The following is a 70270-nucleotide window of genomic DNA, read 5'->3' as shown; positions in this document are numbered from 1 at the left end:
CCACCTCTGTTAAAGAAGAAACTGGTAAGTCTGTCCGTCCGTCTGTTGGGTTGCCTATTGTTCTTACATTCACTCGGCCATTCTTCCCTGTGTCCATTCACCTGTCTGTTCATTCATTCATCCTTTTGTCTGTCCATCCATCCATGATTCCTTCATCTGCCATTTGTACATCTATCCATTCATCTGTCCCTTCACCCAGCCATTCTTCTGATTATCTGTCCATCTGTCCATTGTCTTCAATCATCCATCCATCCATCCTTCTTTCCTTTATCCTCTCATCTGTTTGTCCATCTGTCCATCCTGTCTTCCCATTCATCTGTCCATCATGATTTTATTCACCCATCTTTCCATCCAAACATCTGTCCATCTACTCTCTGCCTGTTCCACATGCAGTGAGACCCTGTGTTGAGCCAGGCCTTGCTCAGGCTCAGGGTACCCCATGACAAGAGGACACCCAGTTCCTGCTTCTGCAACACATCCTCCTAACCCCACCCCAAGGTCACCATTTGGTGGCAACTGGAGATGTACCAGACAGTGACAACACAGTGAGATATCTCTGGACAAGCTTGGGGGTGCAAAAATGTCACATTTCCTTGTTAATTTTTACATCATGTTAGACTCCAAGGCCTCCCACTCTCTGCATGGGCAGGAAATCCAATTTGTCATTTGTAGAGAAGGACCTTGAGTTAAACAAAAATCCAGGAGGCGTATGTTACTCCTGGAGGAAAAATGTGGAAAGGGCCTTGTGTTAAATTTCAGCCAGCTGTGGTCAGTGCTGATGTCTTTATAGTTTAGCCTGTGGGTCTTTTACATCAGCGTCTCCCTCCCTGCCCCTTCCCAGGCTTCCTGGTCCAGGGAAGCTTTGCTGAGGCAGAGAAGCCCGCCTCTCAGAGGCTCCCCAAACCTTCCTTCAGGCTGTCCCCAGCAGTGGGAGCCTCTCATCGAGGGCATGTCCCAGCTTTGATCCCCACCCCAGGAGCCCAGGCTGCAGGAACACGATGCCCTGGGTTGCTTCCTCAGGCAAGGTGATAGGGTGGGGTGAGAGGCATAACCCAACCTGGGTCATGGTGGGGGCGGGCAGGAAAGTTTCCTATGACAGGGGGCTTCTAAATGGAGACCTCAATGTTGAATAGGGTTGGATGGGGGAAGGGAGAGGGAGAGAAGTGTTTTGGGCAAAGGCTTGAGGTTGGGGTTGAAGGGGAGGGAGAGAGAGTGCAGGCAAGGGGACTTGGTGAGCAGGATGTGTGGGAGGGGTGAAAGAGAAACCTGGGGGATGAGAAGGGGCTGATTATGTGGCTTGGGGAGTAGCGAGATACTGAAGGTCTTTGACTAGGGGAGTAGTTCCCAATTCAAACGGTGTTTCAAAAAGGTCAGTCCAGCAGTGGGCGGAGACAGGTGGAAAGGACGTCCAGGGAGGAGTAGCCACCTTGGTTGTCCTTGGGCGGACACAAGATGAGCCGCCCACCAAGGATTGTGCTGACAGCAGAAATGAGAGATGAGTGAGGCTCTGAGAGGCATTGCGGGTGGAACACACACTGGATGTGGAAGGTGTGGGAAGATCAGGGCTGACGCCTTGGGTTCCCGGGTAGCCGAGGTGGCCTGTGTGTAACTGAGGTGAGGAACCCAAGAGGGAGAAGGGAACTGGTGGCCTGTGCAGATCGGTTTTATTTAGTTATTTTTAAATGTTAAAAATTTGTGAACTACAGGGAATACACAGGATATACACATAGTTTAACAAATATGATGAAGCAAATCCCCATGTAACCACCACCCTGGTAAAGAAAGAGAACATTGCCACCACCCCAGAAACCCCTGGCCCCTTTCTCCATCACATGCCTCCCTGCAGTGGAGAGTGAAGCATTACCCTGATGTTCAGAGGAATCTCTTCCTCACATTTATTTATAGTTTAATTGCCTATATCTGCATCTCTAATCAATACAGTTGTGGTTTTGCATATGAGTGAAACCCTTATTCCTTTACTCGACATTATGTTTGTAAGATTCATCTGTGTTGTTGCATTAAGACATAGTCTATTCATGTCTATTGCTGTATGCTATTCCAGTGTGTGAACATACTGTGATGTATTAATTCATTCTCCTCTGGATGGGCGTTTGGGATGTTTGCAGGTCAGGGCTATAAAAACAATGCTGTGGGCCAAGCCCGTGGCGCACTCGGTAGAGTGCGGCGCTGGGAGCGTGGTGACGCTCCCGCCGCGGGTTCGGATCCTATATAGGAGTGACCAGTGCACTCACTGGCTGAATGCCGGTCACGAAAAACGACAAAAAAAAAAAAAAAAAAAAACAAAAAAAAAAACAATGCTGCTATGGGCATTCTTATTTGTGAGCAGTGGTACATATCTGCATGTATTTCTCCAGGGTATTTATCTGGGAATGGAATTTCCAGGCCACAGGTCATTTGCGTCTTCAACTTTAGTAGATAATGTCAGTTTTCTGAAGTGGTTGAACAAGTTTACAGTTCCACCTAGCCATGGATGAGGGCTCCCATTGCTCCACGGAGCCACACTCAGTATTGCTAATTTTTGGCAATCTGGTGAGTGTGTCGTGGTATCTCATTGTTTTTTTAAGTTGCATTTCCGTGGCATACGTATGTTTATTGGCCAGTCGTATTTCCTCTTTGTTGAAGTGCCTGTTTTCTATTGGGTTGTTTGCTTCCGTAGCAGACACCTCTGGTGCCAGTGTCATTCTGATTTCCACTGTGTGGTGGGCAAGCTCCCACTGCCAGAGAGCCAGTCTTTCTACATTCTACCTCACAGCCTTCTCCAACCATATGGAAAAGCCTGGAATGGCAGGGGTGACAACTGGTGGAGAACTGCTCCAGCCTCCTGACCTTCGTGGAAACAACTCTGGAGCTCTCAGAGGTCTTAGCGGTCCCCAAGGAACCCAGTCCCCACTGCCTGCAGTTGCAGCCTTGACAAGGCCCTTGTATTGGGGTTCCCACCTCCTCTGTCTCAGTATCTCCCTCTCCCCCAACTCCTGCTCCTGACATCACCTTCTGGATATACTGACTGCATCCAAGTCTTTGTCTGAGCCTCACTTTTCATCTTTTTCTTATTGATTTGTAAGAGATATATATTCTGGATAGTGCTCTCTTGTCAGTTATATTATTGCAAATATATTCTTCCATTCTATGACTTGTCTTTTTCACTCCCCCCCCCGTATTTTGATGAATAGAAATTCTTCAGTCAAATATAGTCTAATCAATTAAATTTTTACTTTATATATTTATTTATTTATTGGTGACTGGCCAGCACGGGGTTCCAAACCCTTGACCTTTATTTTTTTTTTTTTATTTTATTTTATTTTATTTTTTTTCTTTTTCGTGACCGGCACTCAGCCAGTGAGTGTACCGGCCATTCCTATATAGGATCCGAACCCGCGGCCGCTGGGAGCGTCGCCGCGCTCCCAGCGCAGCACCCTCCCGAGTTGACCTTTATTTTTTTGGTGGCTGGCCAGTAAGGGGAACCGAACCTTTGATCTTGGGGTTATAAGCCTGTGCTCTAACCAACTAAGCTAACCAGCCAGCCCCCCCAAACCCTTGACCTTGGGTTACAACACCAAGTTCTAACCAATTGAGCTAACCGCTGGCCCTTAAACTTTTACTTTATAGTTAGTGCTTTTTGTGTTTAAGAAATCCTTCCCTGCTCCAAAATCTATATTAGTACCTAGACGCCTTGTAGCTTTTCACCCATAGGTCCCTAATTGATTTTTTGTGACTGGTATGTGCTAGGGTCAAATTTTATTTTTCCCCATAGGGATACCCAACTCTCCCAGCACCATTTATTGAGAAGTCAGCTCTTTCCCCAATGCTCAGAAACATCACCTCTGTCATAAACCAGGTGGCCACATATGTGTGGGACAGCCGGGGAGTGCTGCAGCTTGTGTACTTCTGCATGTCTTACCATCTCTTAATTAAGTTTTAGAATTTTATCCAAATTTTGCACATTTTTGGTTGGATTTATTTCTTGGTACTTGACATATTTTGAAATATTGTACATAGTGGTTGTGTTAGTTTTCTATTGATGTGAAACAATCAATGGCTACGCCAAAACTCGGTGGCTAAAACAACAAACATTTATTCTCTCCCAGTTTTTGTAAGCTGGAAATTCAGGCGTGGCTTACCTGAGTGCCTCTGGCACAGGGTCTCTTACGAGGTTTCAGTCAAGATGATGGCCAGGGCTGTGGTCTCATCTGAAGGTTTGACTTATGGAGGCAACCCACAGGGCTGCCTTCCCACAAAACAAGAGACAGGGAGAGAGCACCCAAGCAGAAGCTGCAGGCTTCTTATAACCTAACATCGGAAATGACATCCCGTGATGATTTTTGCCATATTCTATTCATTAGAAGTGAGTCACTAAATTCAGCCCATATAAAGGGACAAGATCACACAAAGGCACAAATACCAGGAGTCAGGGATCATTGAGAGCCACTTTAGAGGCTGCCTATTACAGTGATTTAAAAAAATTTTAATTTCCTAATTGTTGTGGCCACTGTATTCTATTGCAAATGATGTTTTAATATTGATTTTCATATCTAGCAACCTTGCTAAACTATCTTATTAATTCCACCACTAGTTTATCTGTAGATTATTTTGCATTTTTATATACTCAGCATATCATCTGTGAATGATGAAGTTTGTTTTTATCTTTCCATCCCTGTATGTTTTGTTTTATTTCTTTTCCTTTTCTTACTACACAGGCTAGGTCTTACAGAAGAATATTTTAATAACTGTGGTAGTAGCAGGGTTCCTTGTCATGTAACCAATCTCAAAGGGTAAGTTTTTGACAGTTTTACCTGCAAGTATAATATTTAGCTGTGGGATATTATATATATATATCAGATCAGATATTATCAGATTTAGGAAGTTCCTTTCTATTTCTAGTTTTTTCTTTCTAAATCATGAATGGGTATTGAATTTTGTCAAACATCTCTTTTGCATACATTGTGATGATTAGTAGAATTTTCTACTTTGATCTGTTAATGTTGTGATTTACAATACTTTTTTCCTAATGTTAAATACTGCATTTGTTAAAGCAAACTAAATCATAACATCATACTTTTATATGTTGCTGGATTTAGTTTGCTAATATTTTGTTTAGAATTTTTGTATCTGAGTTCTTGAGAGAGAGTAACCTGTAATTTTTCTTTCTCACACTGCCTTGTTGGGTTTTGGTGTCAAGATCATGTGAGCCTTAGGGGTGAAACTATTCTGTATGATACTGTAATGATGAATACATGACACTGTGTATTTGGCAAAACTCATAGAACTATAAAACACAAAGAAGGAACCCTAAAGTAAAACTGAGTTAATAATAATATATCAATATGGGTTCATAGTTATAAAAAAATGTACCACAATAATGTAACATGTTCATAATAGGAGAAACTATGTGTATGTGTATGTTTGGTGGGAGAGGTATGGGAACTGTATTAGTCAGGGTTCTCCAGAGAGACAGAATCAATAGGATATGTTATACATATATGGGAGGGGATTTATTAGGGGAATTAGCTCACGTGATTGTGAAGAAAATTCCCACAATAGGCTGTCTGCAAACTGGATGCTGGTTGCGTGGCTCAGTCCAAATCCAAAGGTCTCAAAACCGGGGAAGACGATGGTGTCCTTGTTGTAAGTCCTGGAACCTAAAAGCTGAAGAGTCCTGAGCTCTGATGTCCACAGACAGGAGAGAAGTGTGTATCCCAGCTCCAGCGGATAGAGAGAAAGCTTCAACTTTTTCTCCATTTTTGTTCTCTTTGGGCCTCAGAGGATTGGGTTGTTCCCACCCATGATGACGGTGGATCTTTCCCACCCAGTCCACTCAGGCTCTCATGCCAATCTCTTTTGGAAACACCCTCATGGACACACTTATAAAAAAATAGCTTTACCAGATTTCTGGGCATTCCTTTATCTAATCAAGTTGACACCTAGAATTAACCTTCACAGGTACTATCTGTACTTTCAGCTCAATTTCTCTATAAAAATAAAGTTTATTAATTAGGAAAAAATAAATTAATTAATTAACAAGAAAAAAGAGATCATGTTAGCTTTATAAAATGAGTTTGAGTCTTCATAATAGTTTGGGCCAACTTGGAATTATTATCTATTCTTAGAATATTTGGTAGAATTTTCCAGGGAAACTATCTGGTCTTAAGTTTTCACTGTGGGATTTTTTACTATAGATACAAGTTCTTTAATGTATAGGACTGTTCTGAATTTCTATTTCTACTTAAGTCAGTTTAGGTAAATAATGCTTTTCCAGGACTTTTATAAAATTTAAATTTATTGGCATAAAGTTGTTCATAATACTATCTTTTTCTATGATTACTGTTATAGCATAATAATGTTCCCTTTTTCCTACCTGACATACATTATTTGTGCCTTATTTCTTGCATCTTTATCATTTTTCCAAAGGTTTGCCAATTTTATAAGTCTTCAAAGAACCAATTTTGATTTTTATTAATTTTTTAAATTGTATGTTTGCTTACTATTCTATCAACTTGTGCTTTTATTATTTTTTTTCTTCCTCACACTTTTTTGGGTTTAATTAACTATTCTTTTTCTAACTCCTTGAGTTAAATGCTTAACTCATTAATTGTAGGCCTTTATTCTTTTCTAATATATACTATATATTTCCTTATAAGTATTACTTTAAAAAAATTCCTACAGGTTTTGATATATAATATTTTTATTATTGTTCACTTCAAAGTATTTTTAGTTTTTAATTAGACTTACTTGATCCATATGTTATAAAGAAATGTGTCTTTGAATTTTCCAAATATATCAGAATTTCCTAGTTATTTATTTTTATTGATTTCTAGCATAAATACATTATGGTCAGAGGAGCATTATATGAATAATTTAAATCCCTTGAAATTTATTGCTATTTGCTTTATGGCTCAGAATATAAGCCATATTTATAAATGTTCTGCTGTGCTTGAAACATGTATTTTACAATGATTGTGTGTAGTATTCTAAACACATTCATTAAATCTAGTTTATTAACTGAATTCTTCAAATCTTTTATATCCTTTTGTCTTTTTCTATCAAACTGAAAAAGGTGTCTTAAAATATCCTAGTATGACTGTTGACTTTTCCATGTAGTCCTATTAAGCTTGCTTTATATAATTTGATCTTATGTTGTAGGTACAGATTTAATATTGTTATGTCCTTCTAGCAAAGTTAACTTTTATTATTATCTTTACCTCTTATAATGCTTTTTACCTTAAAGAGTATTTTGTCTTTTATGCATATAAATAGCTTTCTTTTTACTGGTATTTTTATTTTATTACTTCAAAGCTTCTCTGTTCTTACGTTGTCGATGTATCTCTTCTTTTGTAAATAGTATAATTTGCCCCCCATCCAGTCTAAAATTCTTTGCCTTTTAACTGGAGCATTTAGTTCATTTATATTTAATGTAAATGTAGATGAAATGTATACTTAATGTAAATATTTAGAATTAAATCTGTTATCTCATTTTGTGCTATTTATCTTACTCATCCTATTCTTTTCCTTTTCTTTCTGACCTTTAAAAAATTGTCTGCATGTATTTTATCATTTCATTTTATTCCCTTAACATGTTTGAAATGATACTCTGTTTCTATTCCTTTAGTGAAGAGATTGGCAACCTTTTTCTGTAAAGAGCCAGATAATAAATATTTTAGGCTTTGTGAGCCACAAATGCTCAGTCCATCACACATTCTTTGTTTGCATTTTGATAACCCTTTTATAATGTAGAAACCATTTTTAGCTTACAGGCCATGTAAAAACAGGTTGCAATCTGGTTTGGGCCCTTGGGCTACAGAGTACTTGTATTAGTCCATTTTGTGTTGCTATAACAGAATAATTCTGTATTAGTCAATTTTGTGTTGCTATAGCAGAATACCTGAAAAATACTTGGAACTGGGTGATTTATAAAGAAAATTAAATTTATTGCTTGCAGTTTCTGAGGCTGGGAAGTCCTAAGTCCATTTGGTGGTGGCAACAGTGACCCAGGGGTCTCATATTGCAAGATGGTGGAAGCAGAGAGAGCAGAGAGAAAGACAAACTCTTCTCTTCTTTTAAAGCCCTCAGAACCACACACCTGACCACTGTTTTTAATCCATTCATTACTGCACAGTCCTACAATCCAATCACCTCTTCAAGACTCCACCTTTCAGTTACTATAATAGGATTTCCCAACCTCTTAACAGTCACTGTGGGGGCTGAGTTTCCAAAACATAAAACTTGGAGGACATAATTCAAGCTTCAATGAGTTTTGGGGGAACAATTCAATCCATTACAGTGCTAACCCCTTCTAGTGTTTACCCTAGAAATAATAATATGCACACTCGACTTATCAAAGCCTAAAATTAATGAAAACCTTTATTTTTCCTCTGGGTAATATATTGATATTAGAACATTGATTCTATTTACTTCTTACCCTGAACTCATGTGTTATATTGTCTGGTTTTTTCATTTTATTTTAAACTCTACTAGCCAGTATTATTACTGTTGCATAAATCAATGTTTGTGCATATTTGCCCACATATTTACCACTTTTTCTGCTCCTCATTCTTTTTTTATGTTGTTGTTCCTCTGATCTTCCACCTAGATCATTTTTCTTCTGCCTCAAGTACATGTTTTAGAATTTTCTTTAGTGAGCGTTTGTTGGTGATGAACTTCTTTAGTTTTTATTTGCCAGAAAATGTCTTTATTTCGCCTTTATTTTTGAAAGCTATTTTAGGTGACTACAGATTCTCAGTTGGCAGTTATTTTGTTTCAGCACATCAAAGATTTCATTCCACTGTCCTCTGGCTTCCATTGTTGCAGTTGAGAAAGATCTGTAAGCCTGATTGCCATTCCTCTGATAGTAAATAGTCTTTTGCCTCTGGCTGATTTTAATATTATCTTATTGTTTTTGCTTTCTGTTAGGTATCAGTTACTTTTTATGTGTTCTGCTTGGGATTTTGGGGGACAATTAAGTCTGTGGATGGATATCTTATATCAATTCTGGAAAATGCTCAAAATATTCAGCCACTGTCTCTTCAACTATTTCCTCTGACTCATTCGTTTTCTCTTTTTGGGGGGATTCTGACTAAGCATGTGTTAGATTTTTCTCTCACTGTATCCTTCATATTTCCTACCCTTTTATCAGTGTTTTCTATCTTCTTGTGTCTTTGGATCTTATCAGTATTTTCTATCTTTTTGTTCTTTAGAGAGCATTCCAGATCATTTCTTCTGATCTACCATTCAGGTATGATTATGGGCTTTGAAAAATTATTTGTGATTGTTCCCCCAAGGCCTGGAATGGATGTAGCCCCCTCCAGCCTTGCATTTCTTTCTGATAAGCAGTTGGGACACCTACAGATAAAACAATTTTAGACCAAGTTGACAGCTTGAGATTCCTTAGCTGCCTGAGACTATTGTCCCTGGGGTGTGCATGAGGGTTAGTCTGTGGCCACCACTTCTGAGAATAAGCTTCTTTCTTCCTCTTCACTTCTGATCTTCTTAGCACTAAACAGCTTCCTGGGGCCTGGGGGAAGGAGCATGGTTTAGCTCTGGTTTACCCTTTCCCTAGTTTGCGGGGAGGGCACCAACCAACGTGAGAAAGGTCTACTTTAAGACTCCCCCTCCTTGTCTGGCCCTGGGCCTTGACTTTTGCTCTGCTCACCCTAAAAGTCCCCAAACCTAAGCCCAAGTGTGTGGATCTACAAGTGCCCTTAATACAGGAGTGGCTTTGGTAATTTTGTTATTTGCTTACTTGTCTGGGTTCATATTTTTTCCTCACATTTAGCCTGCTGGTTCTCCGTGATCTTTCTAGCTCTTCAACACTAAAATATTTGACTCAGCATGTTTTTGCTGCATTCAGTGGGAAAAGGAAGTCCGCTGCTGGAGATCAGTTTTAGATTCCCTGAGCTTGAGGCTCTGAGGGGACACATTCAAGTGGCCATTTGGTCTGTGTTCCATAAAAGAAAATATTCTCTTTATAACACTGGTGCGGCTTGTCACCACTTCCCTGTACCTTTGCCAGGATGCTACATCCTCGAGATGCTGTGAACAGAATGAGTTAGATATGGCAGATGGGAACCCAGGGAAGATCAGATGTCTTCTGTTGCTGGGAGGCAGGAAGGTGATGCCCAAATACCCAACCATTTGCATGTCTCTCAGTGGCCTCTCCTGTGTCCCCCTGTCCCTCAAACAGCTGTCCTAAGGACCTCTTTCCTCCTCCCCCCGTGGCTGGTTTATGAAATGAGGGCAGTGTGGTGATCGGTTAAGAGCATGGACTCTGAAGTCAGCTGCCCATCTTACTAGTTGTGTGACCCTGGGACAGTTATCTAATCTCTCCATGCCTTAGTTTCCAGATCTGCAGTATGGGGTGATCACAATGGTAACTAGCTCATATTAATAATAAATGAGTTAATAATAAATAAATGAGTTAATAATTCTAATAAATGAGTTAATAATTCTAATGTCCTTAAGAGAGTGCTGGCACAGAATAAGTGCTGGCACTATAAATCTGTTTTATTTTATTTTATTTTATTTTATTTATTTATTTTTTAAAGATGACCAGTAAGGGGATCTTCACCCTTGACTTGGTGTTGTCAGCACCATGCTCTCCCAAGTGAGCCATGGGCCGGCCCTATAAATCTAGTTTTAAAAACCAGGATGATAAAAACTGTCTCATGCACCTCTCCAGATCAACTAGAATAATGAACACAATATTCCTATTGTTGTTGCTGTTTTAATCTAGTGCAACCCCTTCATGTTATAGATGAGAAACTGAGACCCAGAGAGGGGAGGAATTCAGCCAAGGCTGCCCAGCAGGCCACTGGCTCCCTGACCAGGAAGCGGGACTCCAGGGTTCTAGTCCTCGCTTGGCCACCATGGCTGCTGTGTGACTACGGCCTCGTCTGTTCTTTTCTGGGCCTCAGTTTCCCCACTTGTGAACCAAGAGGAAGGAAGAGTCATTCCTCTGCCTGCCTCCAGCTCCATCTGACCCTTGCTGGCAGGGGGCGGGGTGGGGGGGGGGAAGAGTGTTATGACCAAGCCACAAGATCTGTACTGGGAGTGATTGCTGAGGTGACTCAAGGACTCAAAAGGGCTAGGGGATATACAGTGGAATCACGAGGGGAAGCTGCCTTCCTGGAAGTCATAAGCTTGAGAATGAACAGCCTCTAAGGCCACCACTCCTATAGCACTTATGTGGGTGTTACCCAACATGTGGCTTGGGTCAGCAGCTTCTCACAGGGATGTGAGAATTTGCTGCCTCCCTTAGGCGAGGCAGCCTCAGGTAGGAGGCCTCCCTCTCTGAGCCTCTGGACCCTAGTCAGTCCCACCTTCCCTGAGCAGAGGCAGGACATTTGGGTTCTGGCCTTTAACTCTGTGCCTCAAGCCAGTCCCTGCCCCTCTGTGGGCCTCAGGCCGCCCTCACTGAAATGGGATCTCGGATGAGGGAGATAAGTCTCAAGGGTCCCTCCTGCCCTGCCCATCAGGCAAAGGTCTGACGGTCCCTTCTAGCTTGTGGTTCTGATATCCACCTGCTCCTACACCAGGCCAAAGGCAGTGCTGAGTGTGAACACTGGGTCAGGTGCCCCAGCCACCTTGCTGCTTGGCCTCTCTGGGCCTCAGCGCTCCTCATCTGTGCCTGGAGATAGTAGCAGTGCCCACCTGGCAGGGCTGGTGGGATTACATGAGATCATTCGCCTAGGGCCTGGCACAGGGTCAGCACCCAGTAATGCAAAAAGCAATTTCCAGCCCACCAATGTCTGCTCCCTGCCTCTACCAGGCCTCAGGGGCTGGAGTCAGTTCCCAGATGCTCATAGACCCCATGCCTTCATCTCCAGAGGAAGCAGAAGCAGGAGGGGCCTTGGTTGGGGCGATTCTGGAGCATGTGCTGCAGGCCTCCGCTGTGGCTGGGGCTTCCACACACCCAGTTTCTGCCCTGACTCCAGGACAACCCCCAAATTAGTTATCATTTAGTTAGGGCTACCAGCCTGCAGACAGTTAATTGCTCCTATTAGCAACACATGAAGACTTTAATGAGCAATTAATTAATAAAACTGTGGCTGCCAGAGCCACCTCTTTTAGTGGGGACTGATTTTGTTAACAACTTGGTCATTTGGAAAAAGGCTGACATCCATGGATTTGCATCCTCCAAGATCCTAGGGGAGATAAAAGGCAACTGGTTATCATTTCTAGAGAGCCAGCACTGGGCCAGGCAGTGTAATTTACAAACCCTGCCTCTTTTAGTCCTTACGATGAGGTACTATTATTATGCCCATTTTACAGATGAGGAAACTGAGACTCGGAAAGGTTATTCTCTTTCTCTAGGTTGCAGAACTAAGTAGAAATGGATCCCAGTCTGCTGGACTCCAAAGGAATTTTCCGTTTGAGTGGCCCCTCAAAAACCCCTCTGTTTTCTTTTATAGCCGGAAGTCCCCAGAACTTGGGAGCTAAGGGGCTGTTGCCTGACCCCCTTATGGCCTTGCAGGGAGGTAATGCATGGACTTGAGTCTGTTCCCAAAGCAACTCCACTGCTTCAGTGATGAAGGAAGCCTCAGGCCCTCAGGTCTGCTGAGGCTGGCTTGCCCCTTCAGCCCCTCCGTCATCCCTCCAGCCACCAGCGTCCATCTTCAAGTTCCAGATCCTTCTGCTGCTCACTTACATGTCTGTGGCTTTCCCCAGAGGCAAGATTAGTGTGATTTTAGATGGCACAAGAGATTCATTTTTAATTTCAATATCATTAATTATTGTACTTTGCCCTGGTCATTTAATGCAGGGATATTGTGTTTTCTTTTAAAAGCAATCATTTTATTTTTTTTTTTTCGCTGGCCAGTTTGGGGATCCGGACCCATGACTTTTGTGTTATAAGGCTGTTCTTTAACCAACTGAGCTAACCGGCCAGCCCTTAAAAGCAATCATTTTAAATTAAATGTAAAAAGATCAATTCATCTAGAAGAAAATATTAAGTAAATATTTGGCAGATTTGATTTCTAGACTTGGAAAAAAACATAAGAATGGAATTTGCCTGCCTGAAGTTAAAAAGACCTGGTCTGGGTTACCCAATCTCTTCTTAACCAAACAGGCCCAGGGAAGTGTTTGTCAGCCCAAAGACAGAAGTCCTTTGCCTTAGGGGAAGTCAGCCTTCCTCTTCAGCTAACGGGCTCAAGCTACAGCCAGGTTATTTATTTCTCTGAAAATGTTATCAATGTACTGCATACATATGGTTTAAAATAATCATGATTGCTTGGGGTGGAAGTGGAGGGGAGGCTGATTGCATTGGGGCACAAAGGAACTTTCTGGAAAGATGAAAACGTTCTATATCTTGATTGGGATGTTTGTGACATGAGTGTGCACATTTGCCAAGTCAACAACCTATATACTTAAAATGTGGAAATTTTATTGTAGGTAAATAAAGTTGATTTGAAAACAGAATCAAAACCAAAGCCACAAATATTCGTTTGTGGTGGGAGCCACTCATATTCATTTCTAGTTATAGGTTCTGACTTCTGTTCTCTGCTGCACTATAGCATATACTAGCTCTCATTCAGCTGTCATTTTAGCTACTCCCAAAGCCAAAATTTACAGAATTCTTCCATGTGCTGGTCACAGAAAGGATGCATAAAATGTCAGAGAAATACGTTTGGCAAAGGGACATCACAAGTCAGGCAGGAAAGGATGGATTAATTAATAAATGGTTTTGGGACAACTGGCTCTTCATTTATAAGCAGATAAAATTAGATATCTCAAACCATGTATATATAACACAAACATTCCAGGTAGATTAAAGATAGATGGATGGTTAAACAAAAACTATAAAAGTATTAAAAGAAAATATAAGATAATATTTTAAAAAATAAATTCCAATCAGAATAAACCTTTTAAAGGAAGATAAGAAAGCCAAAAGTCATAAAGGAATATATACATATAATATAGATAATAATGTAAAACTTTTCTATGAGCAAAGACACTAGGAATTTGGCTAACAGGCATGCAGTAGACCACAAGAAAATATTTGTCTCGTATGTGTTAAAGAATTAAGGTTTCTAATATGCAGGAAAATGACAAAAAGCCCAATTAAAAATGGGTAAAGCATATAAACATTTGTTTCATGAGAGCAGAAATAAAAATGGACAATAAAGTAATGAAAGATGTTTAGTCTCACTCATAATTACAGACAAGCACATTAAAACAGTGAGATCACACCTCTCCAGATTAGCAAAAGTTAAAAACACTGGTATGGTACAGGGAAATGGGAGCTTTCATACAGTATTGCTGGGACTCTAAATCTGTACTAGTTTTTAAGGAGGACAATTTAGCAGTATCTATAAAATGTTTATTGAACAAATGCTATGACCTAGCAATTCTTCTTTTTGGAATTTATCCTTCAGAAATAGCCACATGTGTGCCCAAAATATGTTAATTACTGCAAAGTATATTATACTAAAAATGGAAACCGCTTAAATTTCCTTCAATATTTAGGCTAAATAATTTTACATACTGTGCAATGGAATTCTTGCATCAGTTAAAAAGAATAAAGTATAACTGTATGTACTAATCTTGGATGATATCCATTACATCTTGGCAAGAGAAAGGAAAGGAAAGCAAGTTGCAAAAACTATATATAGCATCTGTCTTTGTTTGTTTTCTGTTACTATAACAGAGTACTCAAGGCTGGGTAAATTGTAAAGAACAGAAGTTTGTTCAGCTCATGATTCTGGAGGCTGTGAAGTCCAAGAGCATGGCACCAGCATCTGGTGAGGGTCATCCCATGGTGGGTAGGTGGCAGGGCAAGAGTCAGCTCAGGTGTCTCTTCCTCTTCTGATAAAGCCACCAGTCCCATCATGGGGGTCCCACCCTGCTGACCTTATCTAATCCTAATTAACTTTCAAAGGCCCATCTCCACTTACCATCAACATATCAATTTGGGGATTAAGTTTCCCACACATAAACTTTGGGGGACGTATTCAAACCCTAGCACATACTAATCCTATTTTTTGTGAAACAATCATATATATGAGTTATAAAGGTATACAATAATAATGTCTCATGGTTATTGAGTGTTCAGTGTACATACCAGGAGCATGGAATTATTATTATTCCTATACTCTAGATGAGGAAACTGAGGCACAGAGTGGATAAGTAATTTGCCCCAGGTGGCACAGCTAGTAAGTATTAGAACAGGGATTTGAACTCTGGCACTTGACTCTACAACCTTAAGTATGGCCTTATAGGCCAAAAGTACATCTAACTGTGGTGATCTCTCAAATTAACACTGAAGGCAGAGTCACCTTTTAATAAACACTTCTACTAAATAGACATTAAAAAACACAAACTGGTAAAAAAGACTTACACTAAAAAGCTCCAGTTTCCTCCAAACCCCCTCCCCAGAGGAAACCACTGCTAATAGTTTTGGTTCGTGTGGTAGTTCCTCCAGAGCAATAAATAACATGCTTATACTGCCATTTCTTGATTTATTAACATTGGACATTATCTATTGACTTCTGCAAGCACTCAGGAAGAGGAAAATCAGCTTATCTTCCCTTTTTTCCCCTTTCTTCTTGTATGGTGCTTCTTGATAACAGGACTGTTTGCTACACTGGCTCTGGTCTGGACCCTGGGCTGGGTACTTTTACCACACAGTTGCCAAGATGAGGCCCATTGAAGCTCAAGGTTGAAAAGGGACTTGCCCAAAGTCTCTGTGAGTTGGTGCTGACAGGGGCACCCAACCCCTGGTCTGCATGACTCCAAGGCTGGCTGTCTTTGTGACACCCTATGGCCCACCCTGGGAGTGACTGTGGTGCACCTCTGGCCCTCACGGGTCTCTCTCACTCTGGAAGAGGCTTAGCATGGCTGGGCTACTGAGATTTGTTTTACAAGAGAAGAAATAAAAATGAATGATAAAGTTATGAAAAGATTTTTAGTCTCACTAATAATTACAGACAAGCACATTAAAACAATGAGATCACCCCTCTTCAGATTAGCAAAAGTTAAAGATTACTGGTATGGTATGGGGAAATGGGAGCTTTCATACAGTATTGCTAGGACGCTAAATTGGCTGGGGTGGGTGGCCCTGGCTGAGTGCCTGCTAGAGGCTGGACTGAGGCTTCTTGCTACTCAGAGCCAGGGGCAAGTGTGTTTGCAGAGCAGCAAGTGCAACCTCCTGGTGTTTGGCCAGCCAAGGGTTTATTCTCCATCAGTGATAGGCCTAGACTTTGACCCTCGGGGGCCTCTACATAACTAGCCTTCCAGATCACTGCTCCACAGCTCTTACATCTCTGGGGGAAAGGCTGAGCCAGTGACTGAGGCCAGTGGAGGACTGAGCACCTGATACCCATGACCCTTAGGAAGAAAGCCCCATACTCCCCTTCCCTGACCCTGGAGTCACCTGGGGAGGTGGAGGAAGCTTTTAAAAAATTACCAGTACTGGGCACTACTGTCCCATGCCAATTAAATCGGAGACTGCTGTGGGAGGCCTTGGGTCTAGATGGAGAGGAGCCCAGAGAGGGCAATCATTTGTCAGAGGTCTCACAGCAGCCCTGAGATGAGGACACAGGAGTGTCCTGAAGGCCTCTTCAGCCTGGAGAGAGGCAGGCGGGGGTGAGGGTGGGGTGGCGCAGACACCAAAAAGAAACAAACAAAAACAACACAAAACCTCGGGGTTGGGGTACAAACCTGGGCTATCGGGGTCCTGGCAATGAAGGGAGGCCTTGCCTATCACACAGTGGCCCCTGAGGGGGTGTGAATGGTATTGCCCCAACCCTGTGGTTCTTTCCTGCTAGACAGTGGGCTCCTTGCAGCTTTGTCTGGGCTAGAGAAAGGGTCCTATTTGTGCTGTGTCTGCACTTAGCGAGGCTGTTTACTCATTAAGTTACAGACTCTTCACCTCTCTGAACCTCAATCTTCCCACTCGTAAAATGGGTATGTGGGTGGAAATGGGGGTGGGGGTTGAGGATTGTGGGAGCCTCCCTGTTCTAAAATTATGAACCATGAAGAAGATCCTTTAAAGACCCCTTTGCTAGGTAGGCTGCTACTTTGGCTGCTGAAACAGAGACACAGACTAACAGTGGCACGAACAAGAAGATATTCACCTCCTTCCCATGTAATGGTCTGTGCTGTCCAGGGTTGCTGTGGAGGTTCCAGGACTTCAGGCACCCAGACTCCTTCCCTTTTTTGGTTCTCCATCCCCAGGATGTGGCCCTCATCCTGGTTCATGACCACCACCATCATGTCCTTATAATCTGTGGGCAAGGAGGAAACAGGAAGTGGAGGGTCTGCCTCTTATTTTTAAGGTTGTGACCCAAAAGTTGTGGAATTTACTTTCACCCAAATCCTATAGTCCAGATCTTGGTCATGTGGCCACACTTAGTGGCAAGAGCAGCTAACAAATGATGTTTTTGTTCTGAGGAGTCATGAGCCCCACTAATGAGTTTCTATTTCTATAGAAGGGGCAAGTGGATATTGGGAAACACCTACAGCAACTGGCATAGAGTCTAGTGGTTGCCAGCTGGAGGCCCCATGGGTGGTGTCTGGCCTCAAGTTGGCTTTGTTTGACTTCTGACAGGCTTTAAATCCATTCAAATGAATTCCCAACATTTGATAATTAAGATTTTCACATAAATATCAAATTTCTGTCTTCTCTTGAAAAACAGAATGATCAGGCCATACTGGGTCCATATTCCCTCAAGTGACCATTCACCAGAGCTGGATAGTGCCCCCAATGTGGCCTGCACCCTCCAGTTTGCCCCCAACCCCCACTCCCTACTGCCTCTTCTCCAGCCCCCAGCCCCGCTCTCACTAGCTGTGCTGAGTGGCCCCTGGAGGATGCAGTTTCTAACTCCTGCTCTAGTATAGCCAGCTGCCAGCTTCTGCAGACAAAGAAAATGAAGCACAGAGAAGGGACTTGCCCAAGGTCACCCAGTGAGTCTGGACAGAGTTGGGACCCCAACTCCAGCCAGCAAACTCAGCTTCGGTGTACTTCCTGCCACGTCAGTCACCTGAGGATCAGCCAGGTGCATGTGTGCTCAGGAGGAAGGATGGTCCGGTGGTTAAGTCAGTGGGTACTGGAGTCTTTTGGGCCTGGGTTCAAATCTTGGCTCTGCCACTTTCTAGGGCAAGTAACATCAGCTGTCGGAGCCTTTTTTTTTTTTTTTTAAATTTTTATTTTAGACTATGAGATGGGATAATAAAAGAACCTGCCTCATACAGTCATTTGAGGATTGAAGTGAGGTGCAGGGTTGTCAGCACCTGACAGTGAGCATCTCCTTAAATTTTGTATCCGAGGCACCTCCCTCCCCTTAGCCTGCACAAGATATACTAATTATTGTTACATGAACTCAGGGACAAACGGGCTTTATCCCCATGTGGACTGGGAGGGGTGGTAGCTGCCCCTTCTATATAATGGGGCACGGTTTCCTTCCTTTGGGGTCACAGCAGCCCCAAGTTGCTGAGGCCGCTCTGCGGGGTGAGCAGAATCTGTGCCAGGCTACAGAGTTGGGTCTGAGCTGTGCCTGTGCTGCGCTGCCCCAGAAACACAGACACGTTCGCTGACTTAGGAGCCGCACTCACCGACCTCCTATTTCCTCAGCAGGCGAAGCTGCCTACTCAGGTTTTAGTTCTGGCATGAGGTGACATAACCTCAGGGAGGCACCAGCTGCATCTCCTGTCAGCTGTTCTAAAGATACACCTCCAGGAATGGCGTGCTTCAGGGCCAGCCACAGCAGCCGGGGAGCAGCCCCCACCGAACCCCCCACCACAGCCTGACATTTGGTTTTAGGTTCTATTTATATACATCTCCATACCTAGATACTCATGGTTTTTGTTTTATTTTGATTGCACAAGCACCATCAGAACAGCTATAACGGAAATAATTCTAGAATGGAAAAAGAAAAAAGCATACATCATCCTATCAGCATTGCTTAAGTGTTTGCTGCAAACCAAGCGCTGTGCTTTCTGTGGTTGATTTTGCTGAAGCTGCACAATCACAGTGAGGAAGGCACATGTTACAGATGGGGAAACCGAGGCACAGAGTGGTAGGTCCCCTCCTCTAGGTCACACAGCTAGCATTTGACCTCAGCTCCAGTGTCCTATACAAACTGCTTCTCAGGTTGCCTCTCCCTACCCCACATCCCTGCCACCTTTCACCTAACCCAGAAACACAAATTCTACACCATTGTTCACTCTACGCAGAGCTTTTCTCAGTAGCCCCTGGTACCAGCTCTGTCTCAGAGTGGGGAAACCGGTCCCCAAGACAGGTCGAGACACCACTTTTGTTTTTTGCTTATTTCACTGAATTTCATGTATTTTCTTTTTGTTGTAGCCACACGACCATGAAGTGGGGGTGACCAACTGTCCCAGTTTGCCTGGGACTGAGGGGTTTCCAGGGATGCAGAATTTCAGTGCTAAAGCAGGGACAGTCCCAGGTAAAATGAGATGGTTGGTTACCTTAGGGGGACAGAGCTGGGCTGTGCTTTCTGAGCCATATCCTGGCTCTGGGCACTTGGACTGTTTCCAGCTTTTCTCAGGGAAGGCTGGGCAGCCCTGTGACCACAGCTTGTCACTGGAGCATCCTTTCCTCCAGGCCCCCTCCAGGATAGGAGGAGAGCAGGCTTTTGGGGTCCATTAGAGGAGATGTACAGGATCTAAACACAGCTTTCCTGCCCTGTCCCTCATCTGAGCCTGCAGGGAGAAAGGCTAGGGACTCAGGACAGAGCTGAGGGGAGGCCAGGCCAGTGGGTGTTGGAGCCAGCTTGTACTGGCTTACAAAAGCTGGGTGTTAAATTTTTAGACATCTTGTGAGTTGGTTGTTAGACACAGCCACTATTATTATTATTATTTTATTTTATTTTTGGTGGCTGGCTGATACAGACCCTTGACCTTGCTTGGTGTTAACACCTTTCTCTAACCAACTGAGCTAACCAGCCAACCATACATGGCCACTATTAAGAATTAAGTCACATAAACAAAATTAAATTGTACTTAAAAAGGTATTAAATACTCAAACTGTATCACTTCCTAATTTATTTTATCACATTATGGTATAATCTCTTGTAATGGACTGAGTTGTATCTATCCCTTCCTGCCCCAAACTCATATGTTAAACTGAGTACCTCAGAACGTGAACTTATTTGGAGATAGGATCTTTACAGAGTTAATCAAGTTAATAGGTTATTAGGGTGGGCCTTATCCAATATGACTAGTATCCTTATACAATGGGGAAATCTGGATGCAGACACACACACAGGGAGAATGCCATGTGAAAGAGACGGCAGAGATCGGGGTGGTGCTCTGCAGACATCATTGCTTCTTTGGCCAAGGAATGCCAAAGGTCACCAGCAAAACACCAGAAGCTGGGGGCGAGACATGGAACAGATACTCTCTCACAGCCTCAGAAGGAACCAATTCTGCTGACACCTCGATCTTGGACCTTTAGCTTCTAAAACTGTGACAATAAATTTCTGTTGTTTAAGCCACCTACTTTGTGGTACTTTGTTACAACAGCTATACCAAACTAATACAATTATACTCTTGAGTTATTGACATCTGTTGTATTGGTACAAAAGAAATACTATTTAATGGTAAACTACTGTGCATCTTTTTTCAATTCTGTGTTCAATGCTTGGTACCTTGAAATTGACCGTGGTGAGAGTATTTACACCACCGAAGTCTGCAAATGCTACCAATCTGGATTTGATTTATTGTTTTGTTCATCGTCTAGACAGATTTGAGAAAGTGGTAGGAAGAATGTTTATAAGGCACATTCAATGCAATGTGTTGTGTCTGTAGCTGTTACATCATGCAAAGCACAAAAATTTTGAAAACTATTATCTGATTCAGCAAAGATTCTAATATTTGAAGACTATTATCCAATTCAGCAAAGATATTGCTCACTTCACTGATGAACAAATGAAGTTCCAACATGTATCCTCGTTGTTTCACTTTCTTCTTACTTGTTGATGTAAACGAAAATATCAGTATTCATATCTGAAAGACATTCAGAGAGCCAGTTGTCAACATTTGCCATTTAGGCAGTAGGGAGGCCAGCCCTGGCCTGCCCCGGACTGAGGGGCCCAAGGCTGCAAAGAGCTGATGGGTGGGTGCACAGACAGACTGCCTGATGGATGGACGGAAGCCTGACTTCCAGCTACTCCGGGTAGACCAGAGTCACCGTCTCTTCCCTGGGAGTGGGTGGGAGCCTGCCCCACCCTTGGCCCTGGGGGATCTTCTGCAGGGCTCCTGTTTGGTCCTTGGTTACCTCCAGCTGTTAGGAGACTGTGGTGTTAACAGCTGCATTCCTGACCAGAACCGACTGACCTGGGATGCAGAAAAGGCTGCTGGTCTAGCCTTGACCAACAGTCTTGACCTGATCAGGGCAGGACCAAGTCCTTCAGCTGTTTGAAATGTAAATTGATCCCCTCGCCTCCTGCACGAACCCACCCATGGCTTCCCACTGCCCCAGGATTAAAGTTGCACTTCCATCCCTGTCTTCACAGCCCTGTTCTTCGTCCTTGTCTCCCTCACCTTCGTGCTTCGGCCACACTGTGCTCTAGCTGCCAGTTCCTCCAACACTGATTTTGTTACCCCTTCTGAGCCTTTGCACATGCTGTTCTTCTGCCTGGTACACTGTGCCCCAGGCCAACTTCTTCCAAGGCTGGCTCCTCCTCATCCATCAGGACCTTGCTACAAATGTCACCTCCTCCAAAAGGCCTTCCCTGATTACCTAACTAAAATGGGTTTCCTACTTTATGCCATCTTCACTCTTGTTTTTTGGTTTGCTTTCTTCATTGCCCTTACATTACATGTGAACATTTGCCTTCATTCTTATTGAATTACTTGATTAATTAGTTTATTAATTTTTTTTTTAATCCCTTACCTTACTTCCTCATCAAGCTGTAAGCTCCATGAAGGCAGGCATAGATCCTGGCTTGAAGCCTAGCACTTAGAAATGTTTACTGAATGAATGGACAAAGTACATTTACTGAGAAGTTGCATGACAGAGATAAACCATGAACCTGTGGTTCAACAGAGGTGTGGATTCAAATCCTGCCACTGGCACTTTTTGGCAATGTGCTCTGGGGCAGACACTAAACCTCTCTGGGCTTCAGTGTCCTTGTCTATAATCTCCTATGTAATCCCCTTCATAGGACTGTTATGGGAATTAAATGAACCAATCCATGCAGAGTTTTAGGAAGGGGCCTGGCACAGAGATGTGCTCAAGAGAATTGAATGTTAGCATTCTTGTAGGTAAAGTGATGTGGGACTTTTGGGGTTCAGAGGTTGACTTCCCATGGAAGAGGAGGGGATAAGTCCAAGAGAGCTTCTTGGAAGAAGGGGCATTTGAACTGGGCCAGAAAGGAAGGTGGGTGAATTCCTCTAGGCAGAGATCAGGAGCAAGGAGGGACTCTTGGTCCCAGTGAGAGACTGTGGGCAGGTCAGTCCTGCTCTGGCGCTGTCATGAGACATGCTCCATGTTCTCCCAGCTGTCGGGTGCCAGAAATAGGTCCAGTGCAAGCTGCTCTGTTCTAGGCCCCCATCTTCTACCCCCACAGTCTTGACATTTGGTTTTTACTTGTTTCCTGTGTTTAGAAGGCACACAGTGGGTGCTAACACTGAGGAAGCCTGGGGAGGCCCAGTTGAAAATGCCCCAAGAGGAGGTGACTCAGTTGCCCTGATCTCAACCCTAGCAGAACTCAGTCAACTCGAGACACAGGGCAAAGCTACAGAAGCCCCCTGGTACAGCACAAGGAAAGCTCTCACAGTGTCACGGAACACCAAGGATGTGGCCTGATGTCACTGACTCACAGAGGCTTGGGTAAATTGCTGTGAATTGCTTTTGGTTGCCCTTAGTCTCCTTGTCTGTAAAATGGGGACAAATACTCCTTAGAGCTGCTGGGACAGTCAAGTGAGTCTTTTGAGTAGCACAGTGCATTTCAGAGTGCCCCCTACCCCCTGCTCCAAGTCTCCTCATGTGATTCACTTGAAAACACTGCAGGACAGGTCCTGTTACTATTTCCATTTCACAGATGAGGACCACAGAGGCTCAGAGAAGGGCCCTTGCCTACTCAGCACCACATAGGACTGGAACCAGATCTCCTGACCCCAGAAAGGGCGTAGATGGATGGTTGCATATGGACAGAACCTAAAAGACTGGACTTGAGTGTTACCAAAGGCTGCAGACAGTGGGCAATGAACTTGTCACAGGAGGCAGGGTAGTGCCATTAGCTGTCTCTTTTCTGAAAAGCATGGTGGGGCTGATCTTAGTGCTGGCTCTGGAGCTGTGGGCTTGTACGTCCACATCTGGCCATGGAGACCACATTCTTCCAGATGTGGCCAAAATGGAGAAGTTTTCCTGTTGTTCTAACAGAAGGAGCAGAGGTCAATCCATTCGACAGAGAGGCTGTACTAAAGACTGGGAAGGGCTTCAAAAGGTCAGTAATGTAAATTCTCCTCTGCATTTGAACATGGTAAACATTTACGGAGCACTTAAACATGTGCCAGCCACAGTTGGAAGCACTCTAGCCTTCTCTCATTTAATCGTCACAACAACTTCATGGACAGATACTGCTATCACCTCGTTTTGCAGTGAAGCAAACCAAGGCTGAGGGAGGTAAACCGACTGGTAAGTGGAGCTGGGATCCCCACCAGGCAGTCTGCTGTACAGCCCCGCACCCAATCACACCTCTGCTGCCTGCCCTGTGGACAGTTTGTTTTCTAAAACATAAGTCCCTGGCATCTAGCAGTTACTGTGCAGATATCAGTTTAATGGATGAATACATGAATTAGTGAAAAATGGCCCAAGTAAATTAACCTGTGAGCAGAAAGCTATTTTTAGAGGCCATTTAGTCCTCCCCACAGATGTGGCAGGCATCTTCTCTGCAACTCCCCAGCTAAGCACCTGCTTGGTTTCCCTCACAGACAGGGAGCTCACCCCCCAGTCTAGTGGGATGCACCAGCTCTGAGGGAGTGTGGAGGCTGAGACTGGGATCCTGCTGGAGCACAGAATGTAAAACAGGGCCCTTCGTGCCCCTTCACACCCTTCGTGTGTCTGGACAGGGAAGGGGTCTGCATTTCCTGACGCCCCGAGTGGGTGGGGTGGGGGTGAGCAGGGTGAGGCTGTGCTTACCCATGGTAAAGGGCCCCCGAGTTCTGGTGGGAGTTCTGGAGTTAGACTGCCTGCGTGTGATCTCAGTCGTGCTCTTAACTCTTCTGTGCCTTATCTGTGAAACTCACACTGCAAAGTGGCTTCTGCCTCACAGGGTGTGGTGAGGAGCCAGTGGGGTGATCCACATGATGGGTTCAGCACGGCGCCTGGTTGCCAGGATTAGAGCTATTATGATCATCTCTGTGGTCTTTGGGTACGAGAGTTGGACGCTCTCTAGCTCCATCCCAGGGGTGCTGGGCTAAGTCCTGGATCAGGAGGTCCCAGTGACCAGGCCTCAGCCCTACAAATGCTCTTCAGGTACCTGCTCTGGCAGGAAATGCCGAAGCAGCTTCCTGACCCCATCCTTTTTCCTCCTTGCCTCTGGAAGGCAAGCAGGGTAAAAGCATGTGTCCTCATTTACTACATGACCATAGGCACAGAGATGTTAAGCAACCGCCCCGACTGCACTCACTGACGGTCCGAGCCCAGGGCTCTGCCCAGCCCCTGGGGTGGCAGAGCTTGGGGATTACATCACATGCCAGGGGCGCTGAGGGTAGAGAGGGTGGGGTGGGGGTAGAATTTGGGTGTCAGGAGTGGGGAGTCACCAGCGAGTATACAGGGAGTCACTGAGACTCCCCTGTTGTCTTTATCAGGGTGGGTGGCATCTCTGCGGCCGTGGGGAAACTCTGGGACTTGGAAGTCAGGCCCTTCTTTTTCAGATCCTCTACTTCCCTCCTGGTGCCCCCGCATCTGTGCTCAACTGGGGAGGCTCCCAGCTTCCTGCTGGGCAGAGCGGGCATGCATGCCCATGGGTGTAGCAGAGGTAGCACCAGCACTTGGGAATTTGCCATGAGGAAGAGGGGCAAGGGGGCTATCTGGGGACCAGGAACCCCAATGGGTCTGGGCTGGTTTCCAGGGCTGGGTCTGAGCTGTGGCCAGCAGAAAGACCCCTCCCTCACCTTCTCAGGGGATTGGAGCCCTCTCTCCAGCTCTTCATTGGACCTGGATCTGCCCTTGCTCCCATCATCCATCTGTCCACCCATCCTTCTTTCACCTCCACAGTCTCATCTCTACGTGGGCTCCATTCAGTTATGCAGCCAAGCTGGCCTCCTCCTTTTTCCTTAAACTTGCCAAGCACCCACCCACCTCAGGGCCTTTGCATGTGCCAGCTGGAATGCTTTCACTCCAGATATTCCAAAGGCCACCTCCCTCACCACATTGTCTGTACTTAAGGGTCACTTAGAGAGAATCTAAACCAACCCCTCTCTTCCATCACTCTCTTTACCCTTTCCTGGCTCGTTGGGCTAGGGCTCACAGACCCTTCAAACCCATTGTACAGACTGGGTCACAGACCCCCTATGTGCCAGTCTGGGTCAGCAGACCCCTCACATGCGGGTCACGAGCTAAGTAATTGGGAAAAGACCCCAGGAGCCGTTGGCAGACGACAGGAGCTAGTCCTCAGCTGCTGCAGCAGCAGCAGTGGGCGGCCTCCTGGGGCATCCTGGGGGCCCTGGCAGCAACAGCCTGCAGCAGCCTCACTGTGGCCCTCTGAGGGCATCCAGGGAGTGGGAGCACTGTGGATCAGAGCCATTCGTCCTTTATACTCAAGTCCAATAACCCAGGAACACCTGGGTGGAGTCAGGCAACCAAAGAACACCTGAGCACACATGCGCAATTACATTAGATAATAACCAAGGAATACCTGGGCCCACGTGCATATTTATATCAAATGCTGGGCAAGATTCTGAACATCTGAGGGGTCCTGACCATTTACTTTCATTTTCCCTACATGGCTTTACTTCACTCTGTAGTTCTCACCACTGGATATATTTCATATTTATTTGCTTATTAATTTGTCTGTCCCCTCCACCCCAGCTGGCTCTAATAAGGCAGAGATTTTTGGCTTTTGTTCGCTGCTGTATCGCCTGTGCCTAGAGCAGTGCCTGGCGTACAGTAGGTCTTCAGTAAACACTTGCTAAACATGTGGCTGCATCCACCTGCCCATCCATCCTTCCTCTCCCCATGCTTCCTACTTCACCCAGTCACCCAGTATTTCTCTGTACTGAGCCCTGCACTGGGGCTTGGATTTGGTGGTCTGGTGGGGCATACAGAGGAGGAAAGAATGAATTCAGACACACACTGGGGGGTTGGCCCCAGGTGAGGGGGAGTCAGGAGGCAATGGGAGATACAGTAGGGGGGCCACGGGGGGGGACAGTCAAGGGAAGGTTCCCAAGGTGCATTTATGTACCTGCAGTACCTCGCAAGGGGCCTGGCCCACAGCAGCACCTGAGGCAGACTTTGGAGTGAATCAGCGACACCAGGTTGGCTTCTTAGAAATGGTTCTCAATGTTGAGAGTGTGGTGTGGGAGTCAGAGGCCACCTTGGAGAGTGGGTGCCTGGGTGTGAGACCTTGAAAGCTCCCCCTTGAGAATGCTGGTCTGGGGTGAGGCCTGAAGAGTGGAGCAGGAGCCAGGCAGGCAGGGTAGGGGCAAGTGGGCCAGGGAGGCTCTTCCTCTGTGTTGGGGGCAGAGGGTACCCAGGTTCTCTCTTGTGGGGTGGAGTCTGCCTGGCCCCGTTCCCTCGGCATCTCTCAGGACACCTGGGGCAGCTGCCACCACCCCCTCCCCAGGAAGAGGCTCCCATCCCTGCCCCCGCCCTTGGGCTGTCTCAGTTTGTCCCTTGGTCCAGTGTCCCGCAGGAGGCTGGACATTCTGAGAGCAGGATTCCCCACCCCCCTGCACCCTGCCTCGCCTCCACCTCCAGCCAGCTGCTGGCTGTTGGCTTGTTTTTACTGCAGGCAGGTGAGGCTGGGCTGGGCTTCAGGTGGAGCCTGAGCTCAGGGAGGAGGCAGGAAGAAACTCACAATGAGTTAGTAGATTTCAGGTGGGGGTAGCACGGCCTCCAACAACCCTGGGGGGCCACTGAGACTCAGAGACATGCAGGACTCTCCCAGTCTCATCCAGGTGGGCCAATAGCCCATGCTTTCCGGGGCAGAGGTGCCAAGAGCCCACCGAGGGCTGAAGCAAAGGGTGAGGGATCCAGAACCCAAGGGGCCAGGTCAGCCTCTGCAGGGAAACCTGGGAATGAGAGAGGGTGGTGGCAGCCATGGCTATAGGGCAGCCGGAAGTCGGGCTAGACGGGCAGGCGGAGCCTCACCTGGGGCTACTTGCCCAGACAAGCTCAGACTTGGTAACTGTGTGTCCTGGGAGGACGTGGAGGGGGAGGAGGAGGCAGCACCGGCACAGTCTGGAGAGGGGCCTGACCAGACCTGGAGGTAAGCGGCTGCTGTTCAGGGAGGGGGACAGGGCGGGAAAGGTTAGAAGGCACGCTGCCAACCTGGCCCACTTGACCTTGGCTCTCTCTCACGTCAAATTCAATGTCATGAGGGTTCCTGTCCTTGAGTGGCCTGCCTCTTAGCCTGCTCAGGGTTTTGGGGTCTCTGAGGGGAGGGACCAATTTGGAGGCCCATGCTGTTCTGAGTTTACACCTTATGGCTAGAACATGACTGGGCATGCGCATGTGGTGGTCGTCTTGGCACAGGGAAGCTGGCAGGGTGTGAGGTGTGTTTCCAGTGCCCAGGAGAAGAGACTGCAAAAGGTTAGGGTAAAGGTGAGGCTGGGGACCCTGGAGCTTGGATGGGAAGGCAGCAGGGACCAGACACTTCTTGCCTGCTGTGCCTCGAGCCTGTTTCCTCCTGGTATCCCACAGGAAACCAGTTTGGGAGCAGGTTAGCCGGGTTGTTTGACTTTTGATGATGAGGAGGAAGGCAGCCTCCCCTGGTGAACCAAGTAGAGGGACAGGGCCCAGGCCTGGGGGTATGCCTGGCACCCCACTGCCAGCAGAGGGTCCCTCTGCTTCTCCCCAGCTCCTATCACCCAGTAGCACAACCCTCCCCACCCGGGCTGCATGAGGCAGGGGGAGAAAGTCAAACAGTGCCCTCTCTGTCTGCCACTTGTCTCCTCTGGACCAGGCCTCTGTGATGAGACTCCTAAATGGTGTCCGAGGGGACAGGGAGCATTCATGGAGGAAAAATCCAGGCCCTGCCATTGCTTCCTCTAGGACCCTGGGCCAGGCTTACCTTCTCTCTGGGCCTGTTTCCCCATCTGTACTATGAGGGAGGTACACAGGGGCAGTCATCTGAAAACAAAAACTGGCCCAGTACGCCCCCCTCTCCCCGGCCCTTGTGGGCCCCACACACCCGCCAGACAGAGGTGAGTGGTTGGAGTCAGGAGGAGGCCTGGCACCGTGCCTGCTCTGCCTCCACCAACTTGGCTCCCTGGGGTGTGTGGGCAGCAAAGTGGGCCCCCCACGTTCCCTCTGTTAATTAGGCAGTCCCTGCTAATGAGCGGCTGTCATCTTTGCTCCATTACGCCTCCTGAGCCATCTGCGCTCTAGCACTTAGGGGGAGGCCCCAGGGGCACCCTGGTTGCTGGGACAGAGGCACATGCAGAAGGCGGCGCTCCTGGGAGGTGTCGGGGGTTGTCTCCTGGGGTTGGGGGTCTGGGTACACGCTCTGTGGGCTTTCCACAAATTAGTTACACCTCCAGCTCTTTATTTCACCAAATGAGAAGTGGCGGCAGCCCCAGCTGGAAACTGAGGCACCCTCTTCATGACTTCCCAGATGGGTCTCCTGCAGCCAACACCTTACATTGTGTGCTCGGCGCCAAATGCATGTGCGTGTGTGTGTGTGTGTGTGTGTGTGTGTATACAGGAGTGACAATGCCTCACTGTGTGTGTGTGCGTGTGCGTGTGCGTGTGTGTGTGTGTGTGTGTGTGTGTGTGTGTGTACAGGAGTGACAATGCCTCACTGCCTGACCAGAGGCACCTGGCTCTAGTTCAGCATCTGAGCAGCTGCCACTCAAACCTCACGGGCCAGGGAAGCCACTGACAGGAGGCATAACTGTTGATACAGGAGCAGCTGGGATGGCCTTGGGGTGGGGGGACACTGGTGACCTCACACCAAGTCTGGGACCTCTAGATCAGGAAGAGAAGCTCCTACAGAGGAGATAGAAGCTCTCCTTCCCCCCACCCCACTGGAGGAATGTGCATTTAAAAGAGAAGTCAGTGGGGAGGACAAAGCTAAACCAAAGATAGGACAGTGACATAGTGACCACACTATTATTGCACTTCCCAGGGGCCCTGCGAGATAGGCAATAGCCTATGACAACCCCTATTTTACATGTAAGGACATTGAGGCACAGAAAGGTTAAAATTAGACAGTTTGATGATAGATCCCATGGTTGGCTATTCAGAAGACTTTGGGGCACTGTTCAGAGAGTCTAAGTGGGCGAGGGGCAGTGTGGAACCTCCCAGTCACTGGGGCTCCTCCAGGCAAGGCTGCCTCTGAGCTGAGCGCCAGGCAGGGGTCCTCCCAGGAGTCATACTCTGATGAGGGGCTGCACTTCTGGCCCCAGGGGCAGAGTGGGAAGGCACCATCAAGTCACCTAGCTCCAAACCCCTGTGCTGCAGCGGGAGACCCTGATGTCCAGAGATGGATAGAGCTTCACCTGAGCAATCACCGAGTATGGCACACTGTAAGAGGGGCCCAGACCAGCAGGCATGTGATTGGGGTGAGGAGAGGACTTGTTAGAAGTGGCCCATCCTTGCCCTGGGCTCGGGCTTCTGAGGGCTGGGAGGCAGGGGTGTGGACAGATTGACCTTCCAGGCTGTTCTGGCTGGATCCAACTGCTCTGCCAAGTGCCCTCGGGAGGCTGGGCTGAGGGTCAGACATTCTGTCATGCCTAGGAAGACAGGGTGGCCACCCTGTTTACCTTCTATCCCGGGCAGCAGGGCACCCAGGCGTGCCCGCCTCTCTGGGGGAGGTCAGCGGAGGTGGCCCTTGGAGGCCCAGCCAACCTGAACTCTGTCTAAGGAACTGCTTTCTGCAATGGCCCCCCCTCCCAGCAGAGCAGGAACAGGGTGACCTTCCAGGAGGGGGAGTGTCTGCCTGTCTGATTGAGCCAGGCCCAAGGCCATTGTTGGCATGTGGTCAAAATGCTATTGAAACCAGGAAGAGGGTCCTGGGGGAGAAAGCAGGACTTGAAGTCAGACCCTGGATCCAATCCTGTGAGATCTTGAGCTAGCCCCTCTCCCTCTCTGAGCCTCAGTCTCCTCTGACAAATGAGGCAAAGCCTCCTTGACCGGGTTGTGGGAGAAAAGGCAAGTTACTTGCCTGGCACAGAGTAAGTGCTCAATAGGAGCCCCTGGCTCTGAGTCTGGAAGCTTCGGGGGAAGGGTTGGGGAGAGGCCAGTGCTGAGGGCACGTGTGGACACAGGAGTCCGACATCTGGGGAGTGCCTCTTCCCAGACCACAAGCCCCGGTACTTTTGAAACAAGACATTCAAAAAATAGGAGGCCTATTCAGGTATATGTGGGTGGGACACCTGTCTGAGCTCCACCCCCCAAGGGAGCCAACTGGATTGAGTCTGTCCTTGGAGCTCCAAATAAGGTCTCAGAAAACAGGCTGGGACCTGGGTGGTTTCTTCCCTCCTATTTGCCTGGCCTTTCACTCCCTCATTTGAGCTGGCACCAGCCTCTTGCACCCCAAGCCTGGGCTTGACTCTCCATTAGACTTGTCCCATTTTAATGGCTGAGGGTGGCTCCTGCTTTCTTCACATCTTGGATGTGTCAGGCTCCCTGCTCTTTCCCCACTGGGGGATGGGCAGTGGGTGGGGAAGGCAGGCCTGGGGAGCAGGGCACATAGCTCCCTTTGTGAGGGTGGCTGAGTCACATGGGCACCACCATCTCTGCTGGGCCCTGGGGCAGGCGTGATGGGAGGTGGTGTTATCACGGGGCTGCGGCTGCCCCCACGCCTGTGAGCAGGAGGCTTTCCCACGGGAATGAACAAAGAGGTGACTGGGAGCATTGGCCATAAAATATGTGGTCTGGGTCATGGATCCTGGGTTCAGGTCCTAACTGTGGCTGGCTCACTGTGAGGCTTTGGGAATGTCCTCTCTCTGAGCCTCAGTTTCCATCTCTGTTAAATGGAGATGATCTTCACTGTATTGTACAGGAGATACTGGATATGAAAGAGCTCAGGAAACTGTGGAGTGCTGGGCCTTTAGCATTTGTGTTAACTTTATGATAATAATGATGGCTTTGGCCAACATTTCCTGAACATTGTGGACCAGGCATTGCACTCAGTGATTTACAAGGTCATTCAGCTTGTAAGGGGAGAAGCCTGGACTTAAATTGCTCCTGTATCCATCTCGGTCTCCTTTGCAGGCTGCTCTGCACATCAATGCCCTGGCAAATACAAGGGGTGCTCATTCAGCACCCAGACTGGGCTGTGAACTTCACACATGTGGGTGGCCTCCTTTAATCCGCCCAATAGGTGGTGTTATTTTTGTCCCCGCTTGACAGGTGAGGGGGCAGATGGATAGAGAGAGGCTTGCCCAAGTCACCCAGCTGGCAGAGCCAGGAGTAGAAGCCAGTTGGCCTGAGCCCAGAGTCTGAGCTCCCAACCTCTCAGCATTAGCCTCTCTCCTCTGTCCCTTAATATGAAAGTCTTCCTACACCTTCAGCTTTTTGTGCTCCCCACCCCATCTCCAGCCTCTGTCACCCGCCAGTCATGCTCATGACCTTCATTGGGCCTGGGGAGCTTTAGCCCTTCACTGATGAGCCCCAGCAGCATGTATCTCGCTGCCTGTTGGAAGTGAGGTGGGGCAGGTGGCTCCCCCACATGCCACAGGGCCACTCCCATCCCACTGTATCTAAGGGCAGACTCTTCCCTGCCTCCCAGATCTTCACCTCATCTGGCACCCACCATCCTTCAGAGAAGTTCTGACATCTTCTCCCCTCTCCCCCAGCCCTACCTTCATATGTGGGGTTGGGGGTCCCAGCCCTGCTTCTGGGCCAAAGTTTCCTCCCCATCCCCTCCCTCTGTCTTTATCAAGTCCCAAGCAGGACCCTGGCCTCCCCTCCACCCATCCCACCCCACCATTGCTTGTACAAGCCCCTGGAGTCTAGACCATGGCTAATAATGTTTTAACAAATATAGTTGTCCCTCGATATTCATGGGGGATTGGTTCCAGGACGCCCCACAGATATTGAAATCCATAGACGCTCAAGTCCCCTGTATAAAATGGTATAGTATTTTCATATAACCTACATACACCCTCCTGTGTACTTTAAATCATCTCTAGATTACTTATAATACCCAATGCAGTGTAAATACTATGTAAATACTTGTTACACTATATTGTTTAGGGAATAATGATGAGGAAAAAAAAAGTCTATACCTGTTCAGTACTGACACAGCCATCCATTTTTTTTCCTGAATATTTTTGATCCATAGTTGGTCGAATCCACAGATGCAGAATCCATAGATATGGAGAGCCAACTGTACTGGAATCACAACTGGACATCTTAAAAATATGTATTTAGATTCAGCAGGTCCAGGGCACACCTGAGATCCCGAGTTTCTAACAAGTTCTCAGGCTGCCCTGCAGGTCTGTGGACCACATTTTGAGGACAGATCACACTGCTCCCTACCCAGTAACCTTCTCTGGCTCCCCAGTGCCTTTGTTTTTCTGTTTTGTTGTTGTTTTGTTTTTTTCCCCCAGTACCTTTTATTATCCCCCAAGCTCCATGCTTTCAAAGTCTTCCAGAACCTGCTCTGTTCTCCCCCAGTTGGACTCCACTTCCTTCCAAGAATGGCTCCATGTTCCCACTCTCCACCTCTGTTGCTGCTGTTCCTTCTACCTGGAATACCCTTCCCACTGGTCTGTTTCTCAAAGCACCCTTCCCCTTCTTTCAGGACCCAGCGGGGGCTCTGGGGCCAACACACTTGGTTCAGACCTTGGCTCTGTTACCAAAAGGTGTGGGCAAGCCCCTCACCTTCTCCATGTCTTGATTCTTCTATAAAGTGGGGATAGCAACTGTTGTGAGGACTAAAGGCGGTGATGAATACAAAGTGCCTAGTAAGGGCCTGACACCTGCAAGTGTTTGGTTTGAGCCCACATGTCTGCAGGCCTAGCCGCATACCAGCTGCATGGTCTTGGCTAAGTGACTTTGTGTCTCTGACCATCTCTAACATACTGGTGGTGACCAATCCACAGGGCTGTAGGGATGAAATGAGAATGAAGCAAAAGCATCTTACACATAAAGCGAAGCATCTTATACAGCAAACCCTCTGGACATAGCAGATTAGTATTAGTCCTGTTACTAGTACTAATAATAGAGAGTATTGTGTTTAATAATAATTTATTTGGTTTCTCTCCTTTGACTCCCACAGCCCTCTTGAGAGCCCATAACCAACTCCCGGGTATCACCATGATGGAGCCAGGCTTGTCTCTCTGCAGACTCAGATGGGGCCTGCTTCCCCACCCATGCACCCACCCCCAGAGCCTCACACAGTGCCCAGAACATAGTAGGTCTCTGAGCAGCCCAATGCTGAGAGGGGCAGGTGGAGCTTGGGGAGCCAACTCTTGCCCTGGACAGGCCACCCCTTAGGCCTTTCCCTTGTGGCCAGAGTAGCAGCTGGCTCCAGTCTTCTGGGTCTCCTACTTGGCCATCTGCAGAGAGAGTGGTGCCTTCAACTCTCCATCTGTGCCCTGCTGGTCAGCACCCCCTGTGGGGGCTGTGGGGGTGGGTTGGTGGGGGACAGCTGCCCTACTGGCCTGCCCCCAAGGGAATAGCTGAGGCTGCCCCAGCTACCAGCTGGCCGGGTCCTGAAGGATCAACTTGGAGAAACTGAGGCTTGGAGGTGGTGACTTGCCCAGGGACATGGCATGTCAGAGACTCCTCATCCTTTCTTGGATAACTCACCTCTGCTTCTGTTTTGCTCCGCCCAGTATGGGCTGCACCCCCCCCCCCTGCCCTGGCAATAAGGGAGTGCCCTCTGCGGCCTTGGGAGGGGGCAGCAGGCCTGACATGGGCCAAGTGCCTACCATGCCTGCCTGCCCTAGGCATTGGACAGCAGGGCCGTTAGCCTGGAGGCACAGTGCTGTTCTCTGGAAGCTCTGGCCTTGTGGCCTCCCTGCACCCCATGGGGTGGCTTATTGCCCTGCCTGCTCCCTGCAGCTTGATTTAGGGCAGGCAGGTAAGAGGTGCAGTTCACTTCCAGCAACCCCGGCCTCCCACTGCCTGAAAAGCTTCATGCTGCCTCCATGTGGCACAGGACAGCTTCTCCAGGTCCCCTCTTTTAGAATGCAGGTCCCTGCCAGAGAGGGGACTTAAAGTTCCCTGAGCATTGGCCATGTCCAGGCCCCACCCCGGAGGCCTGGGAAGGCTGGATTGACGAGCAACCGGCTGTGGAGGCAGGCCTCCTGGGCTCCCGCCCTAACTACGCCACTTCCCTGCTGTGCGACCTTGGGCAAGTTAATCCTCTCCTCTGAGCTCCATGTGTCTGCTGTGGGCTCGTCTTGCTCCTCGCCACCACCCCTTGGTGCTGTGGAGATGACGTGAGGGAAGAGGCTGGAACGCAGTAAATGGCCAGTAAGTGTAATCATGATTACTCTCATTACTGTTATTATGGTTGTTGGTACCACTTACCATCATTATGTTGTGAAATCCTTACAGCTCTTGTGACTTGGGAATCATTTATCCATGTTGCACAGATGAGGGCGGATGGGAGTCCCCGCCCCACAGGCGCGTGAGCCTCAAGTTTCCCGACTCCCCGGGGGGCGTGAACCTCAGCAGGGCGAGGGGGCTGCTGATAGAGGCGTGTGGCCACAAAGGGGAGGGGGGCATTGGCCCATTTCCAAATTCCTCTCTCTGAGCATCCGGAGCCACCAGGGATGGCTCTTCACCTGGGCCTCAGTTTCCCCTGTGCTCAGCAGTGGGATTCAAGGAGGTCATTTCCAGAAGAACCAGGAGTCCCAGGATCCAGGACTCGAGTCCTGGAGTGTTGAAGCTGTGGGTGCTCGGGGAACTCTGAGATGGGCCCTTTGCTGTGAAGACTTTGCCGGGAGGCTCAGAGAGGGCTCGGGGTCAGGTGGTCAGTTGTGTGCGGCCTGGCCAGCCTTGTGTCAGGCTGCCTGACACCCCGCCTTCTTCCCGGCGTGCCTTCCACTCTGCCGGTCAGTGCCAGCTCCTGGCTGCGGCCGAGGAGGCTGGACTTTGCTTCAGAAAGGGGCAGTTTCTGCCTGGGCCTGGGGGTGAGGGTGGCATCCGAGTCGCCTGTTCCCATGGCAACCCAGAAGAACAGCCCTGGGGAAGCAACAGATGGACAGTGAGGAGGCACTTCCCTGGCCCCTGTCTGTCCCTAAAGCTGGCACCTGTCTGCCCGGATGAGGGGTGAGGCTGAGGTGCCCCCTTGCCCGGTGCTGAGTCATGGGCATCCCCCAGGTCACCACCTCGGCTCTCTCAGCCCTGCCCCCTCCCGGTCTCCCTCTGAGAAATCCATGACTCACATATTGTCATCCCCAGCCCAGCTCAGGGAGGGGGAGGAGCCCAGCTAGGACAGGAGGGGGAGTCCCCCCAGCAAGCACACCCGGCCCCTCCCCCTGCTCCACACTGGCTGCCTGCCCTGCTGCAGGAGAGGGGCTGGGAGCCTCCCGCGCTCCCTAGTTCACTCGGCAGGCCCGGCGGCGGCGGGGACTAGCACTGGCAGGTTAAGCTTCTGAGGTGGATCCTGAAAGGTGGTCCAGCCTCCTGGTCCTAGATAGGACCCTCCACCTGGCACCAGGTACCCAACTAAGGGCTTGACAGCAGGCGGGAGAAGGGGTAGGGTGTGTTTGTGTGTGTACACGTGTGTGTGTGTGTGTGTGTGTGTGTGTGTGTGTGTGTGTGTGTGTGTGTGTATGGCTATTGAGCAGAGGGTTAGAGTGGGGGTAGAATGGGGAATTGAGAGGTCTTGGTATCTTTGTGGGATCTAGCCAGATGAGCATGGCTGTGAAGGGGTCTCTAGAGTTGGCGGGGGTATGAACAGGGAGATGCCTGGGAAGGGGATGGCGACCAAGAGGAGTGGATCCCCGCAGAACCGCTAATCATTTGGTAGGTGGGGAAATTGAGGCTCAGAGCGGTACAGTCCTTGGGCCCAGCAAGCTGGGGTCTGCTCTCTGGGCTGTGAGATCACTGTACAAATGTGAGAACCAAGGCTCTGAGAGGGAAGTGGCTTGCCCAGGGTCATACAGTAAGACCGGAGATGGAGAGCCAGGGGCCAGGCTTGGGGAGGAGAAGGCGCTTTAGCAGGCTGGGTATGTTACTCCTAAGGGCAGCTTTCCTTCCAGTTGTCCTGGGGCTCCCAACTGAGCCGGAGGCAGTCAGACTATCCATCACCCAGACCACCTTTGGGGAGAGATGGTCCCTGAGATGGGGCCTAAGCATGGGGCACCTGGGGAGAGAAGGTTCTGAGAACCCAGGCTGGATAGATGGGGAAGCACGGGCTGAGGGCTGGACAGTTCTCTGCCCATTAACCTTCAGACTCAGGGTTCCCCTCTGCTTGGGACTGATAGACCTTTCCTACTCTGTTGTATCCGGGTGATAGGAAACCAACGGTTCCTGTCCCCCACTCCCCAACCAGCCTCTTTTGTGTGGTGCTGAGTTGGGGTCTCCCAGGGCCCCATGGGAGGGGACTGGTGCTCATTTTACTGAAGTGGACACAGGGCCCTTCTCCCCCATCCCCCAATTCCCCACCTGGAGCAGGTGGCCTGGGTTAGGTGAGGTGGGTAGGAATAGACTTTGTGGCTCCTTGAGAGGGCCAAGGACATTATTTATGTAAACATTCATTGAGTGCGTACTGTGTGCTCCATACTGTCTTGGGGACATGGCTGTGAATGAGGCAAATAAAAGGTCTCCTGGAACTCATGAGGGGCCCTGACCCAAGCCCCCTGCCTATTCCCTGTGGGAATGCTGAGGACAGAGGGTGGCTTCCTTGGGGTCAGGGGCTGTGAGAAGAAGCAAGAGCTGGACAGTAAGAACCACAGGTTGCTTAATTGGATCCCTAAAGCCCAGGCCAGGAGTCCTGTGGGGTCTTCCCTACCAATGCCCAGGGGTGGGACAAGCTCTTGGGGTTAGACCTGACCCCCTTGGCTGCAGGAACCCTAGAGACCTGACCCATCTCGTTATAGCATCACTGTGGCCGCATTGCCCTGCCTCCCCTCTGGGCCTCAGTTGCCCTGGCTGCTAAATGGGGGTGTGGGGGTGATCATAGCTGCTTGGCTCTGAGACAGGTAGTGGAGAACCCCAGCTCCAGGTGTGGTCTGTGAAGGAGACGCTGTGCGAGGCAGCTTGCACTGTGGCTGGGGCTTCGGTGCCCTGGGCCACTGGGCAGGGGCGTCAGCCCAGTGTGACACCCCCATCGTGTCAGGGACACAAAGAGGACAGTTAGGTGAGGTTGAGGAGGGAGATAAATGTGCTAATAGAGGGCCAGGAGCAGGGAAGCTCTTGAAGGCATCTGAGCTGAGCTCTGGAGAGGCATTTGACGAGTGTATGAGCACAGGGGAGGGGGCATTCCTAGCAGAGAAAACTGCATGGGAAAGGGCTTGGGGGATGATGAGAGCGGGGGGTGGGTATGGGGAGGGAGATGGCACTAGAGACCTGGTATGGGTCATTTTATAGGGCTTGGTGTGCCAGGCTGGCAGGTCCTGATCTGTTCTGCAGAGGAAGGGGTGGTGGAAAGACTTGGGCAGGGTGCTGCTGCCAGCAGTCAGGTCACAAGGGTGCCCTGTGGGGCTGGGTGCCCAGGCTGCGACCCTGGCAGGATGAGGAGGGCAGGATAGGTTTGTGATGTGGGGTGCACTGGGCAGTCCCAGCCCCTGGCTGCTGGGTTGAGGTTCATGCTTGGGGGTGGCTTCATGGCTGAGGGAGAAGTGGTGGGGGGGCAAGTGGCATTCCAGCCGAGGGGAAGAATAGGTGAAAGAGGACAGAGCTGTGACAGATCTGTGGGTGTTGAGGGGATGGCCTGCCTAGCAAAGCCTGGAATGACAAAAGTAGGGGGGGGGGTGGGCAGCGACAGCCAAGAAAGGGCCCCTTTAGATTGTGCTGCAGCTGACCTGGGCCACTTTATCTTGGGCAAAAGCTGTGTATGGGTGGGGGGTGGGGGTGCTGTGCTGGTTTCAGGCATGAAGGATGAGCTTCCGTGTGGCTGGGGTAGAGTTGCGGGCAGGGCTCTGAGGGAGGCCATGGAGGAGGCAGTGGGGATGTCGGGGGGCAGGGGAGGTGGGGAGGATGGGGGAATGTGGCAGCATAGCCCCTACCCCAGTGCTGCCTCCTCCTCCCAAACCAGAGCCTGAGCAGAGCTCAGCATCCCCATGCCCATCCTCGGGGGTGGCCTGTGGACCCCGCCTTCTGACTCACAGCAGATGGGGGCATCACGTGAGCAAATCCGGCAGCCGGGGTGACCAGACTCCAGGGACCAGGCAGATGGCAAATGGGGGCAGGGCAGGCTGGCACAAAGGGGCTCTCACACAGGGTGGGGCGGGGCCATGGTGTGCCTTGGCTTTTCCAGCTTGCCTTCTCCTGAGCTGTCACTCGGCTGAGACTTTGCCCCTCCTCCAGTCTCTGGTCCTGATGCCCAATCTGGAGTCCCTTGAGGCCTTCAGGGAGCCTTGCAGACTCTGGGCTCAGGCCTGGGATGCCAGGGAGAGGGGCTGAATGTTGGGGAGGAACTTGGGACACATTTTCTGGCCACTGGTGCCAGCCTGCTCAGGCACGAGGTGGGCTGACATACCTTCCCACATCCTTTAAGTTCCAAACTCTTCCTGGCTCCCTGGAGGCTCAGCCTAGATTGAAACAATCTTGGACCTTCCTTGACCTCAGACTCTGCTGGACCCTGCGCTCAGAGCTTTACATGCTGTGCCCATTTTAGAGATGAGGACACTGAGGCAAGGAGGCTTGCCCAGTGAGTAACCCCACATCTTTGGGTTTGAGAGTCTGGGCTCTTGTCCACTGTGCTCTTCTGCCCCTCTCGGTGGGCAGGGGGCTCCTTGGCCAGACCAGGCACCATGCTGGGTGCCAGAGGGCATGTGCCCTTGTCTCTAGCCCCATCCTTGCCCCTGCTTCTCCAGGGCAGCAGGACCTGGACAGCAAGGCTGTCTTGCCCAGGGAGAACCTTGGCTTTGTCCCTCTCTGGTTGTGTGAACTTGGGCATATGCCTCAGTTTCCTCATCTGTAGACTGTGGATAACAATCACATCTACTTCAGGGGGCTACTAAGCATTAAGGGAGCTAATACAGGAAAGAGTTTAGGACAGAGCGCCTGGCCCATGCAAATATTGCCTTTGTCATTATCATTCCTGTTAGGCAGGTGGGTGCACTGAGGCCACAGGGAGCTTGGAGTAACTTGGGGGCACTTCGTCCTGTCCTCCCTACCTCTGGGAGAGTGGGGGCCACCTGGACACCAGCAGGACTCACCCCACTCCCCTCCAGCCTGTCTTTGTGCTTTGGCGGGGAGGCCGGTGTGGGGGCGTCGGGCTTCTGGACTGGCGCCTGCAAGGCTTAGGTGGTTTGTGGTGCGCTTGGCAATTCCAGTCAGGCAGAGATAAAAGCTCAGCCCTAGAGGAGCTGGCAGAGCTTCCCGGCACCAGTAGACAGTCCTCTTTGCATTAGTGGAAGATGGCCTGGCGGTGGGGGCACACTATCCGGGAGCCAGCCTGGCTCTGGTTCCCTGAAAGGTCGGCAGCTCTCTGGCTTATGGCTCCAGCCTGGCTCCCTGGGCTCAGGGATGCTTACACTAACTCCAAAATGAACAATGAAATATAAAGAAAGCTGCCTCTGCCACCTCTCAGACCCCTCCCCTCCTGTCCCTTGGCCTCTGCCCTCTTTCTCCTCCCAGTAGCCCCAGCCTGGATTCCCAAGGCCCATGGAGGAAAGTGGACAGGCTTTGGAGACTTTTTTTTTTTTTTTTTTTTTTTAAAAGATGACCGGTAAGGGGATCTCAACCCTTGGCTTGGTGTTGTCAGCACCACGCTCAGCCACTGAGCTAACCGGCCATCCGTATATAGGATCCGAACCCGTGGCCTTAGTGTTATCAGCACCGCACTCTCCCGAGTGAGCCACAGGCCGGCCCTGCTTTGGAGACTTGTATCTCACTGCCAAAGGTCACAGCTTCTCTGGACCTCAGTTTCCTCACCTGTAAATGGAGATAATACCACCCCCTTGCAGGGTTGTTGCTGGAATTTAGGCCAACAAATGGCTGCAAAGTATGTACTTAGGATCGTGCGTGGCTTTAAGGGGTCCTCCGTAAACCTGTAAGTCTTGGCTCAAGGTTTTATCTCCAAGGTCATGCAGTAATTGAGCTAGAACTGGGTTCAAATCCTTGAAAAGTGACCTTGAGCCAAGTGGCTTAATTTTCCTAAGCCTCATTACTTAGGCTGTAAAATGGGGATAAAGATACCTAAATCTTCGATACCTAAATGGGACCCTGTGGGGATGAACTGAGACAGCCACATGTTGCAGGTGCTCATGAGAAACAGACCCCATCTCCAGCTGTCCCACACCTGTGCTGCTCTGTCCCCCAGCTCAGCTGCCCCCTGGGAGAGGCAGTGCAAAATGGGTGGTTAGGGGTGTGGGCTCCGGGGATGCCTAGTTCAGTCTCAGCTTCACCAGCTGTGGGAGCTTGGACAGGTGTATTAACCTCTCTGTGCCTCATTTTCCTAATCTTTAAAATGAGGATGGTAATGGCACCTTGAGAGGGTTAAATGAGCCACTAGATTTCAAGTGCTGAGAATAGTGCCGGGCACAGCATAAGTGCTGTTGTCATTGCTGCTGTTTTGAGCTACTACCAAGCCCTTCTCTTAGGAAGTGGCAGAGACTTTATCCTAGAGCAATAGCTCCACCCTTCCAAGATGTCACTGGGAAAGGCACCAATCCCCAGGGAACCTGCCCCTTTGGACACTCCCATCCAGTGGGGTCTTGATCTGCAGGCCTGAGGGTTGTCTAACCTGGGGCTTCCTCCTGTTCCCCAAGACCTCACGCCTGACCCAGGCTTTGGAGTTATAGTGACTGTGAGCCTGGAGAGCCATCACCGACCCGTCAGGGGACCAGAGACCACTGTCCTGAGCCCAGAGAGAAGGTCTGGGTTTGATCTGGGCTGGTTTCTTGGGGATGAGCAGTACTCTGTGGTCACTTCTCTGCTGGGCTGAGTTCTCCTGGACCCTGGGGGCTGGGCTGAGCGGCTGACACCTTCTGGGATCCTGTCTGAGCTTGGCCGTCAGGGTGTGGCTCTGTGGCTGGCACTCTGGGTCTCTGACCCTGTGGCGGGGGGACAACTGCCCAGACCCACCTGTTTAGATGGTGACAAATGCTAGGGATGACCCCCAAAGGCTGGCTGGGGTGGCTGAGTCACGCTCGGCCCTGTGCCCTCTGGCCACGGCTCCTCTGCTGTGTCACCGTCTGGGCATGTGCCAAACAGCTTGGGGGCAACTCATAACTCAAACTCCCACCCTCGGGGCATACATTTCACTGCCTACAAAGACCCTCATTCTATCTTGTGGAGCTGCTGGGCTTCTAAGATATGAAACTTTATCCACATTCACAGATGAGGAAGAGGTCCAAGGTCCCCAGGCTGCCAGTGGTAGCAGGGACCTGAACCTGGGTTTCCTGCCTCTGGGTCTAGTCTTTTTCCCATGGTACCACAGATGGCTGTTCCTACTGGAGGTAGGGAGTTCCCCATCCCTGCAGGTGTTCAAATTTGACAGAGAAGTTATAGAGGGAACTTGGGATTATGTGAAGCTCCTCTTCACAGCTCCTTCTAACCCTGAGCTCTTCTGGCCCTGGGGGAGATGAGGACCTAATTCTCCCATTCTCTTAAGTTGTTAATTTCCTTAGCGGCACATGGGTCATTCTAGTGGCATCAAAGTTTGTGGGCAGATGGCTCTTCCATGTAGAAAGCCTGTCCATAGTCTTGCCAGTCACCATGCCCAAATTTCCACCATTAGTGCCATCAATTGCATCTTCAGGAGGCTCCTATTAGTAAATAGCTCAGTGAGCTGGATGGGAGCCACAGAGGGTGAGAGGGACTCAGCAGAAGAGGCCTGGAGTGAGGCGGGAGCGGCTGATGGAGGAGCCAGGAAGGATTGGGACACCCACCTCCCGAACATTAGTGCCCCTTGCTCTCCCTTATCCAATAGGCCCAAATCAGGATAGGGGTGTTCCTGACACTGTGGCCCTTCCCCCTCCCACACACCTGCATGTGACATTGCCTCGTTAGAGCTGTGGGCAGGGCCGGAAGGAACCCTCGTGCACGGTTTTTCCAAAGCTGTACTTATCCTACACTGGGGCTGCGCCTGCCACACCCTCTGCGGGGCTCTGCCACCTATGCACACATGCTGGGGCCACAGGGGTAGGGTCTGCTGTCCAGTTCAGCTCCTCTCCTGCCTGGGTCCTGGTGCCTGCACTGGAGGTAGGGGGAACACCCCTCACCAGCTGTGGTGGGGGAGGACAGCCAGTGCCTCTCCATGGAGACCCTGCAGTGACACCAGCATGCCCAGGAGTCCTGTCTCTGTTCCCCCACCTGGGGCTGGGGAACCAGAGGCAGAAGCTGCAGTAACTGCCACCCAGGGAGGACGGTAGTGTTTGCAGACCCACGACTGTAGGAATGAGGGTGTCCTGGCCCCTGTGCCTGGGCTGCGAGGCCTTGAACCCATGGCTCAGCCTCTCTGGGCCTCCATATTCACCTCCACAGCATAGCTGGTGCTCACTCTCTGTGTCTTGGAGGTGCTAGGGCAGGGGGTGGGGTGCCATGCTGGACAATGGAGGCAACACAGGTAAAGGGGTGCACAGAACTGGATTTGGATCCAGTTTTACCAGCTCTGTGTCCCTGAGCAAGTGGCTTCTCCTCTCTGAATCTCAGTTTCCTCAACTGCAAAATGGGAATAATAATACCCCTTCACAGGATGGTCATAGAGTTATGGTAGGTCAGGTGCATATCATGTGGCTCGCATTCGTACAGTTACCTTCCCTGCCCTAGCTGCCTCGTGAGTCTCTACAGGCTAGATTCTGTGATATACTCAACCCCCGGGTTTCTATACCCCAGAATCCCCCAGGCACATTCCGTTTCTCCTCCCTGCTCCACCTTGGGGAGCTCACGGGAAGCCTGGTAAAAGCTTGGCATTTGTAGCAGTGAAAACATGCCCCACTTTCATAGATAGTACCAGAATTGGGCTCCTATTGGGAAGAGGCTTGGAGCCTGCCTGACCTGGGTTGCAGCCCCAGCTCTGACTCATTCATTCATTTATTCAGTTAGCAGTCATTGGGCATCTCCTATGGGCTAGGAAACTGTGCTAGGTACTGAAGATACAAGTGGCAAGAGAGCAGGACATGAGATAGAGCAAACAATGGGAGGTGGATAACAAGTATGCAAATCACAGTCCATTTCAGACAGTGTTGGGTGCTGTCAAGATAATAAAACAAAGTGACATGGAAGGGAGTGATGGATGCAGAAGATAGTTTTGATTGGGTGGTCATGGAAGGCTTCTCAGCGAAGGGGACATTTGAGTTAAGGCCCGAGAAGGAGTCAGTCAGGGGAACAGTCCTGAAAAGATTGTGCTATGTTGGGGAAAAAGCATGTGCAAAGGCCCTGAGGTATGTCTGAGGATAGAAGGAGTCCTGAGTGGCTGGAGTGAGTGAATACAATGGAGGGATGGAGTGGCATAAGGTAGGGTTATCAGAATAGGGTCACTGGCTTATTATTTTGGCAGCCACCCTGCTCCCTGAACCTCATTGTTTTTGTTGCCTGCCTCCATTTTGGCCAGGAGTGTTGTAGATGTTAAGTGAAAAAGTGGACTGTCAATCTCTTTGGCTTTTGGCTCTGAGCAGCAATGAGCAATTACAGGTATTTTAATATTTATGAGTAGGTGGGGTGTTTAGGGACTGTGGGTGGGACCAGGGATGCTGTGCCTGTTTCTCTGGATGTCGCTGCAGTAAGTGAGCACCAAGCGTGTATAAAAGGCCAGAGGGACCCCATCTATGTCCTCCCTTGGGTTCCCTGAATCACAGTCCCCTGCCAGCTCCTTTTAAGCACAGGATTCTTTGATCCAACAGAGGCTGCCTTCTCAGGCCCAGCAGGCCCTGGAATCCCTTCCTAGGGAAGGTTCTAACAGAGAACAGCAGCTCCTTTCTTTGCTTTCTTTTCCTCTTCCTCTGGGGCCAAAAATAGTGCCTGAATGGGACCCAGCTCTGGGCCGGCAGTGAGACAATAGCAGCCTCCTGACCGAAGCCACCTCCTGGCTCTGGTCCATCGGAGGGTGGGGGAGTTGTAGGCACACACCATCCCCAAGGCCCCAAGCCCCCAAGCCCCCGCTGCCTTTCCCATGGCCTTTGCCAGAAATCCTTCCAAAGTCCCTTCTTCCCCTTGGAGTGTGATTACCAATGGGGTTCCCCACTCGTGTTCTGGGAAAGTTCTCGTAGCTGCTTGGCTGAGACCCCGGGACCCTTTGCACGCCTGAGCAGCAACCCCCCCACCCCACCTCCTGATCTGCTGCTGGTCTGGAGCTGAAGACCTTCAATGGGGGCCCCACTCCTGGTTCTCTTCTGTGCCCTGTCTGGCACACGGAGGCCACCCCATGGTTTTGATATTCTTTTGACTTTTTTCGAGGTAAAGGGATGTGTCCTCTTGGGAAGAAGTGAGCTTCCTGTCACTGGAGGTGATCAAAGAAGTTTGGGTGTGCACTGGATCGGGGGTGGATTAGTCAAACATTAGATGGGCTTTTGGTCTTGATGTCTTTATGTCTCAGAAGAGATTTCCATTTGAATTCCATATCTCTCCCTTACCAGCTAGGTGGCCTTGAGCAAGTCATGTCACCTCTTTAAGCCTCTGTTTTCCCATCTGTGAGATGTGTTCACCAAGGCTAACCTCACAGTGGTGAAAATGGATCTCCAAAATGCCCAGTGTAGTGCCTGGCACACAGTAAGGATTTCAGAAGCTTTGCCTCTCTTCTCCTTCCTCCCCAGAAAAGAGGGTCTGACACACTCCTGGTCCCCAGGGAGCTTAGAAAAAAGCCAGGAGGAACCCCCAGCCCCAGGGCTAACTCAGAAGGGGGATTCTTGGTGGGCTATGACAATCTGGGAAGGCTTATTGGAGGAGGTGAACCCTAAGTTTTCAGGGAAGTATAGTATACATTCAGTGCTCATGACAGCCGATGGTGGGGGGTTAGAGGGTGGCCAGCCTGCCTTGAGGCCAAGGCCACAGGCTAGTATATTCCGGGGGCTGAATCCAGCTACCAATAGACATAATTTGTTCACCAGGGTGGCCCCCACTTTATTTTATTTATTTGTTTATTTTTTTTTAAAGATGACTGGTAAGGGGATCTTAACCCTTGACTTGGTGTTCTCAGCACCACACTCACCCAGTGAGCTAACCGGCCATCCCTATATAGGGATCTGAACCCATGGCCTTGGTGTTATCAGCACTGCACTCTCCCAAGTGAGTCACGGGCTAGCCCTGTGGCCCCCACTTTATTCTAAAAAGATTTGGTTTGAATGTCAATGTTGACAAACTTGCAGATTTCTTGTAAAAATCTGGGGTTCTGCTTCTCTGGAGAAGTTGGAAGCTTTGGCTCCTTGAGGTCCCCTCAAGACAGGCAGGTGTCCTCCAGTGCTCTCCTTCCAAACCCTGCCCTTCCTGCTGCCAGCTCCCTGCCTGGCCCGGGCACTGTCTGAGTACAGGACAAGTTAGGGAGCCGGCGCTGCTATGCCGGGCCAGAGCCAGGCAGTGACGTAGTCCCCACAGCTGCCAACAGTTGCCAGGGGAACGGTTGTCAGGGGCTGCTGTCACCTGCGCCCCTTCTCCCGCGCTGGCGCTGGCTGGGGCTTCTCAGCCCATCTTCCCTGGCCGCCCCCTTTGTTTGAAGCTCTGGTGAGCGGCGGTGGCTGGGGTGGCCCAGCTTCAGAGTCTCCTCTGGCCTCTTGAACTAGCGGGAAACCGACCCGACCCAGCACCCCTGTGGGCGATTGCCTGCAAATGAGGAGAGCTCTTGGTGCAGCCAGTCAGCTCTTTATGTATTCACGGTCCACTTTATGCCACAAAGGAGTCCAGGTACGATTCTTCCCCTCCCTCCCTTCTCACTCCTGGTCCCTCTCCCCTCCCCCTTCTGCCCTCTCGTCCCCTTCCTCCCCCTCCCCGTACATCTCCCATCCTTCCTGCAGCTGTCACCTCTCCCTTCTCTCCCCTCCATCCTCCCCCATTCTCCCTTCTCCCCAACATTGATGCTGTAGCTAGTGGGCGGGGTGGGGGTGGGGTAGCACTGGGGACCCTGGGGGAGTCATAGACAGTCCTCTAAGGGGACTTGGCCAATTAAAACACAGCCTCGAGAACTACAAGGAAGTGGTTGGGGGTGAGAGCACCACACCTCTCCCCTTAGTCAAGCCCTGGCTGAGGATTATTTTTGGCCCCTGGGCTGCATGCCAGACAAGCCTCTGAGAAGTGTTGGGAGGTGGTGTCCAGGGCATCAGAAAGACTGGAATTGCAGGGGGTGGCAAGAGCCGTTGAGTGGGGCTGGAATCCAAGGTCACCTGGGTGACTTCAGACACTCCCCCTGGCCTGGGTCCCTGGGGGAATGGCGTCCGGCTAAACCCAAGGAAACACATTTTCGGAAGCATTTTTTATTGTGACTTTTAAAGAGAAGCCCTTTCTAAAACTCAGGTAAGTTTAGGAGGGAAACAGTCTTTGAAATCAAGAGCATGGATCCTGCAGCTGCCCTGGGTTCTCATCCAACCTTCACTCCTCACCAGCTGTGTGACCTCAGGCAGGTAACTCCATCTCCCTGGGCCTCACTGTCATTTGTTAAATAGGCATGAAGGTACTTGTCTTATAGGTTTCTGGGAGGATTAAATGTGTTAATATGTATAAAGAGCTTAGAATCCTGTTTTGTACTTTCTAGGAGCTTAGTGAACGTTAGCCGTATTACTGGAGGCAGTGAGCGCCCTGTCGCAGGGTGTGCACACAGCAGCTGGCAAGCTCCTTGATGCTGGGTGATACTGTGCTGTGTTCTCAGTGAGCGGGGATGGAATTCTGGTCACTTCCCTTCTGGAGGGGCCTCAGGCACAGCCAGGCTCTGGCTCCCAGCCTTAGAAGGGGAGGGCATCTGGCTGTGTGTCCTGTCTACCCCTCAGCCAGGGTCTGGGACCTGAAGAAAAAGAAAAGAAAGGGAGGGTTGGTGACCGACCTTGGGAATTCCAAGGGTCCTATGCTCCAAAGATAGGCATTTTGCCAGGCCCAGAATGGCTGAACCACGGCCCCCAGAAAACAAGCAGGGAGGTAACTGGGCTGACCTTGTGGGCCTGGCCTTGGGCAAGATGCAAACAGACAGGGAAGGGAAACTTCAGCTAGACAACTGAGGTCCAGCTGTGGTTTGAGAGGAAAGAGTCTGGCCAGGGCGGAGGAGATGGCGGAGCATACTCTTTGTCCCTTGCTGCCAGCTTGGAGGTAAGTTCTGCCCTTACCTGTAGGCACCCTGAAGACTGGTCAGTTTTGGTGGGGCTCGGGAGAACCCTGAGCTTCAGAGAAAGCAGGTTGAGGGCAGGAATCATAGTCGCCCATCTTGCAGAGGAAGAAACTGAGGCCCAGAGAGGAGACAGGCTGGTCCAAAGGTTCCAGGCCAGTTGGCTGCAGAACTTGTCTGGACCTTGTGCCTCTAACTCCTGTCATCCCTGCTCTGGGATTGTGCCTTTCCTGGGCAGGTACTGACAGGTGTGTGCCCAGGAGGCTGGTCTCTGTTGCTCCTTGGATAGGGCTTGGTGGGGACTTAGCCATGAGTGTCTGCCTGGTTCTAGATCTCCCCAGGAGCATGGAGCTGAACAGAGCTGGCACCAGAGTCCCTGGACTGCTCATGAAAAACCCCAGTGCCTGAGCCTTGCCTGGGACTGGGCTAATTCTGGGGCAGCCAGATCTGGAACCCCTGGGCTTGGAGCCCTCCTGATCCCTTCTCCTCCCTTAGGTTCTAAGTCTCTTCAGTCATTTCCGAAATTCTAAGAGGCTTTGATTCTCAGTTCCTAAAAGCTCTTGCATCTAAACATTCTTTCTCTCTCTCTCAGTTCCAACATTCTGAGTGTCTTAGCTGTTTGAGGGAAGGCCAAAAGCCCAGCTGTCTCTGGCTGACTTTAATGGAATGGCCCACCTGGGGACCAGCCTGGCAGTGCCCCTTTCCCCATGAGCTGGTGGCCAAAGGGAGGTGGGATACGCTGGAATATACCCCAGGCTCACTGGGGACCTCTTGCCTGGAAGTGTCAGGGATGATAATGAGTTTCCGGGGGAACACCGCAGCCTAAATGGCTCCTGCAGGCCATCTCATGCTAGCTAATGGCCTTTGGGACAGCTCAGAGGGGAGGGGAGGGGGCTGGAGGGTAGGAAGGGGTACTGGCAGGTTTGTATCTGTGTAGTGTCAAGACTTCTGAGAGCTGGGGCTGGCCAGTTGCTCAGTTGGTTAGAGCATAGCCTTGTAACACCAAGGTCAAGGGTTTGGATCCTCTCATCAGCCAGCTGCCAAATAAATAAATAAATAAATAAATAAGATTTCTGCTGCCAAATAAATAAATAAAAGAGATTTCTGAGAGCTTGTTTTCCATGTTGACAACAGGTGTTGATGTAAAAAATCCCCCACCATCACGTTGGTCTGGGAAACTGTTCCCAACCAAGCTTTGTGGGTTTCCTTCTTACAGGACTTGTCAGAGCCTTTGATATGCTAATGTACGCAAAAAAGTAGGGCCCGCAGCATTTCTCTTATTTGGGGACTTGAAATATGCTTTGACAAATTACTTCATGGTAAACTTGGGGAGACCGAGTCCCAGAGAAGGGAAGAAACTCAGTAGACCACAATAGCTAAGGGTAAGGGCTTGGAGGTTTGGCGGACCTCGGTTTGAGTCCTTGCGTGGCTACTTTCTTACTGTGTGACCTTGGGCGTCACTTAACCTCTTTGGACTTCAGTTTTCTTATCTTTAAAGTAGGAATCCTGACAGCACTTGCTCCATAGTGTCATCATGAGGGTTATGTGATGAGCGGTATCTGTTCCATAGTGTCATCGTGAGGGTTATCTGAAGAGCAGTATCTGTTCCATAGGGTTATTGTGAGGATGGGACAATTAATTTGTGTTTACTCTCACCACCATCTGGTGTCCTGCCAGGCACCATGGGGCTGGGAGAGTTCGATCCCTCTTCCAGTAAGATGCCAAAAAAAAAAAACGGTGGCCAGGGGGCTGGGAGGATCTGGAGGCCTTAGGCCCAGGTCATTGGGACTCCTGCAGACGTGTCACAAGGCTGGCATCAAAGGGAGGAGGACCATTGTGTGCAAAGGCGTGGAGGTGGGGACAGACTCATCCCTGGTTGGGTGACGGTATGTTGGCCTCTTTGAGGCCTCTGGAGCAAACGCCTGGTTCCAGATAGAGGAAGCGTCTGGGAGACCCTTCATGTGGATGGGCCCTTCCCTCCCAGGCTGGCAGAATGCACCCTTACTTCTCCCCTTCCTCAGTCTCCCCATAGGGCCAGAACCTGTCTGGGCATCCACAGGGAGCTGTGGTCCAAGGACTAGACTGGGCCAGAAGCACAGGGAGGTGGGGCCTGTGCTGTCGTGGGTGGCCGTCCAGCGGATCTGGTACAAGAATGTGAATCTCACCCTGGGCAGTGAGCAGGAAAGAACTGGGACTCTGCCAGCCTCCAGGGGCAGGCAGCTAGCTTAATTTTTATTCTCCTTTATTGTAGAAAAATTCCTGAAACCTGAAGTCACTCGGCTTCCCAGATATCCCAGAATACCCCTGCTGGGGGGAGCACTCTGTGGTCACCTAGCTTGGGCTTTAGTCACCCCACTTGCGGAGTGGGGACAGAGGGAGGAGAGGTGGTTCAGCCTTCTCAAGCTGTGCTCCCAGGAGCAGGGGGCATGGCTGGGGGGCTGGGTTGGGCATGGCCCTGGATCCTACCTGGGTCAGACAAGGGCATCTCCTTTGAGCTGTTGGGTACATGGTGTTTCCAAGTAAGATTTACATTTCTGAAAAACGTTGGAAACCACTGGAAAGAGGGTCCTCTCAGTCCCCCCTGCACCCCCACCATGGAGGAAACACCTGCGAGAACCTCGCTGTCTGTTCTGTTCTCACAGGCCTCCCCCAGCGGCCTTTGAAGTCTGAGCAGCCTCGTCTTCTGCAGACCAACCTGCCCCCACTCCCGGTCTTTTTGCTTTCTCCCCCTCCCCCCCCTGCACTTCTGCACACGCACGCACACCCACAGGCATGCTGACACTCTCACGGTTTCATCCTCACCCACCCCTCTCCCTGCTCCTCTCCTGGACCAAATCCTTCCTTCCTACGACCCTCTGCCTGGGGCTCAAGGTGGGCACTCAGCCATTCTCTGTGCCCCCTGCCCCCATCCCCAGAAGCAGTGAGGACAGGAGCTGGAGCAGTAGAGAGCTGAGCTGGGGCCTTTTCCTTCTGCCTGGCTCAGGGAGAGCCCATTTGAGGGGGAGGCCCCCAGGAGGGCAAGATCAGACTCATACCTGGAGAAACTCCAGGGCTACCTCCTTCCTCCCTTCCCACCACCCCTGTCCTCCCTTCTCCCAGATGTCCTTTAGGAGACCCCTTCCTAAATGCTAAATGCTGGGTGAGCCACAGAAGAGCATGACATGTCCTTATCTTGGGGTAGGGAAAAGGCACCGTGCCAAGCGATGGGGGGCAGGTCGCCCTCTCTCTCTCTGACCCTCTCAAGCCCAGGGCTACTAGTGTCTATCCCGGGCTCATAAATCAGTGGTTCCCAAGCCTGGGACATACCATCCAGTGGGCCACTTGTTAAAGCCAGGCTCCTGAGCCCCACCCCAAACTTGCCGCATCAGACCCTCAGTGTACTGGGCCTGTGAATCTGCATTTTAGCACAGTCCGGGGGAGGGGACAATGACCAATGGGCAAGTTTAGCACCTCAGATGTGAACACCTTGTGGCAGTGGGGGGCCTGTAGTACTGAGTGATCTGTGGGTCGGCAAGAACATGGGGTTAATTCTGGGGGGTAGGGCGATTAGGTAAAGCTTCATGGGAGGGCGTGTCTCCACTCGCTCAAAGATGGGTTGGAATGTCACAGGGCTAGGGAAGGCATTCCAACAAAGGGACAGCAGAAGCAAAGGTCTGGAGGTAGGATGCATACGTTTAGGGGTGGCCTGGGTGTAAAGGCGAGGAGAAGGAAGGAGTGGGGGGGACCAGGTCCAGGCCTCTTCCTGGCCGGAGGTGTCAGAGAGGCGCCTGCCAGGACAAGGGTTAACCGCAGAGGCATCCGGGTCCTGTCCACTCAACTTCCACCTCCATCCTCCGAGGAAATGGGTTTTCCAGGAGCTTGGACTGGGCCAGCAGTGACTCGTGGCTCCATACGGGATTGCAGGGGAAGTGACTCAGTCCCTGGGGGAGAAAGTGAGTGTGGGTCCCCTGCCCACTGCACGGAAGGGCAGGGCTGGTCCTGAGCTGGAGCCCCTTCTCCTGGGCAGCCGGCATGGGGGCGCAGGTGTCTTGGCTCAGATCAGCCCTGGCTGCCCCCTGCTCTGCTGGATCCTTGGGGACCTGTGATGGGGCCCCTATTGTGTCAAGCTGGGCCGGCCTGTTCTGTTCTCTCTGAGTGTTTACGGAAGACCTGAGGTCAAGGGTAGCTGCTCAGGAAGGGGAGCTGGGGGTGGGGGCTCCAGCACCCTCTCTCACAGGCTAGAATTGTCTGCGCTGCTGGTGGCCTTGGCTGCTCCCCATATTTCTCTCCTTCTCTTTTGGGGGACTCCAAAGCCAGGGGGTATGTGTGTCTGGGACCTTTACCAATGTGGGCTTTGCAAGGAGGAGAGGGCTTGGCATCATCCCGTGTGATCTCAGAACAGAGAACCCTTCCCCAGCCTCAGTTGCCTGCTCTGTAATATGGCAGAACAGCAGGACACAGGGTATCTCTGAGGATTTCATGTGACACCATGGGTGTTGCTGCTGCTATCTTTACTGTGGTGGTGTTGCTAGAACACCCTCTTCTCAGTGACTCCCCACTGACTGTGGCCCAGGGCTGTGTGAGGTGAGACAAGTGCTTTGCCTGAGGACTGTGGTCGGTACTAAGAGCATTTGATGGCTGACGTCCGCCAGCTCTGCAGCTGTGCTACTCCAGAGGCCAGAGAGAGGTCCCTGTGGTCTGTGTGGAGGCTCACAAATACTCCTGCTTCTGGGGTTCAGCCTCCAGAGCAGGCCACTCTCCGTCCTGACTGAGGCAGGTGTTAGGCACCCTGGTGATAACCCAGGCACTGAGAAGCCACGCTGGAGCTACTGGGGGGTTTAACCTCCATCATGGATACTACATGGACCCTTTGGGTGGGTGGGCTGGGGCGTGGTAGATGTGTGTATGTGGGGTAGACTTGGGAGGGGCATGGGTAGGGGATAGAGGGGCGTGCTAAGTGGACAAGCAGGACTGTACTCTCCTTGGCCCAATCTGCACTGGAATCTTCACCTGGTCCACAGCCCAGCTTTCCTGCCCCTGGGGTGGCATGGGAGGTGGGGCTCTGCAGACAGCCTCAGGGCCAGGGCTGTGAGGAGGGAAGTTTTCTGGGTGGGGTTTCAGCCTTCCCATTGCTCTCCCGGAAAGGAAGCTTCATGCTCTAAGAATTTCCCCTCAAGGTGCTCTGGCGGATTGAGCTGGCTGCTGGGAGTTGGTGGGGGAGAGGACACAGGTGGGCATGGAAGTGGGAAAAGGCGTGAGTAGGGGCCTGAGACATGCCCGGGGTGCTGAGTTAGAGGCAGGCATGAGCTGGTCAGAAAGTATACAGAGATATCTAGCTGACACCCATGGTGTCTGCCATGTGCATGCCGGACCTATTCTGAGCTCATTACAGATACCAATTCATTTTATTCTTATGATGACCCTTGAGGTAGGCTCAATTTTTAGTCCTCTTTACAGGTGAGGAAAGTGAGGCACAGAGAAGGTGAGGAACTAACCCAAGGAAACACAGCGAACGGGACAGCCCGTATTTAAGCCTGGGCAGACTGGCTCCAGAGTCTACGGCAGGAACTAAGCGTGGGTTAAAGGATGCCAGGCCAAGAATGCCGACGGGACCAGAGTTGCCCACCTCAGGGTAGCTGTTCTAACAGCCAGGGGGGAGCAGGGATGAATCAGGAAGTGTCAGGGGCAGTTAGTCCCTTGTTTGTGTTTGAATCCCTTCTCTGCCACCTCCTGGTGGTGCAGATTCACTAAAGTCCCTCCAGTGATGGGGAGCTCACTCCCGTCCCCTCCTTTACTCTCAGGGGCTAATCCAGGAGGGGTGGTGCAAGGTGGATCGTTCTGCCCTGTCTTGGGCCTTGTCTACCAACAGTGATGGCTCACTTTGAAGGTCAGTAGTCCAGAGAGACCCATGGATTCTGGCCAGCTCCTCCCGTAATTGCCGTATGACCTCAGGAAGTCACTGGCCCTCTCTGGGTCTTGGATCAAAACACCATAAAATGGGGAATTTGGGCCAATTTCTCAAATGATCCGTCAGCCTTGAGCTTACAAATGGAAAGGAGTGGTCTCAGTGAGGGGGCTCCCTGGAGGAGGTGACATTAGGACTGACGATCAGAGGTGGGCAGCGACAGAGGCTGGCAGAAAGGAGAAGGAAAGAGGGGGACTGGGGTGGACATACTCCCTGTCAGCGGATGCTGGCTTTCCTTCTGCTGGTCTGAGGTGGGGGGAGGCAGTTTCAAAAGGAGTAAAAATGCTGAGAGAAAACACAGAGCGAAACCTTAAAAATCACAGCCTAGGAAACTGTGGTCCTTCCCCAAAACACTTTCACGTCCTTTTTCTCAAGGGGTCTTGTGGTGCCACCAGGGCAAGATGAGGAACCCATCTGACCTATAATTGGAGAGTCGAAGCCTGAGAAATTGGGGTTCCATTCCAAATGGTGGAACGTAGGGACTGGCTCTCGATTGAAGGTTCCAGGTTTGTTGGAGGGAGGCCTGGTCCAGGAAGGAGACAGTGAGCTTCCTGGGACATCCCTCCCTTTAATGCTGTCCTCAAATATTCAGTTCAAAAGCCACCTCTTCCTGGAAGCCCCTCCATTGCTTTCTCTCAAATTCAGACTCCTTGTGTGCCCCTGGGTTGCTAGGCCTCCCTTCATCTGGCTTGTGGCAGATGATTGAATCTGTCCCTGTGGCCAGTGCAGCTCCCCACAGGATGAGGATGGCTGTCTGTCAACACCTAGCTCCATCACAGGGCCAGCTGGTGTCGCTACAAGTGCTAGGCCTGTAGGTTCCCTGCCGGGCATCTACAGTGTCCTGACAAGGCAAGAAGAGCCCCTGGCCTCTGGAGCATTCTTGAGCAAGTCATTTAACCCCTTGGGACTTAGGCTCTCTGTCTGTGAAATGGACCAGCAGTCGTGGCCACTTTACAGGGTGGGAATGAGGATTACCGCAGGTGTGGGGGTGGGATAGGTCAGCACAGAGGCTGGCAGACAGCAGGTGCTCGGCTAACAGAGACCAAGAGGGCTCAGAGGTGCCCACTCAATGCCAGGGCGAGGGGTTCTGGGTCTCCCCACATTTGGGCAATACTGAATCCTAGTCCCCAGCGGAGACCGCAATGTCCCACTGCTGTTTTGGCTCCCCTGACACTGGGAACTGGCTCTCCCTGGTGGTCATGATGGGAAGCGCCCTTCTCCAGCCCCTTTAGAGGGCGCCGTGGACATGCTGATCCTTCGCTTCCTTCGCCCATCCATCCTGCAAGCCTTTATCCAACAACCTCTGCACCAGGTCCTGTCCACAGAGATGGATCAGGAGCTCCCTGGCTGGCTGAGGAGGGAATGCACCATCCTGCACTGCCTGGGGGAGGCTAGCAGGAGGCCTCAGTTGGTGGTGGGAACCAAAGCTGGATGGAACTGACTATGGAGGGAGGTGAGGAAGGCTTCCTTGAGGAGGAGTCCTTTCTGAGCTAGGTCTCAGGGATGATGATGGGGAGGCTCCTGAGGAGAACTCAGAGGCCCCTTTTTTTCCTGTCTCCTCCAGGCCTGGCAGGGACAAGGTGGTGGTGGTTCCAGGTGGAACCCTTACCATCAGATCCTAGACAAGACTAGCTCATCACTTTTGGGTCCAGGAGGAAGATGCTATTATTAGGCCCACGTTGAGTGACTTACATAAGGTCATGCCGCAAGCAAAAGGTAGAACTGTAGCCACTGCCTCTTAGTGCTCAGCTTCTGGTTGCTCTGGGGAAGTCCCCAGGCTGTTTCCACACTCCCCTCCCCACCTCACATCCCTGCAGCCCAGGCTCCCAGCTAACACTCTGGCCTCTTTCAGGTGGTGACTTCTCAGTGTGACTTCCGGGGAGGAAGATGGCTGCACAAGTGTTGCTGCAGACAGAGATGTTCCTACTGAGCCTGCTCTTCCTGGCTCAAGGTGGTCTTTCCTGGGGGTGACCTGGGGCTGTTGTGACTTACATTAAAATGCTTCCATGTCTAGGGCTGCTGCCAGCACATATACTAACTCCTTTGGGCAGGCACTGGCCTGCAGGCACGACTTAGCTGGAGGATGGTACTTTGGAGAAAAGAAAAAGGCTCCCCTTCCTTCTGACAGATGCAGCCCCACAGTGCACAGCTTGGGGTGGGGAGCATGAACTAGGTCTGAGCCCTGCTTGCCTCTGTAGCCAGAGCAATTTTGTGCAGTGCATAGCCTGAACCACCATCTGTGGCAGCCATGGCCTCACTAAATACTTTATTGCTGTTAAAAATATTATTTTGCCTTTGAAATTATTAATTCTCTGTTTGCTCTTTTCATATTTTGAAGCCAATAATTTTTTAGCTTGAAAGACTCACATTTTTGTAGACTCTTTGAGGCATAGGCTCTTGGCATGTATGTGGGTCCCAGGCTCTGGGCTCATGTATTCTCAGCTCAGGGCCTGTCACCTTCCATGCCCTCAATGGCCCCTGCTGCAGGGTCCCATCTGCAACCTTTGTCTCCTCAGGTGCCCATGGAGGGGGTCCCCGGGAAGACTTCCGTTTCTGCGGCCAGCGGAACCAGACCCACAGGAGCACCCTCCGTTATGAGCAGACTCCTGAACTGCATATCTCCATCAGGAACTCCGAGGGAGTGTTCACAGTCCATGCCCCCTTTCCTGCAGCCCCCCAGGCTTCCCGATTCTTCCCTGACCCCAGGGGCATCTACCACTTCTGCCTCTACTGGAACCGCCATGCTGGGAAATTGCATCTTCGCTATGGGAAGAATGACTTCTTGCTGAGTGACCAAGCCTCTGGCCTCCTCTGCTTCCGGCACCAGGAGGAGAGCCTGGCCCAGGGCCCCCCACTGCTGGCCACCTCCGTCAGCTCCTGGTGGAGCCCCCAGAACACCAGCCTGCCTGGTGCTGCTGGCTTCACCTTCTCCTTCCACAGTAAGGCGACTTCCAGGCAGAAGGAATGCTTGGGCAAAGGTCTGGAGGCAGGGAAGACAAAATGCGTGGCAGGCTTGAAAGTGGGCTGGGCTCTGAATGTCAGGTCACAGGCAGTGGGGAGCCATTGAAGGCATCTGAGGGAGGGAGTGTGATCCAAAGTGTGCTTTTTTAGGAAGCTTTGTGGGAAGGTAGGGGAGAAGGTGGAGGGGCAAAGACCCATCCGGAGGCTGCAGGGAAGATCTAGGTGAACGAAGGTGAGGTCTGAGCAGGGTGAGAGCAGGGAGAGTGGGAAGATGGGACTGAATATCAGGAGTTACAGGAAGGATTCTTTATCAATGTCAACATAGATCCTTTATCCCCATTTCACAGAGGAGGAAACTGAGGCACAGACAGGCTGCCCAATGTTGTACAGCTAGCAAATGGGAAAGGAAGGATTGGAACCCAGCAGTTGATTGGCATGGTGGGCGGGGGGGGGGGGGCAGGGAAGCAAGAGAGGTCAAAGGTTGGGAAAGCAGAGAGGCTGACTCTGAGGCCTGGAAACTGTCTTCTGCCAGGGTGTGACGTGGCTGCTGTCTCCCACTAAGTGCTGAATGGGACAGGGAGGGGGAGGTGGCCAGAAGGAGCTTGAGGCTTTACTGGGGGTCTGGATTTCCCTGGTTCTGATTTCTTTCTGGCAGCTGCAGCTTAGGCGGGGCTTCCCAGGGGTGGAGGACACAGCACTTTGCCCACGTTAGCAGGTCCAGGGTGGTGGGGTGGGCCTGGCTCCGAGTACTGTCCGGTGCAGCGGGCAGGGACCAGGACAGTCAAACAGTGGCTCCCCACCCACAGGCTAGAATTCTACCCTCCACCGGGGAGGATTTAGGACAAAGTTGGGCCTAGTTGCAAATTGGCATCCTGAAGAACAAATTTAGCCTGGCCTGGTTTGGCCTGCAGAGGGTTTTTAGAAGACATGAGCCAGGGGTTTCAAATCACCTAAAAGTCGGGCTTTGGGGGTTATAAATTCAAAAGATAGGGCTTCCCAGGGCCTGCCTTCCTCCATAGCCCAGGACATACCCCTTTGCCATAGACCCTTCCTCCCTGTCTGCCTACCTCATCTGAGTCCCACCTGATCCCTCAAGCCACCTGAGCCTGCAGCCCTTGGGGGAAGGCTACCTGGAGGAGGGGCTGGAGCCCGGGGAAGGGGAGGCTGGTGGGTGTGGAGTCCCCAGAACCACCACACAGGTCCCCCACATCCCTCCTGAAAGTCCCTGGAATGGGCCTTCCCTGCTCCATGAGTGCAGCCAGAGGGTGCCTAGGGAGGGGGCTGGGCAGGGTGTATCCCACCCTGCCCTGCTGGGGCTGGCCTTGCTGGAGGGTCCATGAGACAGAGCCTCTACTTGGCTGGCCTCAGCTCTGGGTGACCTTGGGGGAGTTCTCTCCACTTCTTGGAGCCTCAGTTTCCTCTTCCGTAAAGTGGAGATAGAAGCATTCAGAGTCATGAGGCTGACACAGGAGTACAGTGTGTGTGGCCCGGCTCCTCAGTCAGTAGCCTCAGGTGGGTCTATCCACCCTCTCCAGATCCTCCCCAGAAGGCCTCCCACAATGCCTCAGTGGACATGTGTGAGCTGAAGAGGGACCTGCAGCTGCTCAGCCAGCTCCTGAAGCATCCGGGGAAGACCTCCAGGCGGCCCTCGCCCCGCCCCGCCAGCCAGTGAGTGTGGCTACCCAGGTTGTGAGGGGAGAGGAGGAGGCGTCCAGCAGATCTGGCCCCCAGCAGGGTAGGGACATGGATGGGAAGCCAGCTGGAGGCCTTCCCTGGGGCTGGAATGTTCCCTGGACTTCTGCTGGTCTTGCCATCTCCTCCTGGGGAGTTGAGATACAGGCCCTGAGACCAAGTACCTCACCCATCTGAATCAGTAAAAACAAATATGACACCCAGCATCCCAAGAAAGCTGCACCCAAGCCCTCCTCCTCACCAGTAAAAGAGAAGCGGTCAGTGCATTTTAGAGCTCAGCAGACGGAGGCTCAGAGATGGGTAGGGCTGCTCCAGGGTCACTGCGCAGGTCAGCGCAGGCAGAACTGGGCCAGAACACGGTGTGCTGAGTCCCAGGACAGCCCGCCCCACTCCACCATTTCTCCCCCTCTCCTGTTTGCTCCGAGGACCCAGCTTCCTCTGCCCATCTGCCTTCATGGGGCCATGCTTTCTCTCCTGCACTCAGCTGGCTGTTTTTCTCTTTTGTCCCCTCTTCTCTCCCCCACCTCCTTTCTGCCCTCTTTGTCTCTGCCTCTCTCCTGTGTATCTGCCAGAGTCCCTTCTCTCTGCCTCAGTCTCCCTGCTGGCCTGGATCCCCTTCCCCAGTCACCTCCCTCTCTCTCCTCCCTGCCAGGCAGCTGCAGAGCCTGGAGTCGAAGCTGACCTCTGTGAGATTCACGGGGGACACGGTGTCCTTTGAGGAGGACCGGGTCAACGCCACGGTGTGGAAACTCCAGCCCACAGCCAGCCTCCAGGACCTGCACATCCACTCCCAGCAGGAGGTCAGGCTTGGGCTCAGGCCTGGGCCAGGGCCGGTGGGAGGCAGAGGCTGTGAACACTTCCCGCAGTGCAGCACCCCCACCTTGGCCTCTCCCTGGGGCCTCCCTGGAAGGTTCCAGGCCCAAGGATAACCCTCCTCAGTCAGTGGTTACGACATGGTCCTGAGAACCCTTCCTGGCACAGGGTGGGGGCAGAGGTGTCAGTGGGGGGCACCTGCTACTTGCGCCAGGGGCACCTGGGGCACACCTGTGTGGACAGAAGACCAACCTCAAATGTCTGTCCATGCCCCCCTGTCTTGAGACTGCCCCTTGAGTGGGTCTGGCTCCTTGAGAGCCACACACACTGCCCATATGGCCACCATACCAGGCCACTATAGGCAGAGTTGTCATCTGAAGCCCCAAACAGCAGAACACCACGTGGTTCTCGCAGACCTGTTTGCTCCTGGGTTATAACCTCAAGGCTTCCAAGCCAGAGCTGGTGCCAAGGAAGGGAGGGATGAGAAGGGCCATCGTGAGTCAGGCATGACTTCCTGGGAGATGGGCTTAGAGATGGCAGTGTCCAGGAAGGAATGTGTGTGCTGTGGAGGTGGATCTGGGGGTCCTGAAGGTGTGTGTATGTTGGGGAGGTAGACCTGGGGTCCTAAAGGGACTCTGGTCTGCAGAAAGAGCAGAGCGAGGTCCGGGAGTACTCGGTGCTGCTGCCCCGTGCACTCTTCCAGAGGACCAAAGGCCGGAGAGGGGAGGCGGAGAAGAGACTCCTCCTGGTGGACTTCAGCAGCCAAGCCCTGTTTCAGGTATGGGACCCTCAGCCATGTACCCTCCCCTGGGGAAAGAAGTTTTTGTCTGCCAGAGAGGCAAGAAGGCGTGCAGCCAAGCTCCATCCTCCAGGGGTCAAAGCCTTCCTTGTAAAGTCAGAACTTGGACTGCAATGTGCAGATCTCCCCGTGAGAGGTCTAAGTGGCGTTGTTCTCACTACGGCATAAATGACTCCATTGCAAGAATTGGTTCCAGAGGGAGACTCAGCATCTCAGAGCGATATGCTAAGAGAGACCAGGGTCTAGAGAGGCGAGGGGACTAACTTCTGGGACTTTCTTCTCAGCCCTGAACCCCCTTCCTACTCTTTTCCCTTTACCCCATCCGTCTAGGACAAGAATTCCAGCCAAGTCTTGGGTGAGAAGGTCCTGGGTATCGTCGTGCAGAACACCAAAGTAGCCAACCTCCCGGAGCCCGTGGTGATCACCTTCCAGCACCAGCCACAGCCGGTGAGTGTGAGCAAACCAACCGAGGGGACAACGGTTTCTGCTTAGCCATATCCTCCTCCCCTCCCTTGTCCCTCCTGACTCATTTGTCTTTAATAAAAAGATTGCCTGGTTGAGGGCACTGACTAGTTGGATCCAAATGGGGTGGGCAATGGCTTGACACTGTTCTATACTTCCTCTGCCTGGTCCATAAAGGGTGGACTGTCATGGGATCCACTCTCCTTCTTTCTTGTCCCCGTAGAAGAACGTGACTCTACAATGTGTATTCTGGGTTGAAGACCCAACATGTGAGTGTGGAGGGATCTCTGGGCTGAACAAGTATCTGGAGGAGAAATGGGGTCCTGGAGGGTGGGGGAGGTGTGGTTAATCAGGGAGAGCTTCCTGGAGATGGCAGACTAAGGATCTGCCAGGGGGAGCAAAGGTTTGGAAGAATGACACAATCTTGCATTGGGCGGGGGGGGGGGGGGGGTAGGTATAATGGGGTGCTAGGGGACTGAGCTTGATCAGAGCCCTGTACTGTTCCCTTCTCAGTGAGTGGCCCAGGGAGTTGGAGCAATGCTGGGTGTGAGACCATCAGGAGAGAAACTGAGACGTCCTGCTTCTGCAACCACCTGACCTACTTTGCAGTGCTGATGGTGAGTGGGCCCTTCTGGCCTCAAAGCCACACCACAGGCCCAGCTCTTGTTCTGTGCTAGCACTCTTCACGTATTAAGTATTCCTCATTACAACCCTCCAAGGTATCTCCTGGTGGTATCCCATTTTATAGATAAGGAAATTAAGGCTCAGAGAGGTTAAGCAATTTATCCAAGGTCACACAGCTAGTAAGTGAAAGAACTGGTCTGTAAAGCCCTTGCTCTTTATTCTCACATTTTAAGGTGTGATAAAAATGCAGATTCCTGGTCCTGACCTAGGATCCTGATTCCACAGGGCTGGAGCCTGGAGTGTGTTTCTAATGAGACCTTGAGTGGATGCTGAGGCCCAGCATGGAGGCCCCTGAGGTGGGCTCCAGTGCCCAACAAATCTCAGAAGCTTTGTGTCCCAGGCTCATGCTCAGAATCTTAGGGTTCTCTCTGTGGCTTGAACACCCCTGGGGGTGGGGAGCTCACACCCTCACAGGAAACCTTTTCCCATATTGACTGTTATAGAAAAATAGTTACTGCCAGGACAGGAAGCGGCTTCTCTGGTGAAGGGGTCTTAGTCTTTGTGAGTCAGGGACTCATCTGAGAGGGCGGTGAAAGCTATAGACTCCCTTCCAGAAAAATGCGCTCACAGGACCACATTCTGCTCAGTTAGGAGAGGGGGTTTATAGGTTCCCAAGACCCATCAGAGACCACAGGTTAGCCCCTCATCTAGGGCAAACCCTTAATGTTGAGTTGGGGACCCTGAGGCCAGCCCTGGCCTGTCTCCTGGGTGCAGGTCTCCTCTGTGGAGGTGGACGCAGTACACAGGCACTACCTGACCCTCCTCTCCTACGTGGGCTGTGTCGTCTCTGCCCTGGCCTGCGTCCTCACCATCGCTGCCTACCTTTGCTCCAGGTAGGGCCTGGGAAGGGGTGGGGTGAGGGGAAGAGGACCTCCATTCCACACCCCAGGGCAGGACCCCACAGTTGTGGAGACTCGCCCTGGAGATTGGCCCATCCTACCGACCACAAAATGTGTGTATATTTGGGGGAGCTGTGGGGGTGCAGTCTGAGTTCTGGGGGGTCACATTTTATCTTCGGATCTGTGGTAGTTGGATAGCATTTACAAATTTTAATTAATTGCCAACATTTAAAATTGGGAGAGTTCATATAAGAATCTTTATTTCTGCCTTTGAATAATCAGATGTGAGACCAGTGGGTACACTTAATAGTGTAATGGTAATGATAGTGATAATAGTTAACACTTGCATTGAGCTTCCCACCTGCCATTCATTGTTCTGAGTGCTTTACAAGTATAAACCAGATTCATCCTCACAATGGCCCTATGAAGGAGTGCTCAGAGGGGGTGAGTCGTTTGCCTGAGGTCACACGACAAGGAAGTGGCAGAAGTTGTCAGATGGTCAGTGCTTGACTTGGCCTAAATTGGGATTCACTTGCAATCAGGCCCTGGGCCCTTTGGGGTAGAGAAGAGACACCTTTAGTTTTGGGGACACTCAGGGTGTCCTCACTGTCCTTGACCAGGAGGAGGGGGGGCGCATGTGTGTGCATATATGACTGTGTCGTGTGTGTCCACAGCTGTGCGCATGGGGGCTAAGTGACGGTGATGAGGAGGGACAGGTGATGGCTCAGTGGAAGGCTGGAGGCAGGGGCAGGAGCCCCCTAACACCTTATTGACCACAAATGCCCCCAAGGACACAGGGACAGTTAGGAATTTAGCTTCTTATCTATGCCATCCTTCTACTTCACAGATGAGGAGACTAAGAGTCTCAGGGGAAGGGACCAGCCCAAGGTGGTACCACGAGTTAGGAACAGGGTGGGGGTGGGAATTCAGGACAGTGACACTGGGGCTTGCATGTTCTGCTGCACCTGCTAGGACCCCTTAGAATCCCGGAGTGGGAACGGGTGGGATGTGCACACACGGACTTGCGAGCATGCAGATGGACAGATGCGCACATCCTACACTCACAGATGCAGACACACAGTCGTGCAGACAGGCAGATGCAGACCAAGAATGGCATGGATTCTCCAAAACAGTAAAAACAATGAAGTCTTTCCTCTCTGACTTTGGGATCATCTGTCTGGTTTATTGTAGTGGCTGATTTGTGTTCCACACTCTGCCTGGCTAAGACTAGTGTTAATTGTGCACATGGTGCCCAAGCCTATGTGTAGGCCGGGAAGGCTGCCTGGAGGAGGAGGAGGAGAAGTGGGCACACCCTTCCTCCCTGCCTTTCCACACTGGCCCACCAAGGTGCCCCTGCCCCTGCACAGGAGGAAGTCTCGGGATTACACCATCAAGGTGCACATGAACCTGCTGCTGGCCGTCTTCCTGTTGGACGTGAGCTTCCTGCTCAGTGAGCCAGTGGCCCTGACCGGCTCTGAAGGTGGCTGCTGTGCCAGCGCTATCTTCCTGCACTTCTCCCTGCTCGCCTGCCTCTCCTGGATGGGCCTTGAGGGCTATAACCTCTACCGACTCGTGGTCGAGGTCTTTGACACCTACGTCCCTGGCTACCTGTTCAAGCTGAGCATTGTGGGCTGGGGTAAGTGGGTGGGAGTGAGGGTCTCTTCCTGGCTCAGGAGGGGGCTGTTAGTGGGCCCTGCACATCCGCCTCTCCCACTCAGCTCCTAGCAAAACATAGGTGCCTGGTTCTGCTTCCTTACTTATCTCTCTGACTTCCCTCAGTACTTCCTTCACCCACCCATCCTCAGGGGTCCTTCACCTTGACTGGGTCAAGGTCCTCTTTAGGAAGATGAAATGGTGAGCCCTGTCCCCAAGAAACACTTCCAAATCCTCCACGTTGCTCATTCGATTAAAAGAGGGATTTGCAGGCAAGGCCACCACATATGGATGTGCAGGTTGGGCACTGCTCAAAGACCCCCAGCTGGGAGATGAATGCAGCTGAAATCCAGTCCTCTTTCACTCACCTAATTCACTCAGGTTGTCAGTGGCCCTGCCTGTAGATCCCCCTGAGACTCAGCTAACAGATTCCCTATGGCTTTGACATTTTGTTCTTGGCCAACAGTCCAATCCGCCTATGGCCCAGACCTCTCATGTCAGACCCAGAGCCCAGGGGCTCACACAACAAATCTTTCTGGACATTGTGCAGACCCCCAACCTCCACATGTCCCTAACCCCACTCCTCCTGTATTTCTTGTTGGGCCCCTCCTTGTTTCCTCCTCCATTTGCGTGAAATCCCTTGAGTGGGCTCTGTGTCAGGACCCAGGTATTTGGAGGTGGGTTACCTCCTCCAGGGAAATTTCAATCGCCACCTAATGGATGAGGTGAAGGTCGAGTGTAGACATCCCTGGGGACAAAACTCTTGCTGTCACCTCGAACCCCACCCAATCAATGTCCTGTCTGCTCCTCCCCTCTTGTGACATCCAGCCCCTCAGCAGGGAACTGCAGGCCCGTTCTCCTATGGGCACCCAGGGTGGTGAGGGGGCAGGGGTAAGGTCAGGAGAAATGCCCTCCTCTCATGAGAAACCCAAACTGGAATGGAGAAAGGGAGGGTCCATGCTTGTTGGACCTTACCCAGATGGGGTCTGGTGGGGGAGGCTCTGGGAGCACAGGCCTGGGAGGGGGTCTCACCCCCTAGACCCACCTGAAGGCTGGGGAGGCGTGGGCTTCAGAGTATGAGATGTGAAACTCCACACTTTGCTGTCCTCAGGCTTGCCCATCTTCCTGGTGACCTTGGTGGCACTGGTGGATGTAAATAACTATGGCCTCATCATCTTGGCTGTGCACAGGACTCCAGAGAGTGTCATCTACCCTTCCATGTGAGTGGCTATGTGAGGTGGGGGGCAGGAATGCAGACTTCTGGGTGCAAAGGCCAGAGAGCAGCCTGGGTCTGGGCTATGTTGGCCAGGAGACTCCTGGTTCCAGTATACTGGAGGTATTGGTCTGGCAGTGGCTGGAACACTGGGCTAAGGGTCATGGGGGTTGAATTAGGCCTGGGTCCTCCACTCACTTGCCAGTGACCTTGAACAGGTCCTGGCCATTCTCTGAGCCTCAGTTTCTTCATTTGTGAAGGGGCTATGGGTGGGAGCAGATGAGCACCACCATGTTTCTTTGCTTCACTCCTGTTTCCCCAGGCAGATGGAAAGACTGAGGCCTAGAGAGGGTAGGGATTCTCTCTTGGCCACAATGAGGGCCAGTGCACTGCTCAAGGGTACCGAGCTGGGTGACAAGTAGGGCTAATAGCTAGTCACCCTCCACTCACCTAATTTACCCAGGCTGGTTGTGGCCTTGCCTGTGGATCCCTCTGAACCTAGACTGGAAGCCAGCATTCCTGAGCTCCAGATTGGGAAAGATTTTTTTCCATTGGTTCAGTGTTTTTGAAATTTTAATCCCTTCACATCACTACACAGTGATTTTTGTCTTACCTTTGTACTATCTGTATCATTACTTACTTAATATTTTTCTTTAAATCATCTGATTTGTTAAGTGCATTTTTTAAAAATTGTATCACTATAAATAGAAAGCAAGCATCACTTGCCATAAGCCATGAGTAATCATGAAGACAAACATGATGACAACCATGGAAATGCTTCCCCAGCCCAGCTGTGTGCTCAGCCCTCACACCCTTGTCCACAGGTGCTGGATTCGGGACTCCCTGGTCAGCTATGTCACCAACCTGGGCCTCTTCAGCCTGGTATTTCTGTTCAACATGGCCATGCTGGGCACCATGGTGGTGCAGATCCTACGGTTACGCTCACACACCCAAAAGTGGCCCCATGTGGTGACACTGCTGGGCCTCAGCCTGGTCCTTGGCCTGCCCTGGGCCTTGGTCTTCTTCTCCTTTGCTTCTGGCACCTTCCAGCTTGTCATTCTCTATCTCTTCAGCATCATCACCTCCTTCCAAGGTAGGTATGAAGATGACTCAGCCCCAGAGCTAGGCAGGGAGCCTAAACAAGGAGCACAGGGCAAGGAAGGAGGTGACCCAGGGAATCTGAAGGCTTCCCTTCTCTGGGCCTCAGTCTTTCCATTCATGAAATAGGGGCATCCAGGCCACGGTCGACAAGTCTTTATTGCGCACCTACTATGTGTAGGCCTTATGCTAAGGCTTGGGGCTACAGTGGTGAGCTGGTTTGGTGAGGGCCTTGCTTATGAAGCTCCACTCTAGTGGGGAAGACTGAGCATGAGCAAGCAAGCACACAGCCATCAAAGGCCATCTCAGGGAGGGGGCTAGTGATAGCGGGGAATGTGACATACAGGGCCTGAGGTAGGGTGGGAGACACTTAGGGAAGGTGGCTGGGGAGGCTTCTCTGTATTGGAGACACTTGAGGATAACAGAAAGATCCATCTACGGAGAGATCTAGGGCCTCGTTACTCCAAGTGTGGTCCACAGACCAGCAACATCATTGGGAGTTTGTTAGAAACACAGAATCTGGCCCACCCCAGACCTGCTGAATCAGAATTTGCATTTTAACAAGATGCCCCGGGGGGATTCATGTGCACATTACAGGTTGAGGAGCCCTGGTCTAGGGAAGAGAGCTCCAGGCAGATGGAGAAGCAAGAGCAAAAGTCCTGAGGCTGGAACAAGGTTGTGTGCGGAGTGAGGAAGAGTGTGGCTGAAGGGTAGCAAGTGTGGTGCAGGACTGTAAGGGCTCTGGCTTGATGCCAACAAAGTCCCTTCCTGCCCTACCTGCACCCCTCTGTACCCTGCCTTCCCACGTCATTCAGACACACTCGCACACCTCCCCCTACCCCCCACCACTGTTCTTGGCCTTGCTGAATGTGGAGGGGTTGCATGGCCAGGTGCAGGGGCTCATGTGGGGTTTCAAGGCCAGCCTCCCACTCAGTCACCACAGAACTAGAGTAGGGGTTGAGGGAGAGGGGAAGATGTTACCAAACTCCAGTTTTTTAACTTTGGAGTCTTCATTTTCTCACCTGTGAAATAAAGAGGACTCTGTGAGGATTGTAAGTAAAGCCCATGCATTCACATAAACATTTATTGAGCTGTTAATAAATTACAGTAGCATTATTTGTAGGGAGAGCGATATTGCACAGTGCTTAAATGAGGGGGCTCTGGAGCCTGATCACCACAGTCTCACTGCTGACTCTGCTGAGCCCCTTAGTGGGGCCTTCCTGGGCCTGTTTCCTCATTTGTGAAACAGAATAGTAACGAATAGGACTCACTCATAGGAATCTTGAGAGAATACCATGAGGTGATGCCCAGGGAGTTGGCACAGTGCCTGGCCATCAGGCACATAGTAGGCACCCCCTGGATCACGTGGTGCCCATGGCATGTGTTGGGAGAAGTCTGGGGGAGGAGGTGGGGTAGGTCTGAGTCAAGGCGGCTCTGGGAGAGAAGAGGAAGGCTGGGGGTGGGGGACTGGCTTGCACCCGCCTGCTGAACCCTGTGCCCCTTGCTGCCCACAGGCTTCCTCATCTTCCTCTGGTACTGGTCCATGCAGCTGCAGGCCCGCGGCCGCCCTTCCCCTCTGAAGAGCAACTCGGACAGCGCCAGGCTCCCCATTAGCTCGGGCAGCACCTCGTCCAGCCGCATCTAGGCCTCCAGCCCACCTGCCCGGTGTGAGGAAGCAGAGACACGGCCTCCCCTCACACTGCCTGTGGCCCCCGCAGCCGGGCCCAGCCCTTGGCCAGTCAGTCGGACACTTGAGAAAGCCTATGGACCTTGGAGGGATGGGGCAGTTGCCATGGCTGCCAGACTCTAGGCTGGCCTTCTGAATTGGCCTCAGGGACTATTCGGTTCTTGGGTCCAGCTCCCAAGGGCTCAGGAGTGCACCGCCATGCTGGTTATGGGGCTGTCCTAACCTGGGGCTTTTCTTACCACCCCAGGCCCAGCCCTTGTTGCTGGGGGTTGAGGCCCACAGGCCCTAGTGTCAGGCCTTGGATTTTGGAGGCCTGGTACATCCTCAGCCCTGTGCCCTTGCCCAGGAGAGAAAAGCGGCTGTGGCTGCTCTGTCTCTGGTGGTCACCATGTGGGCACTTTGCAGCCCCTGACATTTTAACCTAAGTGTGGTATCTAGGGTAGAGCTTTGGAGTCAGACCCCTGGAGGAGGAGGTGTCCCCTCCCCAGAGCACAGCAACTGCTCGCCTACCTCTGACTGACCCCAGGGCCCTCTCCCTCTGTCAGCTGCCCCAGTCCTCCCTCTTTCTTCCCAGGTCCTCCCCTCCTCTCCTGTGGTCTCCCTAGTGCTCCACTCACAGCTTGGGGTCCCCAATTCCAATGCTGTATTTTGGGTAGTGGTTGCCAAGAGCCACCTGGTGCCTGCTGTAAACATTTATCTACTGCATAGGCCTTGGCCTGCCCTTACTCAGGCTTAATATCGATGCCTGGATGGGGTTAGGTCCATCTGTCCATCTGGGCCTCTCTCTGAGCTGTATCACCCTTGTACACACCTCAAAGGGGCCCTCAGCCTCTCCAGAAGCCTTCTTGTGGCTAGATCTAAGGAACGTAACAGTCTTGTCTCGTTTCCATCTCAGCGCTCCAAAGACTGGGACATAACTCCTCCAGTGACAATGGCCTAGGGCCTGGTGCTCTCCTAATGGGTCATCTCCAAATCTCTGCAAATGGCCCTGGCATACCCAGCAGCCCATCATGGCTAATTCCGTCTAACAAGCACACACTAGTCAATCACCAGCCTCTGCTAGCTGGTAGGGACACAAATGACCAGACCTGGTTGCTTCCCCTATGAACCTTCAGTCTGATGTGTGGGGCATGAGCTTTTGGAGCTACAGGAACCGAGTCCAGGAGCCATCATTTCTGGCTGGGAATCTAGGAAGACTTCCTGCAGGAGGTAGCATTTGCCCTTGATCTCAGCCTTTAAGATAGGGAGAATGTTCTTTTTAAGTACCAATTCATTTGTCTTTTGATATTAAAGAGAAGTACATGTTCATTGTAGAGAACTTGGAAACTGTAGAAGAGTAACAAGGAGAAAAATAAAAATTAGCTGTCTTATTGCCTAACAAACCAGTAGAAATATTTTGGAGCATTTCCTTCTGAGCTTTTTCCTGTGCCTCTATTAAAACAGCCACTCATACAAACACCTTAGGGCCAATCAGAAAACATGAACAAGAGAAAGGGCTGTGTGTGGGTGGGGAAAAGAAAAAACAAACTGCTGGAACCCTTATCAAACCTGGCAAAGGGGAGGATAAATGGCAACTTTGTGTCAGTGCTGGGGAGGCAATGTGGAGTGGTGGGGTCTGTGGTCATCTGGAGATTATAAACCCCATGCTGAGGGGGCAGCCGCTAGTCACTGTCTTGCAGGAATGAGGACCTACCTACCTTTTATGAAAAATGAGAAATCCAGATTGTGGTGTGAAATCTCATTTAAAAATCTGTACAAATCCAAAAAATATTCTGGCCAAAGAGATCACATTGAGAGGCTGAATTCAGCCTTGCCTGGGCATGTGATGTATAAACCAGTTTATTGACTAGTCTAAAGCAGGTGGGCTGCAAGAATGAAATGATTGGGCTTTTCTCCCACCCCACCCTTGACCTTGTTCTGCCAAATCCCTCCTCCCCATCTTGTGACATGGGTTAGGCAGATCTCGTAGGTTTCTTCCCCCCTCAATTAGGAGAACACTCATGTTTGACGTTGCTCTTTGCTTTCAGGTATAAGATTCCAGTGCAGTGTAAATCAAAGCTCGGCGTCCACACCCGCGCCTCCCCTCCGCAGTTTCCTCCTTCCTCTCCTGGCCGCTCCAGGGGGAGCTTGGGCAGGGGAAGGAGGCATGGGTCTCTGGCACTGGGCAGGATGGGGGTGAGGCCACCTTGGTAGCAGGCATGGACTGGCAGTGCCCTCTTCCTGAGGGGTGAATGCTGGCGGGTCTGGCCAGAGGGCTTGAGGCCTTGCTCACCTGGAGCTGTTGAGATAAGCTGGGGGTAAGAGGCGGCCAAAGGGGACACTATGGTTCTGTTTGCCCTGGGATTTGAGGGTCCAGGGCTCTGTAATTGACTCTAGGCCAGTCCCTGACCTCCTGGGTCCTAGGAGGGGTGTCTTTTAGAGAAGGGCTGTAGGGGGAGGTGGCCTGCCACTCTCCCAGCTGCTCTGGTCCTGGCTTCCTGGGTAGGCTGGACGCTTTGTCCCTGTCTGCAGATCTCCAGGCCTTTCTTCACAAATTGGCATCCATGAGCTCCTCTGAGGTGGGCCCAGCATGCCACAGTCCACATCTCAGCTGGGAGGGAAGGAGGTCTTCCAGGGGAAGGCCGGCTGGGTGGGGAGGAGAAGCATGCCTGGCAGTTCTAATGCACCTCCCGGCCTTCCCTGCTGAGGAAGTTTCTGGGGCTCAGGAACCCCTGGGTTCTGACCTGCTGCTCCATGCCAGAGTCCCACCTGCCTCCCCAACCCCCATGAATGACCCCGCCATTTCCTTCCTACCTCTCCCCAGGCCCAGAGTGCTCAGCAGGGGAGGAAGGGGAAACACAGGCCAGCTGGGGCCGGGCAGCTCTCCAATCAGACCCTAGGCAAGCAGGGCAAGCTCTGGCCCTGCAGGCCTGAGGGGTACCTTTCACTTTCTGATTTCCAAGTGGCCACAGGATCACGTCAAACACCTT

General features: G+C 51.2%; 1 protein-coding gene across 3 annotated transcripts; it reads left to right on the top strand.

Moving 5' to 3' along the window:
* The first annotated feature begins 27387 nt into the window (after window positions 1-27387).
* Window positions 27388-68704, top strand: ADGRG1 (adhesion G protein-coupled receptor G1). 3 transcript variants are annotated; one of them, XM_063110486.1, is made up of 14 exons: window positions 27388-27407; window positions 55253-55351; window positions 55917-56339; window positions 57897-58029; window positions 58706-58853; window positions 59513-59644; window positions 59996-60112; window positions 60351-60396; window positions 60641-60744; window positions 61526-61644; window positions 63018-63286; window positions 64415-64523; window positions 65341-65609; window positions 67129-68704. In XM_063110486.1, exons 2-14 carry the CDS (start codon window positions 55288-55290, stop codon window positions 67257-67259), a joined length of 2064 nt encoding a protein of 687 aa, XP_062966556.1. In that variant the 5' UTR covers window positions 27388-27407; window positions 55253-55287; the 3' UTR covers window positions 67260-68704. The 3 variants fall into 3 exon arrangements, with proteins under 3 accessions (XP_062966556.1, XP_062966555.1, XP_062966554.1); XM_063110485.1 differs by lacking the exon at window positions 27388-27407 and adding an exon at window positions 34516-34570; XM_063110484.1 differs by lacking the exon at window positions 27388-27407 and adding an exon at window positions 35573-35762.
* Window positions 68705-70270: the final 1566 nt, after the last annotated feature.

The sequence above is a fragment of the Cynocephalus volans genome, chromosome 10 (genome assembly GCF_027409185.1).
Source record: "Cynocephalus volans isolate mCynVol1 chromosome 10, mCynVol1.pri, whole genome shotgun sequence".
Lineage (NCBI taxonomy): Eukaryota > Metazoa > Chordata > Mammalia > Dermoptera > Cynocephalidae > Cynocephalus > Cynocephalus volans.
Note: the sequence above shows the minus strand (reverse complement) of the source record. Positions and strands in the feature narration are given on the sequence as shown.

Bases quoted from the DNA above. Each gene is read 5' to 3' on its own strand.
- ADGRG1 (XM_063110486.1), top strand. From the start codon at position 55,288: ATGGCTGCACAAGTGTTGCTGCAGACAGAGATGTTCCTACTGAGCCTG. The intron at 60,745-61,525 runs GTGAGTGGGCCC...TCCTGGGTGCAG, and splicing joins CCTACTTTGCAGTGCTGATG to GTCTCCTCTGTGGAGGTGGA. The intron at 65,610-67,128 runs GTAGGTATGAAG...TGCTGCCCACAG, and splicing joins CATCATCACCTCCTTCCAAG to GCTTCCTCATCTTCCTCTGG.